We start from the raw sequence: 70,922 nt of genomic DNA on the forward strand, positions 1-70,922 counted from the left end.
TAAGGTTGCTCATTTTTATTTTTGACCAAAAATTATTATTTTATATCTTTAGACTTAAAGAATTGCGATTTGATACTACCATAAGTAACATAATAACTATAAGTATGACACTTCCTACGGTTTTAATGGTAATTTCCAGACCGAACCTAATTTTCGACACTGACACCTAGGAGCAACAAACACAGCACCCCACACAAGGAGACCGCAGCCCGTCAAAAGTCTTGCATTTTCTTGGTTAGACGCTTTAGCGCCCGCTACCGTCGGAAAGGGTAAAATTCGGAAATTGTCTTCCCCCTTTCCGTAAAACGTTCAGCGTAAAGGTTCGTCCAATGAAATTTGTACACAACACTGCGTTAGCGTGTTTAAAGGCTAGCTGTGTACTCCTTGTGTTAGTTGCTCCTAGCTGACACTCTCACCCAGCTCCGAATTGGATTTGCAACTGAGCTAAGAAGTCCTTGGTAGCAGTATATTTATCCTTGGTCACATTTAGACCCTACCAAACCATGATTGCGCAATCAGTTCGGTGATAATTTTAGTTAGTTGTCATACTTATCGTTATTATGTTACTTAAGTTACCCGCAATAAAAGAGTTGGAGCATTTAAAATAGTGTAGGAAATTATGTTAATAATAATAATAATAATAATCCACCTTAGGCCCAAGTCATCTAACGACATTTAATCCTAAATTAATAAGGTAGTTACTTTTTCCCGGGGTAAAATAATGACTTTAAATAGTGTCTTTATTTTATACAAATATTTCGTGGGAAATAAATAAGGAATTTTAATTATATCATTTTTTAAGGGGACGTGAACCCTAATTAAAAACAAATTGTCGATTTTTAATTTGTACTCTTTCTAAGGATTTGCTAAATATATACCCTTTCACTGATATATTAATATTCAAAACACGATTGACTCTTTTATTCAATTTTCGGTCGTTTTAAAAACAGAGTCCCAAATCGCGAAATACTTTATTAGCCGTTTTTCTATTTTTATTTTTATTTCTAACCGGGTCTTTTGGAAATATTTTTTGTCTAAGGAATAAGCTATCCCACTCGCGAAGAAATTATACGGATGACATAAGTCGGCAGGGGGCGTTGGACGACACCCTTTAGTGGCTCTTTTACCAAGTAAAATCTATCGCTTTTCAAAATTTACAAACTAGAGGGCGGTTTATTTACTTTACCTCCTTTTAAGTATTTTTCATACAAAAGAACAAGAAAAAAGGAATAATATTTTTATTACGTAATTTCAAATATTTTCGCCAGAACCGCGTTATTTTAAAGTATTTTATCGTTCTCTTTAGACTTTTAAAGCGCCTCGAAAATTGATGTTTTTGGAACTGGTCTTTTGTTCATAGAGCGAGTATTCCCTTTAAGAGTCGGCTCTTCATTAATAATCGTAATTAAAAATTTCACGCTTGTATTGACCGAAAAGAAAATAATGATACGGTACGCGTATTAGCCATCTAGCGTGTCTTAATTAAGACTTCCACGTTGGTTGCAACTTCCTAAAAACGTATTTCTATTTTTTCGGAAGGATAAGACGTTTAAGTTAAGGAGTAGCGCGAGCAGTATAGATTTAGGGGAAAAAACTGTATCCGGCTTGATTTCGGATAATTGTTAATTCCTTTAATTATTAATACGGCTGTTTTTCTTATACAAATCTTATATTTCGTATAAGGAGAATTATAAATATTTCCCTTCCCAGGCTCGAGGTAGTTTTCAGAGTGAGTTTATTTCCCGAGTAAACCGCGGAAGAATACACTGCATCACCGCTTAACATTTACAACAGGTATTACTCCGCCTGAGGATGTCAAATGTAGAAATTAAACGGACACTACAATAGAGATTTTTACTTATTTATAAACCATATTTGTCCCGATGTAATAGTTAAGTAAATCACTATATATGGCGTATTTATATTTTTTCTTATAATTAATATAATTCCTATAAAATCCTATATTTTTAGCAAAATCCCCAAAAAGTTCTATAAAATCCTATAATTTTGATATTTTACCCATTTCAAATCCTGCCACCCAGCTATAGGATAAATTCCTATACAAAGTCATTCTAGTCTATACTTTTGTTATTGTTAACATGGTTAACTAACAATGTGAGTTTAGTATATTTTGTGATAAAAGATTTATTTAACTAAATATAGATTTTGTTCTTAAATGCATAAAATTAGTAAACTAAATAGCATATATAGACCTATAAATTCCTATAATTTAAAAAAAATAGTCCTATAAGGTCCTATTTTTTTAGAAATATAATCCTATTTTTCTTATAAAAAAATTGAAGATTTAGTGGGGGCCCTGTTACCAGTGAATGAAGATGAATGTTATATACTTCTGATAATACTTATCAAGGGAAGTTGATACGCTTTCGTCTCGGAATAATTTTAAGTATGAAAAGAATATTTTTAATCATGAACTATACGTTTTGCTTCGTTATTGTCTTACAAGACGTTGTCTTTGAATGGTAGTTGAGAAAGTGGGTCATTTACCTTTTCGTGGTTATAAATAAAAATTGGGGTAAACAAAAATGAACTTTTGACATTTCACAACGCGGACAATTTATAATACTTTAAAAAATCGCGAACAACAAAATTCAGACGCGAATTTCTGTTTGACTGGTCTCGGATATTTTTCTTTCATAATCTCGTAAGAGTTTTTATTTTTAAATTTTTTGAAAAGAATAATTATCCGCGGTTATATCACGGAACGGAAGTGAATTTAAGCCAAGTTCACGCTTCGACATGACCATTCCATACTAACTTCATCAAAAGAAAAAAAAGGTACTTATCGGTTATAGACGAATAATTGCATTTATACCCGCGTACTCCAAAATAAATTCTTATATCCGAGAAATTTAAGGAAATATATATATATTGGGGAAAACGACGTGCTGAGAATTTCCTGCATCCGGTTCCGGTTTTTTTTATTCTAATTATTTTTTTTCTTTATACCGCGTGGAAATTATTCCCTAGAAAAAATACAGGCTTCGGAACCGACCGACGGTGATTTTATCGGTATACACGTACCTTAGCTGAGATGTCGCGCCGTTCAACAAAATTTAAGGCGCAATCTATCTTAGAGGTCATATACTGGCCCGACAAGAGACGGGAGAGACGGGATACAAAATCCTTGTTCCGAATTACAGCGGGCCCGTACAACCTGATGGTGACGGGTTTCTACCAGCGAGGTACAGCTCTTCTCTCGGGTTTCTACACTAAAATGTAAAGTTATCTCCGGTGTATCGGATTTCATGGGACTCGGAGTTATTGTTTTACCGGGGCCCAGGGATGCTCTTACAGGGCCCCGAATTATTGTAATACCGGGGCCCGGAGAGGGTATTATGGGGCCCCGAATTAATGTTTTACCGGGACCCAGAATTATTGTTTTCCCGGTGTCCGTAGAGGCTCTTACGGGGCCCTGAATTATTGTATTACCGGGGCCTGGGGAGGATATTATAGGAATCCGAATGAAAGTTTTATCGGGGCCTGGAATTATTGTATTACCGGGGCCTGGGGATGCTATTATAGGAACCCGAATGAAAGTTTTATCGGGGCCTGGAATTATTGTATTACCGGGGCCTGGAATTATCGTTTTACCGTGGCTCGGGGAGGCTTTTACAGAGTCCGGAATTACTGTTTTAACATTGCCCAGGCTGCCTCTCATGGGGCCCGGATATATTGTTTTACCGGTTCCCGGGGAGGCTCTTACCGGGCCCCGAAAAACTGAACTCTCTCTGTCACCCTGTTCATATTAACGTATATATAGGTTTGAAATGACGACAGAACCTTTTTCTAAATTGGGAATCCATACAAATTAGCGTTACCCTTTCCCAAAACAGTCATAATCTGGTTGCCCTAAAAACCCGCGATACAAATATATAGGAATTGGCCCAACCTACGCTTTTGTTTCAAGATACAAAAAGAAAGTTGCAAATGAGAGAAAAGAGCGCTTTCTCCTTCTAGGAAGTGAAGATTATCGTTAGCTGACGAATTTTTCTTTTGACTTTTGGCGCTTATAAAAAAAAGGAACCCACCCGCGGCACCTTCGTCTCCTCCCGCCCTCTGACGGCTCTTTTTTTTGCGCCCAAAAATTGAGAATTTGAGATCGCCACCGCGAAACGACGCCCATAGATAGGCTCGTTGCCAATTTACGCGCCTAATCCAGGTGAGGCTCCCCTCCGCAGACTTGACTCTCCCGTTTACTTTCCACCTAGATGTCAAGTGATGGAGACCAATTCGTCCTATATGCTAAGACCCCGAAAGAAGGTTATTCGTCCTCTTAATTCCAAAACGAGGTAACTCGACTTAGGCGAATTTGTGTGTTTTTATTTTGCGTTTTTTGGAAGAGGATTTCAATCTATATTCTTTGTAAAACTTTATTAAGAACTTTGCCCTAAAATGATTGATTTTAAAATTTTTTATTAAAGCATTGTGTGAATATTTAATATTTAAATTTAACTTTTTGAGATGCCTGGTTTCGGAATTAAGGTAAGGTATTTCTTCCAGCCTCCCTGGTACGATTTAACTGACAGTGAACCTCGAAATCGCATCTGAAAGGTTCCAGAATCGAATTAAAGTATATATTGTTTAGTCAAACAGTTCGTAATCGGCGATCAGAATCAGGGCGTGTTGTAGAAGCGATTATTTGGAATTCAGCGTTTACAGTTACCCGATATTTGTCGAGATGGAAGATCGTCATCTTCCCCCGCCGTTGTCACTATCATCAGGTGACTCAGTTCGCCATCCACCTTGGGTTCCTTATAAATTACCCACATCCTCAGGGCGGAAACCGAAATAATTGCGAGCCAGAGTCATGTCGTTATTGTTTTCCAGAAGACTTTTTTTTAAATACTTATTTTCCGGTAATTAGATCAGTTTTAATAAACTTACTTTAATTGTTGATTTAATTGGTTAATTTCATCGTTACGCTCGACTAATTAGATAAAATATTTAAAATATCTTCAATAAATAGTTGTATTGTTTCCTTCAATGTAAAGATCTTTTCAGAACCCTAGAATACCTAAAAATCCTTAAGTCACTCTAAAATCGGGATTTTGTATCCTATTTTCCATCCCTGTTCAAAGTAATTTAAAAACAATTTTCAATTTGGTTACCTATTTTCAAAAAAAATTATTATTAAAAGATTTTAATTATTTTTCATATTTCGGTGTGAACCCAACACTCTGAACCAAGGCAAGAACAAAAAGAATATTTAAACTAGTCAATTTTTATGCTATTGCGATTCAATAATTCTTAATTTTTATTTTTAAAAGCGTTTCAATTTTCCATTAAGCCTTTGCCGAAATTGCATAGGTGAATTTTCAGGTGTCTTTTACCTGGAAGCTTCGAACGCTAGTAACATTCGCGGAGTGCTCTCAGCATTTGAGGTTGAAAATTATCACTGCACGAAAAGGAACAGTTTTACTTACCCGTTAATACGTTACTTATGGTACTAGTAAACTTCCGTTTTATCCTTCGTCGAATGTATTTGTTTTTACGAAAGCGGGACTATTTCGAGACACAGTTCTAATTTAATGTCACCCGTATTTAAATTGGGTCATGGGGTTGCCTTTCGTCTATGTAGAAACGAAGCCCTGTTTTCCATTACTCGATAGTTTATTAAAAATCCGTGGATAATTTAAATCCAGCCGCAATAATTAAAACTTTTTATATATGTATAAAAATATGGGCAAAAGACTCCCAAGGATAATTAAGGGTTTTAGCGTTCTATAAACGCGATTTCAATAAATTATAATGAGAAATTGTACCATTTTTATAGGCGTTGGTTAATTTTAAATTGGTTGGGTTTGGTTCTACTAATATAGTCTATTGTTGGCTTTCGGAAGACGGAGACGCTCGGCGTTAAGCGGGTAAGTAGGATGCCGCAGACTGTACCTCTCAACCGGCTATCGACGATGGTGACCGGTGTTTCTACCAAGGTCTAACGATCGTCATCTGGCGACCTGATTAACTTCCAATTATTAGACGTCGCGATTAAATATAACATTATGGCGCAACCTTCGTCAGTTATTACAAACGCTCTAGAGTAATAACACATTAAAGGCTGGGAACGATTTTGACGTAGAACCATCGTCATTGGGCTCGGCGGAACGCTTAAAATCGTCTCTCCCGTATTGTCAGCCGAGTTTAAGCTGGACCAATTCCATACACCCGGTAATAAAAGCGACTATTTGACTTTAGAACGCGCACGCTTAAATGCTGGACTGACTTCGCTGATATGATTTTCTAGCTTTTATTCCTCATTGGTTCTCTGCATCAGTTAAATGACATCATAAACCCAAAATAATGAAGTAGACTCATCACCAAAATATTTTAAGCATCCATATTTTAAAAAATTTCTCAAATAGCTTACATACTGAACTAATCTTATCGTCGTTTTTGCCTCCTCGAGACTGTCTTGTTTTAAATTTAAATTGTTTTTACTATTGGGCGCATTTTATTTTTTATAATAAAGGTAGCAGCCTCATACTATCGTTGTGATATTACAGAAAGCCTTCGGGAAAACGAGTAATTACAGACCAGTAGATTTACGGGTATATTCGGGGGGGGCGGAATAACAGGTTACTGTGATGTATATATTTTTGATCTCGTCGTCAGCACGCCCAATCCCTTCGAAACCTTCCCTTCGAATCATAGAAAACATACAAACGCGGTAGCAGTATTGGAAAAAATATCGGATTCCCAAATTGTTGGGGAGGGTTTCAAGCCCCCCCCCGCCCCTCGCCGTCAAATCGTCGCGCTGAAATTCGAACTTAAATATTTTAAATTTTAAATTTCTAAGAAAGAAAAAAAATAATTATATTTTTTTTGATCGAAAGATTTCCAAAGCATAAATTCTTGAAATATTTCGACGCGTCGGGGAAAAAAAGTCCCCGGAAATTTTAATTAGACGCTTTGGCGCGTTTCATCGTGCTCCAGAAGATTCTTATCCGTTGTAATTGCGATTTTTTTAATTTAGTGTTTGTCGCGTTTTTTTTTGCAAAATCCGTTTTTGGGAACGTTTAGCCAGGGTTAATGATTATGGATGCCATTTAACGCGTTTAATGCCAATTGCAAACTAATCGGTGTGCGCGTGCTGATCGAAATCACTAAGCTTTTTGACTATCCGTCATTAAATTATTAAAAAAGCATGATTGAACAATTTAAATAATTAAGTCGTGATTTAGTTAATTTAATCTCGAGTTAATCAATTCAGTCGCAATTTAATCAATTCAATCGCGATTTACTAATTTAAATCGCGATTTAGTCATTTAAAACACGAATTAAATGAAGCTTTAAATCAGTATTTAATTATTTTATTCTTTATTTAATCCAATTGTTAAATCTGTATTTAATTATTTTATTCTTTATTTAATCCAATTGTTAAATTTGCATTTAATTATTCTTTATTTAATGTAATTGTTAAATCACAGTTTAATAATTTAAATAATTATTAAATAATTATTTAATAATTTGAATCCTTATTTAATAATTTGAATAATTATTTAATAATTTGAATCCTTATTTAATAATTTGAATAATTATTTAATAATTTGAATACTTATTTAATAATTTGAATAATTATTTAATAATTTGAATCCTTATTTAATAATTAGAATAATTATTTAATAATTTGAATCCTTATTTAATAATTTGAATAATTATTTAATAATTTGAATAATTATTTAATAATTTGAATAATTTTTTAATCATTGCAATCATTATTTAATCATTTCAATAACGATTTAATCTTATTTAAAACCGAGTTAATATTTTCCATATTTTTGAGGCTGATCCGTATAATAACCGTTGCTAGAGATGTTCCCACCGCGCGGAAACCAACCAATGGTGAATTCCGAAACGGAAGTTATAGGAATGACGATGGTCTCTTTGGTCAAATTACTTGATTTCGGTCGTACAACTCTCAAGCTGAGAGTCTGTATATAATTTTTCGCAATACTACCACCCACTAACTTAAGGTTTATGCAAATTAAGGTTAATAAACTCTTCAAGCGACGCGTATCCCAATCGACACCGATTCAGCCAACCATCATCCGCAGAGAGAGAGAGAATTGGCGTACCAACCTTCACCTTTCCAAAAAGGGACAATTACCCTCAAACCACAATACACGAAATAAAGAATTTTCTCAGTCCGTTTAAAATTCTCCGCGTCGCATCCCGCAAAATTATTACGTAATCATTTACCGGGCGTTGTCCAATCGCCTTCCATTTCTACACATCTTTTAATATTAAAAAAACAACGGTGAAAAAAAAACCCCATTATTGATAGTTTTCTGGAATCTTCCATAACGAAACCACGACGCGTGATATCGGTAATAACGGCGCGTGATTGGTTAACTGTGCCCCGCACCCATTTACGGGTAAGGGGGGTGATCAGAAAAGGACGCCCTCGTTCGTAAACCGAAAATTTATAAGGTCGGTAAAGGATGTCCTTCACGAGCGTTATACTACTTGCAAAATAATTTTAGCGGCTAAAAAGGTCCTTGAGAAAATCTTCGAGAGGGAAAGTGCTTTAATTAAATACCGGCGCTATCGTGGTACGCTCGTTATTCGGGATGATCTGACCCCCGTGGCGGTAATATTACCCGCAAACTGAACGGCAAACCACCCAGGAATGCGCTGCTAGCTAAGATGGAAGAGATTAATAAAAATTTACATAGATGTAGAGATGTTCCATCTTTGAAAAATATGGACGCCCATAATTGATGTTTTTCCTTCGCATCTCGGTGCCAAAGGGTTAAAAAGAAGCGCTTTTTTATGGCCGCTTGTTCCTCGGGGCCGGTTTGGAGCCGAGATTCTACTGACCAAGATTTTTTTCCATTTATTAATCATTTATTTTCAAATTTCAATTTAATGGATTTCTGACTTTTTAATGATCATTTATTTCGCGGAAAATTATTATCTTTATATAAACGTTATACATGTATGCCAAAGAGAGTATAATTTTAAAAATGTAAGGGATTTTTTTAAATAAAACATTTCGTGTGGGATTCGTGATTTTATTTACGTAAAATATATGCAAATGAATCCTTATCAGCGGCCCACCTGTATTACTCTTTTTGAATTGCCACTTCAAATAGATTGCTCCTAAGAAAAATAAAACCAGGAGGATTAAAATAATAATAAAAAATAACATATACGAAAATACATTTGACCTATCACGAGGAAATCCCCAGGAAAGGGCCACGAAAAAAGGGTAGAAATTCAATTCGTGTCTGGAACCAATTTCCAAAATCATTTTTTACATTGCGCGTCAAAATAATAGCAATGATATACGTAAGGGGTTTTCCCCCGAGTTCTTCGGTTTCCCCTTCCATAAAAACTTGTCGAGGTTAACGGTAATAGTTAGTGTAGGGAGCTGTTGGCTCGATTTCGTGGCATGCAGAGCTTGCCACCACCCTCCTACGCATTGTAACCCGGCCACCTGAAATTATGGCTTCAAAAGTCGCTTGATGACTTAGGCCTAAGGTGGTGCCTTGGGTATTAGCCTAGTTGATTATTATTATTATTATTATTAATTTTAGGTGTCTGAATCGAATTTGTGGAGTATTTTTGATCTACCGCGTGTTAGTGTAAGTTTCTGTATCGACTATTTCTGACCTATCGCGCTCTGTAAAAGTGTTTCAACAGCAACGCAGGGGGGCGTTGCCGGGGAGCGCCTTAGCGAGGCGTAACCTATAGGTTATCCTTGATGGAAAGTAATAGGAGCCGTGATTCCGCGTAATTCGTTATTTATTAGCAATAATCTCCGTTTCCGCGGAGAATGTAATGCGAACGGGTCCGTGACGAGTAAGAAAGTGACGTCATCGTGTCGAGTCCCCCGATGGCAAACCGGTACAGTCGGTATCGCAGGGGCGTCTCCGTGGCTGAGGGCCTTCTGAATTCGCACCGGGTTTGGTGCGTGCCGTAATTTCCCCTTCGAAGCGGTCGGCGTGGCTTGTCGCCGGTGGGACGGACGGACGGTGGGGATAAGTAGAGGAAACTCGGAGGACCGTTCTCCTTAGACAACGCGGATCTCGATCAGAAAGCATCGTGAGATCTCGCAGCTCGACTCAATAAGCAGTTAATCTCATCGCGATAGTTTCATTTCTGCATCGACTCTCAAGTCGCTCTCACCATGGCGACCAAACTTTGCATCCTACTCGCGGGATTAGCCATATTCCACAATGGTGAGTGATCGTCTACCTTTTTTTTTGGGCGCTTCTTTACGTTACCCTCGATAGATTTCGGGATAAATATTCCATATTTTTTAAACCTCATCTAAATATTAAAAACTTTTGGATAAAATAAAATTTAGATCCACTCATATTAAAAAAAATCCTTTATTGTAAATTATTTAAAATTTATTTCTTTACACATTATTTAACTTAATAAGTAGTAAAAAAATCTTAATTTTTAGTTATTTATTTAATTTTTATTGCAATTTTCGTAAAATTTATTGTTTATTTTAATATTATTACGGAATAATGTAATATTACAAGTATCCTCGTAATAAGTCCGGAAACCCTAAGGTAAGGGTTTTGAAAACCATTTAACTCGTTTTTTTTCCCGGTAATACAAAATATTTAACACGTACGTGATTAATAAAACCCGAGGCGAAAAACGTTCCATAAAACTCCGTATTACGTAAAAGGCCGTCGCTATTATCCTCAATATATTTTAAAAATTAATTTATTCCATTTTTTGGCTTAGCCCTCCTGCGCGATTGCGGGTTGTTTTCTCGGCAATACAATCCGCAATTTTTTCTTTTTTTTTCGTGTCGGCCCACACGGAGAAAAATATTTGACATAAATATTTTCGCGATAAAAAAAATTGCGAAAGAAAATGGTGTATTGGCCCTGGGCGTCGAAGAAAGCGAGCCTGGATATACACAAATGCAAATGAACGCGTTATACCGAAAGAGGCCCCCGGGCCCACTTTTCTCTTTTCCTTTTCGGCGAAAATTAGAGGAAGTATTTCACTTCGAAATATGTCTCGCACGCCAAATTATCGCAACGCGAATTGAGAGAGAGAGAGAGAGAGAGAGAGAGAGAGAGAGAGAGAGAGAACTAAAAAATGTAGTTCATTAGGCCTAATTTATCTTTATTTCGTAGCGGATTGACCTGGAAAAATCAAATAAACGTAACTTGTTTAATACGATTATAATTAAAAAAATATGTTATATATATTAAAACATCTCGGATTTATATAATAGATTGGAATCTTATGTTTTAAAATTACAATCGCTAAATCGAGCCCCTTTATAAGAATATACGTTTCACCGTCACGCTTCGGTGCTCAGGGAGAAGAGTTTCTTATTATACGAAGGGGCAGGTTTTTTTTCCCTCTTTAATTTGAGAGTATATCGCCTGTCGGTAACGCGGACTTTCCTAATTCCCCCCGCCTTCTATCGTACTGTAAATTTAAATTGACGAAGGGTAATTTTTTTTCATATAAAATATTTTTTACTGGAGGGCTGGGAGGAAATAACCGGTCGTTTAAATTCTATTTTGGCCCGGTTGTGACCCATAAAAGGAAGCCGGTGGATTCGATATGCCCCCCCCCCCCCCGACTTCCGGGTATTCGTAAATTATCTGCCCCTTTAATTTAATTTCCTCCCCTTCCTTTTAACCGTTCTTGGCTCGCAGTTATTTTATTCTCCGCGCAGAAAAAACCCGTTAAGTCGAAATTAATAAACGATGCCAACTTTGCCGAAATTCGGGCGATTTTTCCGCCAGTCGTGATTTTAGCAGAATAAAAAGATGAAAAAAAAGGGGGGGCACTCGGAATGGCGGGGGGGGGGGGGATAATATTAATGTTCAAAGAGAGGGGCGTTTTGTGTTATTTGGAAATACGCTTTGCGGAAGAAATTAAAGTGCTTTCAACAAGTCCTACTTACCTTGAGCCCTAGGATGCCATTGTCTAGTCGCTCATCTGTATATAATTCTATTGTTGAGTCGCGTAATTTATAATTTTTTTTATCATAAGGGTTTCTTCAGAAATCCTAGGAATTTATGCTCCTCGATTAACGGTTTTTAAACGTCATTATTACGTAATTATTAAAAACAAATGTCTAGGATTTATTAATAATATATCAAACGGATAAGTGTCATTTTCAACTGGTTATCTTTGATAAGTAGTTGTTATATGTCAACGAAAATAGTGAGCAATATTTATAGAGGTTTATTTCTGAATCAAGTACAAACGACAATTTTGTTTCAAAAGAACGGTGTATTCGTTGTACCGTATCGTTTATCGGCCGCTTATAAAATAAAAAGAGTATTTTTATAAAGAAGTTTCTTTCGCAAAAAGGCGAGTACGCGGAACGATACATTATATGTACCTTTAGTTTTTTCACTTGTTTTGTTATTTCATAACGAATTGTTTCGCTGTTTGAGTTCGTGGTTTGATTTTCCCTGGTGAGATAATCCATTTACACTTAACGCCCGAAATTAACAAACCGCCCGCGTTTTTTGGATTTTCGGATAACTCGGGACTGTAGTGGAAACCTATTGAACCCACACTAGCGACTGTTCGTTGATCTATATAACTTGAAAATAGATAACCCGAATTGTAACGGCTATGAACCTTTTGACCGTAACTGAAAATATTTCTTGAAAACGCGGCCAAGTCGGCTTTTAAGGAAAAACGAAAATCAAGAGCTACTCGCGCTAAAAAGGGGGTAACCGGGCCAATGGGTAATACCCTTAATCACGAGAAAACTAAAATCAACGTCGATTTTACCATCGTACGTTTTTAGATTATCCGTCAACCGCTAGAGGTCGGGTTGGCTGAGAAATATCACGTAGACGTTGCTTCTTTTAACGAAAAATATCAAAAAAACCCGCTTATTTCGATGTCTTAAAAACGGGCTTGGAATTATAGAAACCGCATTAGCATAAAATGTACCCGTCTAGATATTTTTGTTTAAGTATTGGAATGCTTAATACCTGTTTTACCTGTTTGCGGGTGAACACGCGACCGGTACTTTCTACGTTTTCAAAACCTACTTTTTTTTTCAGATATATTCGTAAGAATTTTGTATCTTATTTTTGCCTCTATCGCGTTGTAGAAAAGTTTCGGCTTTTAACGCTGTAAAGGGCGTGACCCTTTTTTGCCAACACTTTTTTCGGGGGGAGGGGGGCATTATTACACTCGTGTAAAGCGGGAAAAACTGCATTTTTCATTCCGTTTTTTTTCTTTCCGCGAGCCCGGGTCGCTTCTCTTAATCTTTCGAGCTTTCTTCGAGAAAATGTAACCTAAATTAATATAGGTCTTTCGTAAAGTACCTCACACCCCCGACCCGTTCAATCACCCGCTACGTTCTCCGGGAATCGTTTAAAAGACCCTATTTGCCTTTCACGGTACTGTCTAGTGAGCTCCTTTTAAAGAGAAGAATTTTTCGGCACGAGGACCCTCCGAAAAAAAAACCACGATATTTGGGTCATTGTTTCTCGGAGAAATTCGAGATTTGCTTATTTACTTTATCGTAAGAAGGTCGTACTCTCAATTTGGAGAATCGAGATTTTTATGTTTTACCTTTTTTATTTTTTATTGATGGTGAGCGTAAAAATAAATAAAGGTATCGATATTTATAGCTATCCATTCTGTTAGTTATCGTTTAGTTTCTAACGGGATTTCGTACGATTATTTTTATATGAAAAGCGTTGAATAAATTAACTGGGTTTTTCCAACGCGGTGTTTTGTAAGTAAAGAAAAAAACGGGCCGAGCCGGTTTTTATTGAAACTTGGTTTTTATAATTTAGTTTTTCTTTATACATATATACGGGTACAGGTTGAAAGTTGAAATAATATTTAAAACAAGCTCTGATACCGGTATATCGTAATAATTATAACTTCGTCTCTACGGTGGGGATATTACCCAAAATGACGAGAAAACAAATTTGTATAAAAAAATAAAACTGACGACCGCTAGATGTATTATCTTTGGGGTAGAAGTGGCACTCGATGTCAATTAACGCTCACAAACTGTGGCCTGAATATCGACATTTTCTCCGACATAAATTCGATGGAAAAAGACTTTAAATAACTTTTTTCTCTCTCTGGCTGTAGCGAATAAACTGGTTTGACCAGATCCCCGGGGCGCATCTCTCGCGTGGTTCTCGCTTTTAACTAACACCGATATAACGGACTCGAACAGAAAGGAAAATTTGTTTCCCGTTTCTCCGCGAGACGATTAATTTTGGCACTTTTATAAACGCGAGAGAAAAGGTTTTCTTCGGCGAGTTTTCGTCCATCACGCCAAATAAGTTGATGAATTAATTCTTTTCTTCGTCGTGGATTTATTTCCTTTCTTTAAATCGCGTCCCACCCTCGCTGCCACAGAACGGGGAAAATATCGCTCCCTTTTCGAGCATATTTATAGGCCCCTACGTATTATCTACGGTACGGGGGTATAAAAATAACTAGACGTATTAATTTGTGACGACTGGGGCCCCCCGAGCTACCAAACTAGTACATTTTAAACGAACTCGAGTTGATACCGGTTTCAATTTCGCGTCCAGCCATTTTTTGGTTTCTATAAAATGCCGAGAGAAAGTCAGACTGCGAAATTGGGGCCCGGGGCAAACTTCCGAATTTATTGAAGCGGATATAATCGTAAATTAAAGTGAGACCTACCATCCGAGTAGCCTCGTCGACTGTAAATACTATTATTAGAAAATACCTACGTCACTTCTGTTCTTTTTCCCATTCGGCGTATTAGTTGACGCCTAACGCTGTTTATTTATTGATTTCTGGGCACGTCGCGGTTTCGTCGGTTTACACTTTAAATATCCCCCGCGTTCTGCGTGGATGCACGTTTGATAATGGAGAAGTAACGCCATTAGATGTCAATTTTTAAATAACAGATGGCGCCAACGACCTGAAACGTAGAAATTTTAAATAGTTGTTTCTATAAAATAAAATGAATAAAAATTAAATGTTTTTCTCCGCGTCACGGGCTTAAGTTTTTTAGCACATTATTGGCTCGCACGTGAACTTCAAATTCCGAAATCCCTATTAGGCGAAAACTATTCGCTAGTTTTGGAGTAATTTTTAGGAAATAGCGAGCAACTTCAAAATACAGTTTGGCTGTTATACTATGGAAGAAGTTGGTAGTTTGGGGTAAAAGGTGTACTCTTTTCGTCCCAAAGCGAGAAAATAGTTTTGGCCTAGCGACTCTAGCTCAATAGCTATAGCTAGTGACGTAGAAAAACATTTACACGTGACCTCCCGTATTTTATAGAAACACCATATTACCTTAAAAAACCTTTTGCAAAAAATATAAATTTTACGTGTTTCGAGTTGAACTTTTTTTAGTTTTTACGTAAAACATAGTTCTAGACGTTGTTTATTTTGTATTAAATCAGTATTTATTTCTCCAAAAAGTTAATATTTGCGCCATCTAGTTCAAATAAAGGCAATAAAATCGAATCTCTGTGGTTTTCACTGTTTATTTGTTTCCCATATAAGCAACTGGTCTATTAGTCCCTCCATAAGACTATCAAAGGCCCCCTGAGTTTGAAACGAATGGGATTTTCACGTTAGACTAATGACTGGCCCAACTGGTTACATGAATCCACCTGGTGGTTAAAAACTGAAACTTATGCACGAATCCACCAATGAATGCTTCGTAGATGGCGAGAGGTAGTATAGGTGCTAGCATAAGTAACATAATAACAATAAGTATGACAATTAACGAGATTTACAACCAAACTGATTTTTATAGTTATTGCGTAATCAAGATGTTTTCTCAGCACAGAGCCCTCTAGTACTAAAATATGCGAGACTTCCGCTAGCCGAAATATCTGGTTTCCGATAGATAGGCGGAATATTAGGCTAAAATGTTAAAAGTTAAAAAAGTTTTTCTCGGCGCCTCGAACTCATGTTTTTTTTTATCACGTGTGATTCGCACGCGGGCTTCTTAACAAAGCCAAAGCTCCTCGCGACTCCAGAACGTGCTCTCCGATATTAGGCTTAAATTTTTATCAACACGTAGTCATCCAAAACGGTAAGTCGCGAGTCCAAGTCACAGCTTGAAGAGAGTATCAGCTAGGAGCAACAAACACAAGGAGAACGCAGCTAGCCTTTAAACACGCTAACGAAGGGTTGTGTACGAATTTCATTGGACGAGCGTCACGAGCCTTTACGCTGAACGTTTTACGGGCGGGGGGGAAGACAATTTCCGAATTTTCCCCTTCCGACGGCAGCAGGCGCTAAAGCGTCTAGCCAATGAAAAACGTACGCAAGAAAATCCACGACTTTTGACGGGTTGCGTTCTCCTTGTGTGGGGTGTTGTGTTTGTTGCTCCTAGCTATCAGTGCCGAAAAAAGGTTCGGTTAGAAAATTAGCATTAAAGCAATAGGAAGTGTCATACTTATTGTTATTATGTTACTTATGGTGGTAGGAGTGAGGGGGATTGGCAGGGTTTGCCAGGCAGCGTAGATCAATTTTTTTATTTCTTCCACGCCTGTCTAGTGCAGAACACACGCGCCCTTATGCCCAATTCCAACTTAGGGCCTTGATAGTCTTATGATATTCGTCTTTATAATATATAAAGGGACTGTCGAACGCTTATTAAAGGGGCACGTGTTTTTTATCTCTTTGCAGCCGCCGGCGTTTCGATCGTGAAACGTCAAACGTCGTCGAACAGCGACACCGAGAACGACGCCGATCTGTGTAAAGGCCGATCTCCCGGCGAATACTTTCGTTTAACCGCCGACGAAGATTGTCGTGACGTCGTCAGGTGTTCCGTTCAGGGACTCTTGGCTCTTCGTTGCCCTTCCGGTCTCGCTTTCGACATTGAAAAACAGACCTGCGATTGGAAAGCCAACGTGAAAAATTGCGGACAGTTGGAAAGTACGTCCTTGGCGCGTACTTCAGCCGTCATTAAAAATGAATGTCATTTTTGGGTGTGTCGCGTTAATTTTAAAATTTGTTCTCTTTCGTTAAATCAGAGCCTCGTCTCGCCACGCCGCTGTTGGCTACCGACGAACCAATTTGCGAAACCGGCAAACTCGCTTGCGGTAACGGAGATTGTATCGACAAGGAACTGTTCTGCAACGGAGTCCCAGACTGCGGAGATGGCTCCGACGAAAACGCTTGCAGTACGTAACATTTAGGCTCAAACCTCAAACCAAGGTCAGGGATTGTCGTAGCCCGACATTTCCCCGTAATTGGTTCGACGTCAGAATGTAGAACGAGGTCTTAATGACGGTTTTTTGACGTCATTTAGCCGTCGAGAAGGATCCTAACAGGGCCCCACCCTGCGATCAAAGTCAGTGCGTCTTGCCCGATTGTTTCTGTTCCCCCGACGGAACCCAAATCCCCGGCAAATTGGAGCCCAACACCGTCCCTCAGATGGTGACCATCACTTTCGACGACGCCGTCAACAACAACAACATCGAAGTCTACGAAAAGATCTTCAAGGAGGGCCGGAACAACCCCAACGGCTGCCAAATCAAGGGCACCTTCTTCGTCTCCCACAAGTACAGCAACTATTCCGCCATCCAAGAACTAAACCGTAAAGGACACGAAATCGCCGCCCACTCTATCACGTGAGTTATCTCTCGTATTTCCGGAATGACGTCTATTGTCAAATTCAAGGGCGAATTACCTTTTCTTTTACACCAAAAATCACCTTCAAATCCCGCTCTCCGAATCTCTGGCCTTTTGTCACTCACCTTACGTACGATTAACCCCGATTTGTACAAGGATGTCTATAAATTCTAAAGAGTTGATGACGATTTTTTTGCCAATGATACTTTTAATCATGTCACGCCGGAGGATTGCCGGTTCGCGGGGACGTGGTAACTTGCCAAATTAAGCCTTTCCATCAGTCTCTCTTTTGTTGTTTAATTTCCGAGACCTTGGTGGTCTCGTTGTCGTCGCGAGTTTTATAAATTTAAATTTCCTAATTAGACACGGTCGCGTTGCCGATACGAGTCAAGGCCGTTGGGTTTCTAATCGTTCCTTTAGAATTTCAATTGATTATTTTTTGCCCGCGTATATAAATTGCAATAAACGCCTACTTCTCAATCGGTATTTCATGGTTAGACGCGTTACAGGGCGTCGAATGTTATCGAGAGGTTATTTCTCCAAATAATTATATTTGAATATTTCCATCACGGGCAGTCACCGAAATGACGAAAAGTACTGGAGCGGAGCCAGCTTGGAAACCTGGGCCAAGGAAATGGCCGGAGTCAGACTCATCATGGAACGATTCTCCAACATCACCGACAACTCCGTCGTTGGCGTCCGCGCTCCATACTTGAGAGTTGGAGGCAACAACCAATTTTTCATGATGGAAGAACAAGCTTTCTTGTACGACTCTACCGTCACTGCCCCATTGAGCAACCCACCGCTCTGGCCCTACACCCTCTACTTCAGAATGCCACACAAGTGCCACGGCAACGGACAAAACTGCCCATCCAGGTCTCACGCCGTCTGGGAAATGGTCATGAACGAATTGGACAGAAGAGACGACCCCAACTTTGACGAAGAATTGGCCGGTTGCGCTATGGTTGACTCTTGCAGCAACATCATCTCCGGAGAACAATTTTACAACTTCCTTAACCACAACTTTGACAGGCATTACAAGACCAACAGGTAATGTTAACGCCATCCGTCCCGACGCGGTCAACGACACGAAATCCTTACAAAAATATAATATAATTTTGTCCATAGAGCCCCACTTGGTCTCTACTTCCACGCCGGTTGGCTGAAATTGAACCCAGAATACTTGGACGCTTTGATCCAATGGGTTGATGAAGCTTTGGACAAGAACGATGTTTATTTCGTCACCATGACTCAGGTACGCCAACCTCTTTCCGATACTCTGGTAACGCGGGCAAGGTGTTTACAGCTAGGAGCAACAAACACAAGGAGAACGCAGCTAGCCTTTAAACACGCTAACGCAGTGTTGTGTACAGATTTCATTGGACGAACCATTACGCTAAACGTTTTACGGGCGCGGGGAAGACAATTTCCGAACTTTCCCCTTCCGACGGCAGCAGGCGCTATAGCGTTTATTAATGAAAAATGTACGCGAGAAAATGTACGACTTTTGACGGGTTGCGTTCTCCTTGTGTGTTTATTGCTCCTAGTTTACAGCCTCTAGCTAAAGTGATGTACTGGATCTGTACTTCACCAGGATAACGAACAACATTCCCTGGGCATTGCCCTACGTAAAGGCGGCCCTGTGGTCACGAAAAAGCGAGATTTTATCTAGTTAAACGCCCTTTTCGACTATCATTGCAGGTACTCCAATGGATGCAACAACCCACTGAACTCTCGGGCATCCGCGACTTTGCTCAATGGAAGGAAAAATGCGACGTCAAGGGTCAACCACTTTGCTCTTTGCCCAACGCTTGTCCATTGACCACTCGGGAATTGCCCGGAGAGACCATTAGACTGCACACTTGCATGGAATGTCCTCAGAACTACCCTTGGCTCGAGGACCCCACGGGAGATTACTTCGCCTTCAAGAAATAAGCGAACCAGACCCGAAACCAAACAAGTTCATTATAAGAAATTTCGGCCAATCTATACCAACCAGATGATAAACATTTCCTTCCCACCCCTCCTTACCTCCTTCAACTTCGCCCCTTACTTTGTATAAACCGTTTCAGCCATAACATTAATTTTATGTCTAAAGCCAGTTACAACGTTTCGTAGCAAATTAAAAGCTAATTAAGGCTTGACTTAAGAGTGGCCCACCACAATTTAAATTGTCATTCTTCGGACTCCTCACGTTCCCCCAAAAGAAAGACCTAAAAATCAGACTCGTTCGGAAGCGCAAATACAAAATTTTAGCCTCTAGAGATGAGAACTTTTCTACTGTGATTCCTATATATTTTTGATACAGAAATTTTTAAAAAAGGGGGAGATATTTTTTTAATTCGAAAATTTGAAAGACTGTGATGAAAATTGACACGATGAAAAAGTAATCTTCTTCAAAAAAGGGAGTACTATTAATTTTAATCTCCGCTGATTGAGGAGAAATACATTTTTTGACTCGATGGGCGGAAGCCCACGAAGAGAAAATCGTTCGGCGAGGAGATGATGGGTGTCTCAACTCTCAACAACTGCCAGAGTGCGAATTTTGCCCTCCAAATAATTACCCCATTTAATTTAAAAGATGAGGCGATTATTGTCTTTTGTAGACATTTATTGTAAATTTGTTTTTCGTTTTTTACAGTATGACAACGCAAATAAAAAATGAAAAATTTATATTTTGTACGATTTCATGTTTTTCAAATGAACTTATCGTTATGTTGAGTTGAAAAACATGGTAACTTTATAAGCTACATTAAAGCTAGAGTTACGATTTTTTTAAACTAAGCTAACGTTATGTTGCAGCCATATATATAAGAAATGTATATAAAGGTCTAGATAAATTTCGGGGCGTCTAAGCATGGACGAGCTCTCTTAGCATTTTAGGCCGTAGTCTTTAGACACCATCTGTTGGTGACTTTTAGTATAATTTTTAAGCAGGAGACAATGGCTCTCGCGACGATAGCACGAGCTTTCTTACCAATAGATAGCGCCTTATAAGGATAGCCTGCAGAAATTACGCGTTTCTTCTAGCTGTCACCTCCGTATTCAATCCCTTTTAAATATTTTATCTAGACCTTTATATACGTTTCCTATATCTATGGTTGCAGCCAAAGATCTCAATTTAGGTTTCCAAAGGCGCTTGAAATACGAAAAACACGAGCTTAGATGGATGTGCGACGGAAATCTCGAGCACTTTTAGAAACCTACATTTATACTAGCTTTAAACAACAAATATGTTTTTGGTTTAACACATTTTATTCTTACCATTCCGATCGCACTCTATCATGGCTACTAACGCCCAGTAACTGCAAACGTGTCGTCATCCCTAGTTTCATCATGGCAGTGGCGTAGCCAGGGGGGGCACATGGGGCACATGCCCCCCCCCGAAACGTATGGTCGTACGTACAAATATTTTTATTTTTTTACTTTTTTTTTCAATGGTGTGCCCCCCCCCCCGAAACGAAATCCTGGCTACGCTACTGCATCATGGTTTCATTGCTGAACTGCCCTAAGTTGTCGAGGGACTGGAGATAACACCGTTACCAACCTTCTACATTTAACCAAGAGAAAAAGTGTAGCTCACAGTTGGCCGTAAATTTCTCAGGGGCAGCTGCAAACGTGCCGCCATCCCTAGATTAATTGATGCGCTATTAATTAGCAAGGTTCCGGGGACTCTAGAAACTGTCGTCTGCTAATTACCGGTTCACCGAAAAATCTAGAGATGACAGTAGGTGGTTTTTTTTTCGCCTGTCCCAGGACAAGAAGTGTAAACTTTTTACCCTAAAACGTTTTATTCGCCTGTTCTCGGGGTAAGATTTAGCCTGTCCCGAATTTTGTTCGCTTGTTCCAGAGCTCAAACGTTACACTTTTTACTGCCATTACTCTATAGGACTTCAAGCAAACATAAAAACTAACTAGATCTTCGAGTGAAAAACAAAATAAAATAAAATAGCCAGAAATTTCAACGGTAGACCGGTTTCGTTCTATTTGGAACTCATCAGTACCGTGCGGGAAATCTGGCTTGCGACAGTTACACCGAGAAGAGAAACTAAGCCTAAACATTGAAAAGTTCAAAACGCGTTGCGTAGTAACGGAAAGCCAAATAGGGGGAGAGTGGTGGAGAATCTATATATAATAGTAATTTCCTACCAATCTAGAGTAGGATTGGCTTAATCTTCTAATATTCTCTTGAAGGGCCACACCGTCGTGTGAATAAACGCCAAATGAAATTATTTGCGTGTAAATACAAACCGTCAGAATAAAGGATTTTTAAATTAAAAACGCCTGAATCTCGATGATATCTCGCATTTTTTTGTCGCACGTGTAATTATTCATTTTTATAATAAAATCGAATCACGGTGGGCTTTGCCATATTTATCTGCATTCATCTTTTCGCTTTGTAGAGTAACGCTATGACGTCATTTTACTCCGATTCTCTGTTAGCGAATAGTTTGAGTCGGAGTAAAAACGTTTTTCCAAAATGGCTGCCTGTGACCTTTTCAGCAGATAAATTCTGGCTAGCAGACGACAAAATCCGATATACTCCTTTACACCTCCTTTTCAGAAGGAGTAAAAAGAGTAGCCCTAATACTCCGGCACAAGCTTGTAAAACGTTTTAAGTTAAAAGAGTACCGGAGAAAAGAAACCACCTAAGATTATCCTTTCCGAACCAGCGCGCGCCTATTTATACAACGTAGCCGTTGAAGTTTTTCAAATCAATTTCTGTTTTACCTGTTTAGGATTGGTCTTTACTGATACCATATGTAACATAATCACTCATAAGTATGCCATAAAAGCATTTTCGATAATGAAACCTTGTTCACGGGATATGACGTAAATTACGTCACTTACAATTCCGTGACGAAATACGCGTCATCAACTTTACTGATGGGAAACGGAAGTTAGTGAGAATTCCTCGCGCGTCTCTGGCTTTGCCCATGTCCAGTTTAGCTCGTGTCTCGCGATCACGAGATTTTGTTTCCATGGTAACCTTTTCAATAGCGCAAGGATTATAAGCATTTTTGCATTTTTGGGTCCGCTTAATGTATGTTCCGCGTGAAACAAGGTCTCATTGAATTTTTTTGAATGGAAATGTTATACAGAGGCATACTTATGAGTAATTATGTTACATATGCTGATACCATATGTAAAATAATTACTCATAAGTATGCCACTAGCTCTATTTCTTCACTAACGGTTTGTTTCACAGATATTGCGTCATCCCTTACGAGAATGACTTGATCCAATTTTGGACATTCGATCCAATTTGTATCAAGTTATATCCTGAATTGATCAAATAAGGATAAACTATAAGGTTAAAAACTGAAACTTATGCACGAATCCACCAATGAATGCTTCGTAGATGGCGAGAGGTAGTATAGGTGCTAGCATAAGTAACATAATAACAATAAGTATGACAATTAACGAGATTTACAACCAAACTGATTTTTATAGTTATTGCGTAATCAAGATGTTTTCTCAGCACAGAGCCCTCTAGTACTAAAATATGCGAGACTTCCGCTAGCCGAAATATCTGGTTTCCGATAGATAGGCGGAATATTAGGCTAAAATGTTAAAAGTTAAAAAAGTTTTTCTCGGCGCCTCGAACTCATGTTTTTTTTTATCACGTGTGATTCGCACGCGGGCTTCTTAACAAAGCCAAAGCTCCTCGCGACTCCAGAACGTGCTCTCCGATATTAGGCTTAAATTTTTATCAACACGTAGTCATCCAAAACGGTAAGTCGCGAGTCCAAGTCACAGCTTGAAGAGAGTATCAGCTAGGAGCAACAAACACAAGGAGAACGCAGCTAGCCTTTAAACACGCTAACGAAGGGTTGTGTACGAATTTCATTGGACGAGCGTCACGAGCCTTTACGCTGAACGTTTTACGGGCGGGGGGGAAGACAATTTCCGAATTTTCCCCTTCCGACGGCAGCAGGCGCTAAAGCGTCTAGCCAATGAAAAACGTACGCAAGAAAATCCACGACTTTTGACGGGTTGCGTTCTCCTTGTGTGGGGTGTTGTGTTTGTTGCTCCTAGCTATCAGTGCCGAAAAAAGGTTCGGTTAGAAAATTAGCATTAAAGCAATAGGAAGTGTCATACTTATTGTTATTATGTTACTTATGGTGGTAGGAGTGAGGGGGATTGGCAGGGTTTGCCAGGCAGCGTAGATCAATTTTTTTATTTCTTCCACGCCTGTCTAGTGCAGAACACACGCGCCCTTATGCCCAATTCCAACTTAGGGCCTTGATAGTCTTATGATATTCGTCTTTATAATATATAAAGGGACTGTCGAACGCTTATTAAAGGGGCACGTGTTTTTTATCTCTTTGCAGCCGCCGGCGTTTCGATCGTGAAACGTCAAACGTCGTCGAACAGCGACACCGAGAACGACGCCGATCTGTGTAAAGGCCGATCTCCCGGCGAATACTTTCGTTTAACCGCCGACGAAGATTGTCGTGACGTCGTCAGGTGTTCCGTTCAGGGACTCTTGGCTCTTCGTTGCCCTTCCGGTCTCGCTTTCGACATTGAAAAACAGACCTGCGATTGGAAAGCCAACGTGAAAAATTGCGGACAGTTGGAAAGTACGTCCTTGGCGCGTACTTCAGCCGTCATTAAAAATGAATGTCATTTTTGGGTGTGTCGCGTTAATTTTAAAATTTGTTCTCTTTCGTTAAATCAGAGCCTCGTCTCGCCACGCCGCTGTTGGCTACCGACGAACCAATTTGCGAAACCGGCAAACTCGCTTGCGGTAACGGAGATTGTATCGACAAGGAACTGTTCTGCAACGGAGTCCCAGACTGCGGAGATGGCTCCGACGAAAACGCTTGCAGTACGTAACATTTAGGCTCAAACCTCAAACCAAGGTCAGGGATTGTCGTAGCCCGACATTTCCCCGTAATTGGTTCGACGTCAGAATGTAGAACGAGGTCTTAATGACGGTTTTTTGACGTCATTTAGCCGTCGAGAAGGATCCTAACAGGGCCCCACCCTGCGATCAAAGTCAGTGCGTCTTGCCCGATTGTTTCTGTTCCCCCGACGGAACCCAAATCCCCGGCAAATTGGAGCCCAACACCGTCCCTCAGATGGTGACCATCACTTTCGACGACGCCGTCAACAACAACAACATCGAAGTCTACGAAAAGATCTTCAAGGAGGGCCGGAACAACCCCAACGGCTGCCAAATCAAGGGCACCTTCTTCGTCTCCCACAAGTACAGCAACTATTCCGCCATCCAAGAACTAAACCGTAAAGGACACGAAATCGCCGCCCACTCTATCACGTGAGTTATCTCTCGTATTTCCGGAATGACGTCTATTGTCAAATTCAAGGGCGAATTACCTTTTCTTTTACACCAAAAATCACCTTCAAATCCCGCTCTCCGAATCTCTGGCCTTTTGTCACTCACCTTACGTACGATTAACCCCGATTTGTACAAGGATGTCTATAAATTCTAAAGAGTTGATGACGATTTTTTTGCCAATGATACTTTTAATCATGTCACGCCGGAGGATTGCCGGTTCGCGGGGACGTGGTAACTTGCCAAATTAAGCCTTTCCATCAGTCTCTCTTTTGTTGTTTAATTTCCGAGACCTTGGTGGTCTCGTTGTCGTCGCGAGTTTTATAAATTTAAATTTCCTAATTAGACACGGTCGCGTTGCCGATACGAGTCAAGGCCGTTGGGTTTCTAATCGTTCCTTTAGAATTTCAATTGATTATTTTTTGCCCGCGTATATAAATTGCAATAAACGCCTACTTCTCAATCGGTATTTCATGGTTAGACGCGTTACAGGGCGTCGAATGTTATCGAGAGGTTATTTCTCCAAATAATTATATTTGAATATTTCCATCACGGGCAGTCACCGAAATGACGAAAAGTACTGGAGCGGAGCCAGCTTGGAAACCTGGGCCAAGGAAATGGCCGGAGTCAGACTCATCATGGAACGATTCTCCAACATCACCGACAACTCCGTCGTTGGCGTCCGCGCTCCATACTTGAGAGTTGGAGGCAACAACCAATTTTTCATGATGGAAGAACAAGCTTTCTTGTACGACTCTACCGTCACTGCCCCATTGAGCAACCCACCGCTCTGGCCCTACACCCTCTACTTCAGAATGCCACACAAGTGCCACGGCAACGGACAAAACTGCCCATCCAGGTCTCACGCCGTCTGGGAAATGGTCATGAACGAATTGGACAGAAGAGACGACCCCAACTTTGACGAAGAATTGGCCGGTTGCGCTATGGTTGACTCTTGCAGCAACATCATCTCCGGAGAACAATTTTACAACTTCCTTAACCACAACTTTGACAGGCATTACAAGACCAACAGGTAATGTTAACGCCATCCGTCCCGACGCGGTCAACGACACGAAATCCTTACAAAAATATAATATAATTTTGTCCATAGAGCCCCACTTGGTCTCTACTTCCACGCCGGTTGGCTGAAATTGAACCCAGAATACTTGGACGCTTTGATCCAATGGGTTGATGAAGCTTTGGACAAGAACGATGTTTATTTCGTCACCATGACTCAGGTACGCCAACCTCTTTCCGATACTCTGGTAACGCGGGCAAGGTGTTTACAGCTAGGAGCAACAAACACAAGGAGAACGCAGCTAGCCTTTAAACACGCTAACGCAGTGTTGTGTACAGATTTCATTGGACGAACCATTACGCTAAACGTTTTACGGGCGCGGGGAAGACAATTTCCGAACTTTCCCCTTCCGACGGCAGCAGGCGCTATAGCGTTTATTAATGAAAAATGTACGCGAGAAAATGTACGACTTTTGACGGGTTGCGTTCTCCTTGTGTGTTTATTGCTCCTAGTTTACAGCCTCTAGCTAAAGTGATGTACTGGATCTGTACTTCACCAGGATAACGAACAACATTCCCTGGGCATTGCCCTACGTAAAGGCGGCCCTGTGGTCACGAAAAAGCGAGATTTTATCTAGTTAAACGCCCTTTTCGACTATCATTGCAGGTACTCCAATGGATGCAACAACCCACTGAACTCTCGGGCATCCGCGACTTTGCTCAATGGAAGGAAAAATGCGACGTCAAGGGTCAACCACTTTGCTCTTTGCCCAACGCTTGTCCATTGACCACTCGGGAATTGCCCGGAGAGACCATTAGACTGCACACTTGCATGGAATGTCCTCAGAACTACCCTTGGCTCGAGGACCCCACGGGAGATTACTTCGCCTTCAAGAAATAAGCGAACCAGACCCGAAACCAAACAAGTTCATTATAAGAAATTTCGGCCAATCTATACCAACCAGATGATAAACATTTCCTTCCCACCCCTCCTTACCTCCTTCAACTTCGCCCCTTACTTTGTATAAACCGTTTCAGCCATAACATTAATTTTATGTCTAAAGCCAGTTACAACGTTTCGTAGCAAATTAAAAGCTAATTAAGGCTTGACTTAAGAGTGGCCCACCACAATTTAAATTGTCATTCTTCGGACTCCTCACGTTCCCCCAAAAGAAAGACCTAAAAATCAGACTCGTTCGGAAGCGCAAATACAAAATTTTAGCCTCTAGAGATGAGAACTTTTCTACTGTGATTCCTATATATTTTTGATACAGAAATTTTTAAAAAAGGGGGAGATATTTTTTTAATTCGAAAATTTGAAAGACTGTGATGAAAATTGACACGATGAAAAAGTAATCTTCTTCAAAAAAGGGAGTACTATTAATTTTAATCTCCGCTGATTGAGGAGAAATACATTTTTTGACTCGATGGGCGGAAGCCCACGAAGAGAAAATCGTTCGGCGAGGAGATGATGGGTGTCTCAACTCTCAACAACTGCCAGAGTGCGAATTTTGCCCTCCAAATAATTACCCCATTTAATTTAAAAGATGAGGCGATTATTGTCTTTTGTAGACATTTATTGTAAATTTGTTTTTCGTTTTTTACAGTATGACAACGCAAATAAAAAATGAAAAATTTATATTTTGTACGATTTCATGTTTTTCAAATGAACTTATCGTTATGTTGAGTTGAAAAACATGGTAACTTTATAAGCTACATTAAAGCTAGAGTTACGATTTTTTTAAACTAAGCTAACGTTATGTTGCAGCCATATATATAAGAAATGTATATAAAGGTCTAGATAAATTTCGGGGCGTCTAAGCATGGACGAGCTCTCTTAGCATTTTAGGCCGTAGTCTTTAGACACCATCTGTTGGTGACTTTTAGTATAATTTTTAAGCAGGAGACAATGGCTCTCGCGACGATAGCACGAGCTTTCTTACCAATAGATAGCGCCTTATAAGGATAGCCTGCAGAAATTACGCGTTTCTTCTAGCTGTCACCTCCGTATTCAATCCCTTTTAAATATTTTATCTAGACCTTTATATACGTTTCCTATATCTATGGTTGCAGCCAAAGATCTCAATTTAGGTTTCCAAAGGCGCTTGAAATACGAAAAACACGAGCTTAGATGGATGTGCGACGGAAATCTCGAGCACTTTTAGAAACCTACATTTATACTAGCTTTAAACAACAAATATGTTTTTGGTTTAACACATTTTATTCTTACCATTCCGATCGCACTCTATCATGGCTACTAACGCCCAGTAACTGCAAACGTGTCGTCATCCCTAGTTTCATCATGGCAGTGGCGTAGCCAGGGGGGGCACATGGGGCACATGCCCCCCCCCGAAACGTATGGTCGTACGTACAAATATTTTTATTTTTTTACTTTTTTTTTCAATGGTGTGCCCCCCCCCCCGAAACGAAATCCTGGCTACGCTACTGCATCATGGTTTCATTGCTGAACTGCCCTAAGTTGTCGAGGGACTGGAGATAACACCGTTACCAACCTTCTACATTTAACCAAGAGAAAAAGTGTAGCTCACAGTTGGCCGTAAATTTCTCAGGGGCAGCTGCAAACGTGCCGCCATCCCTAGATTAATTGATGCGCTATTAATTAGCAAGGTTCCGGGGACTCTAGAAACTGTCGTCTGCTAATTACCGGTTCACCGAAAAATCTAGAGATGACAGTAGGTGGTTTTTTTTTCGCCTGTCCCAGGACAAGAAGTGTAAACTTTTTACCCTAAAACGTTTTATTCGCCTGTTCTCGGGGTAAGATTTAGCCTGTCCCGAATTTTGTTCGCTTGTTCCAGAGCTCAAACGTTACACTTTTTACTGCCATTACTCTATAGGACTTCAAGCAAACATAAAAACTAACTAGATCTTCGAGTGAAAAACAAAATAAAATAAAATAGCCAGAAATTTCAACGGTAGACCGGTTTCGTTCTATTTGGAACTCATCAGTACCGTGCGGGAAATCTGGCTTGCGACAGTTACACCGAGAAGAGAAACTAAGCCTAAACATTGAAAAGTTCAAAACGCGTTGCGTAGTAACGGAAAGCCAAATAGGGGGAGAGTGGTGGAGAATCTATATATAATAGTAATTTCCTACCAATCTAGAGTAGGATTGGCTTAATCTTCTAATATTCTCTTGAAGGGCCACACCGTCGTGTGAATAAACGCCAAATGAAATTATTTGCGTGTAAATACAAACCGTCAGAATAAAGGATTTTTAAATTAAAAACGCCTGAATCTCGATGATATCTCGCATTTTTTTGTCGCACGTGTAATTATTCATTTTTATAATAAAATCGAATCACGGTGGGCTTTGCCATATTTATCTGCATTCATCTTTTCGCTTTGTAGAGTAACGCTATGACGTCATTTTACTCCGATTCTCTGTTAGCGAATAGTTTGAGTCGGAGTAAAAACGTTTTTCCAAAATGGCTGCCTGTGACCTTTTCAGCAGATAAATTCTGGCTAGCAGACGACAAAATCCGATATACTCCTTTACACCTCCTTTTCAGAAGGAGTAAAAAGAGTAGCCCTAATACTCCGGCACAAGCTTGTAAAACGTTTTAAGTTAAAAGAGTACCGGAGAAAAGAAACCACCTAAGATTATCCTTTCCGAACCAGCGCGCGCCTATTTATACAACGTAGCCGTTGAAGTTTTTCAAATCAATTTCTGTTTTACCTGTTTAGGATTGGTCTTTACTGATACCATATGTAACATAATCACTCATAAGTATGCCATAAAAGCATTTTCGATAATGAAACCTTGTTCACGGGATATGACGTAAATTACGTCACTTACAATTCCGTGACGAAATACGCGTCATCAACTTTACTGATGGGAAACGGAAGTTAGTGAGAATTCCTCGCGCGTCTCTGGCTTTGCCCATGTCCAGTTTAGCTCGTGTCTCGCGATCACGAGATTTTGTTTCCATGGTAACCTTTTCAATAGCGCAAGGATTATAAGCATTTTTGCATTTTTGGGTCCGCTTAATGTATGTTCCGCGTGAAACAAGGTCTCATTGAATTTTTTTGAATGGAAATGTTATACAGAGGCATACTTATGAGTAATTATGTTACATATGCTGATACCATATGTAAAATAATTACTCATAAGTATGCCACTAGCTCTATTTCTTCACTAACGGTTTGTTTCACAGATATTGCGTCATCCCTTACGAGAATGACTTGATCCAATTTTGGACATTCGATCCAATTTGTATCAAGTTATATCCTGAATTGATCAAATAAGGATAAACTATTTTTTGATCAAATGATCTTTATCAAATTTGGATAAAAAAAAATCATTTAACTAAGAACTGGATCCAAGTTTGATCCAAATTGGTTTGATCCAATAGCATTGGATCCAAATTTGGATCTAAATTAATTTGATCAAATAAAATTGTATCAAATTTAGATCCAAAAAAATCTTAACTAAGAATTGGATCCAAGTTGGATCTAAATTAATTTGATCAAATAAAATTGTATCAAATTTGGATCCAAAAAATCTTTTAAATAAGAATTGGATCCAAGTTTTATCCAAATTGGTTTGATCAAATAGTATTGTATCAAATTTGGATCCAAAAAAATCTTTTAACTAAGAATTGGATCCAAGTTTTATCCAAATTGGTTTGATCAAATAGTATTGTATCAAATTTGGATCCAAAAAAATCTTTTAACTAAGAATTGGATCCAAGTTTTATCCAAATTGGTTTGATCAAATAGTATTGTATCAAATTTGGATCCAAAAAAATCTTTTAACTAAGAATTGGATCCAAGTTTTATCCAAATTGGTTTGATCAAATAGTATTGTATCAAATTTGGAGCCAAAAAATCTTTTAACTAAGAATTGAATCCCAGTTTGATCTAAATTGTTTTGACCAAATAGCATTGGATTATGGCGTTTTTCTTTGGGCTGCTCTCTCTGCTCCCGGAGTGCTCCGAAGGTCCTTGCGTGTCCCATTGGGCTTTCGAGAGCAGATCCCGCAGAGATTCCCGTGTCCCATTGGGACGTTGCTCCGCGAGAGAGTGGCTGATTTCTTGATCCGAGATAAGTGACGGATCAACGGATTCGGAGCAAGTTTTGTGGAAAATGGCGGCGGTCAGGGAAGAAGATTTACGAATTATTTTGTTATTATTAGAATCTTCATCATCAAGTTCAGAGGAGGAAGATTTTTTGGAACATATTTTTAAGGATAAAGCAGAACATCCGAAAATTGAGGGATTGATTAAAAATGTAGTGCATAGATTTTCAAATGAACTACCTCTACTATATTGTAATGTAAATGTAGACTGTAGACTAATAAGAAAAAATATAGTTTAGGGATAATTTTCGATTAACCCGTGAAATGTGTTATTCCCTCGTCGTGGAATTTGAAGCTTCAGAGTTCTTTCCATTAAACAATAAAGTAGTGCTATTTCTGCCGAAAATCACCTTTTGACTCATTTTTACAGCGTTCTAGGCCTAATAAAACGCGTCTGAATTCTATACAAGAAAGTTGGAGAAACAATTGTTTCTCATTGGGAAAAGCGCGCCAAAAATACCGATCCGAAAAAGTTACGTTTATCATTGGAAAAGTACTCTCGTCCGCTCTCTTAAGGATCGATGAAGTCACACGTCAATTTTTTTTTTGATCCGAAAGGGAGTTGAGAGCGGTTTCGGAGCAACCCAAAGAAAAACGCCTTAAAATTTGGATCCAAATTAATTTGATCAAATAAAATTGTATCAATTTTAGATCCAAAAAAATCTTTTAACTAAGAATTGGATCCAAGTTTGATCTAAATTGTTTTGATCAAATAGCATTGGATACAATTTGGATCCAAATTGTTTTGATCAAATAGCATTGGATACAATTTGGATCCAAATTTTTTTGATCAAATAAAATTGTATCAATTTTAGATCCAATTGATATTTCGCCGGGACACTTTCTTGGAATCGTGTATGGAATCTTGTAATGTGTAGTCATCTACCGCCAGCGGTTAGAAACACTGAGAATATCTTAAGCCGGTGGCTTAAATATATTATTTCTAAAATAGATGACGGCACCGTATAATGATAAATGACAGCCGCCGTTAGTGTTTCTAGACAGTGCTCCCAACCGAGACACCATAGCGGATTGAGTGTTCAAGAATCTAGGGTATATATTACTAACTCAATGGTATAAAAATAATTATAGAAGGCGATAGGAGACTAGATGACTACTTTTTATGTCTGGCGAGACCAAGCGGGCGAGACCGCCAGAACAATATCGATCTCAGTAAATATATTTTTATTTCAATGGTTAAATTTATTGAACAACTAGGAACATTTTGATAAAACTCTACAGCATAGAAATTTGAACGTAACTAGAACGATTTTTTCAATGGACCACGCGCCGATTTGAAACTGGAGGATTAGTCAGTAACGCCCAAGGTTAGTAAAAAATGCTATAAAAGGTAGCCTCGTTTGGGTGGTTTCGGTTTACGCCTTATCTTATTTTAAGTCGGTTCACTGCCATCTAGGAGCAACAAACACAAGGAGAACGCAGCTAGCCTTTAAACACGCTAACGAAGGGTTGTGTACGAATTTCATTGGACGAGCGTAACGAGCCTTTACGCTGAACGTTTTACAATTTCCTAATTTTCGCCTTCCAACGGCATCGAGGGGCTAAACACTCTTAGAAAGTCGGTACACCGGATTACGCTTAGATTAGCACTGCCAAAGGCAGGGACTTCAAAGATTACGCGTAGTCCCATTAGTACAGTCAAAGGTACGGCTCTGTACACCGATTACGCGGAGTGATCAGCCCCTCGGACGGCATAAGGCGCTAAAGCGTTTAACCAATGAAAAATGTACTCAAGAAAATGCACGACTTTTGACGGGGTGTTGTGTTTGTTGCTCCTAGCTGATGCTACGTTCTAAATTCGGACCAAATTTTTCAAATGCCGGTGTGGCCCTTTAACTAATATAGAAAAAATTATAATACATTTTCAAATATACCGCGTGAACAGTAAACGTCATATTTTAGTGAATCGATTACTTCATAGATGGCGCCACCCTCTGTAAAAGTTGAATAGTTTTCAAGATTTTTTTGCTCTTTCCCAGAGTCGCAGTTTTGGCATACTAACGTGGTTGCTGTCGTTCGAATAAAATTAAATGTCATTAAGTCTAATTTAGCTTTATTCTAACAAATACTCAAGTAATATGGGTAAGAACAAAAATAAACCGAAGAAAGCTCAAGTGCAAACAGCATTAGATGACTTAGTGGACAAACTTTTATATAGTAAGTAAAAATTGTAGAGCTTGCTTTGGACTCATTTGGAGTAAATTAAGCCTTAGGATTCTTGAAAAGTCACTTTACCAACGTAAAATTTGGTGGGAAATATAAATGGTTCTTTAAATATTTTAGGCTGCTCTATGCAACATTCTTCTGCCAAGGAAGAGTGGAGTAATATATTAGAAATACATCAACTTTTGGATAAAATAAATGACATTGAAAAGGAGAACCAGCCACCTTCTTACAACCGTTATGAAAACTTGAATAGTTTTTTAGCATGGGCGAAAGAAAACGGTGCTAATTGGGAAGGCATTAAAGTTGAAAAAATAAATGGAAAAGATTTGGGCATCATTGCGGATAAAGAATTAAAAGTAGGCTGTCAATAATATTGAACCCAAACTGATTTATTGTAACTTTCATTATTTTGACTAGGAGGATGAACTTTACTTAAAAATTCCTCGCAAATTAATGTTGTCCTCTGAAAATGCTTCTACCAAGGTTGGAAATTTAGTTCGTAAAGACGTTGTGTTGCGTGCAATGCCTAATGTTCTCTTGGCCTTTTACCTTCTGATTGAAGCTTGCGATTCCGATTCATTTTGGAAACCATATATTTGTAAATAAACTAAATATACTATTTAATTTTTCCGAATCCAAACAATCCCATAAGATATGTATTTTCTTTTAATCAAATAGCAATATTACCTTCTTCTTTTTCAACCATCTTATATTTCACGACCAAAGAATTGGAAGCGCTACAAAGCTCACCAACTTTAGGTATGGGTTTGGTTAACTAACGCACAGCCTTTGATTTATATATTTCAATTATAGCCGACGCTATCAATCTACAAAAAAGTATTGCCAGGCAATACGCATATTTGTATAAACTCTTTCAAGCAAATGCGGAATTGAAAAGTCTGAATGCCAAGAAATGTTTCAGCTACAACTTGTATAGGTAATTATCATCCTACATTATTTATTAGGTTTAAGATTAATAGGTTAGAAAAATAACAAAGTTTTTGTAACCAGTACAAATTTATTTACAAAACATATATCGTACAATGAGGACATGAGTACCGTACGCAATATTGCATTAAAAACCATCCTGGCCCGCAGGATATGTAAAATATATTTTTACTGAGATTTCGTTTGGTGGTGCGAGAGAAACATATCGGGTACTCGTAGCCTAGAAAGCGTTCAATTAATAAAGATGGTTAAACTCGATTATTCTGTTTGGTACCAAGAGGGTCATTTCCACAGGGTTTTGACAACCCGTTCGAGTGCCAATTCCTCCGTCCCTCTGCGCTATGTGCCCCTAGTAGGTATTTAACAAACTGTAACCCGAAAGTCATCCGGCAAAATTCGTTCTTCATTTTGCCTACTGATAGGACCCATTCTATTTTTGGCGGCCGCCTTGAAGAAGAATCTGCCGCCCTTCTTGTGAACCCCTGGAAGTCGCCTTCGTTTCTTCCGGTAAATAAACATGCCCGTAAGTAGCGCGCCGAAAAACACCACCGAGGCGCAAATTAACGCCAGACTGTAAACGAAAGATTTGGTATCCAAAAAGGTGGCGATGGGTGGTCGCGAATCGTGCGGGTCTTCCTCTTCCGGGAAACTCGGTTCGTCTTCCAACTCGCCGTTGACGTTGTGTCGAGTCTCAGCTTCCATCATATTTCCCTTGGACCTTTTATCTGTATTGAGTGTAGACGGTAACTCTTTGACTTCCGGTCGTATCGTCACGTAGTCTATCGTTGGTTTGACTTCGCTAGAGTTTTCCAATGTTCCGGTAACCTTTGGACTCGTAGTTTTGGGAACTGGGGACGTGGACACCTCCGGGGAAGTTTTCGGTTGGGTCGGCGTAGTCCAAATACGGCGACCTCCTGATTCACCCTCGCTTATGGAAACGAAACCGCCCGTGAAACTAGAACCTCGACTACTCGCTATTTCTGGTTTGACGAATTCTTCCGGTCCTCTGGATGGAGGACTCTTTTGAGGTACTCTTTGAAATCGGTTCGGTGACGCCGGTTCGTCCTTGGCTACCATGTCCCACTCGTCGTTCTTTTCCATCACCATCAGTTTCCCGTAAATCGGTTGGTCGTATTCGTATGGACCCGCGTGGTCGCGTTTCGAATGCCGGTCGTACTTGTAGTACGTTGATTGGTCGCCAGTCGGATCTTCGGGTAGATTTAAGAGTGTTGCTTGGTCGCCAGTCGAACCTTCGGATGAGTTTAAGATCGTTGGTCGGTGGACAGTCAGACCGTCGGATGGATTTAATTGCGTGGGTCGGTCGCCAGTCGGACGTTCGGATGAGTTTAAGAACGTTGGTCGGTCGTCAGTCGGTCCTTCGGATGGATTTAATTGCGTGGGTCGGTCGCCAGTCGGACCTTCGGATGAGTTTAAGAACGTTGGTCGGTCGCCCTTTGGACCTTCGGATGGTTTTAAGAACGTGGGTCGTTCGGCAGTCGTACCTTCGGATGGATTCAAGTACGGGGGTCGAACGCCAGCCGGACCTTCGGATAGGTCCAAGTACGGGTTCAAACCCGTGATGTGATCGGTATAGTCACTAATGCGCGATTTCTTCGGTTCCGGGAGGTCCATCGCGAACTCTTCGGAGGTATCTTTGCGCTCTACGTAGTCCAGTTTGTCGGTGTACCCTGGTTTCATTCGTAAAAGAGACGCCGTCGGCAAATAGCTACTCTCGATGATGACCGTCCAGTAGACGCAATACGCGATTCCAAATAAGTAATTCATTGTTGATAACTGTTCAAAGAACAGAAAATTGCGTTAGAATCCATTCAAAAGACTATTTTTTTACGATTATAAAACCAACTAATATCTCGATTTGGAAAGTCACCCAATAAACCTTCCAGCATCGCGTTATCAACCCCAAAACATCTTTGTAGCTCCGCATTCCCCGTGGGTCGAGTGGGGCTACCTTCATCTCTATAGAGATCCCCCTTCAAACCGAAATCTGACATTCGCCAAGTTTAAAATTAAACGATTCAAGACGTTTCCCGAATAAATTAAGTTTTTTCTAACATCTATTCCTTACCTGCAATCTCGTTAGGGATTTATTACGTTCCAAACAGGGGCCTCTGAGGAACTCGCTCTCAAACGGGACACAAACGGATGCGAGATGTACGGTGTCGGAGCCTCAAATAGGTTTTCTCTTTTGACTGGATGCGCCGGCGACACTAACCTACCAACTGCCGAATGTATATATATCCGTACCCCCTTTTAAAGTTTTCGCGAGTCTGCGTCCGTCGAGATTATTTATTAGGAAGAGAAATGGCGTGTGCTAAAGCTATTTTCCGTTATTATTCTTGGTATACGCGAGCGTCCATCGAAAGGGGACTTCCCCCCCATCGCCGAAAAACAGACCAAACAGCGAGTAGCGGAGGGGAGGAGTTTGGACTGAACTTGTAAACTGATATAGTTTTGGGTTGCGCGACGGGGTTCGCATTCTCTCCCAGAAGAAAGTGCCGCTCTTGTTTTTGGCGCACTGTCTCAACGGCGTGGCATAAGGCGACCTCTCTCATTCTCCCAGAAAGTTTTTGATACACGGTTCGAGCGCTTTTTAAACTTATCAGAAAAATCTCAATTTAATTGATGCCAGCCCGAAGAAAAAATGAATGAGCCAGAAATTGAAGCTTGTTTCGTTTTTTTTTACTTCTTCTGAGAGAACGGTCTTTACTAGCTACTGTTCTGACTTCATTTAAATATTAGGGGTTTCGTTTCGTCTAACAGCTGGGGATGTCTTATTAGTGCTCGACTTTTTCAATCGGTAATTAGAAATGCATTAGTGGATTTTTTTTTGCATCCTTGGAAGATATATAGGGTACAATTCGGAATTATCAGTTCTAATAAATGATTATAAATTATTTCCGAGGTACCCGAAAAAAAACCGTGGAAAATTTACGCCAACGTTTTATCGCGAAAAATTATCTCGAGTACGTGAATTAAAATGGGTGAATGTATATTTCTGAAACCTTTTCTTCCCAAATTGAGTGGGCAGTTTTACGTAACCCCAGCGAGGAAAAAAATCATAATTTTAAAAGGGGACCGCCTTGTTCCTTTAGATAAATAATATCATAAAAGTCGCGTATTGTTCCTCTCGCTTTTTAAGATAACCCACAAAAATTGAGTGACGCCTTTTTTCTCGGGGTCCCGCGAACAGAGAATGTAAAAAGATAAAAGAAAGTTCTACGAAACGCAGACCCCGAGAATATTGTATATATATCTTTTTTTCCCCCGTGACTGGTGACATGAGTCTCTTCGTCTCATCTTTCATCATCCCAGATCAGACGTTTTCCTCCTCCGAATCTCTCCCTCTTTTCGCGAGTATGATCCCCCTCCCCCCGGCGGGCCATCTGCGAAACCGACACGAAACCCAAGTGTGTATTCCATCGAAGATTGCCCTCCTCTCCAATCTCGGAGATGGGAAAACAAAGTCGTTTCGCGAAACTCGGAATGCTCTATTGTTTATTGAGAAAAGCAAAATGTTTCACCATTTCTTTGGTTTAACTGAATTGGCAGGGAAACGCGCAACGCAGGGGGAATAGATCGAGTATAATTTACTACATTTGAGGGCAGGGCCGGATTACGCAATAGGCCTAGGGCACCAAGCCTACAAGCGGCACCAAGAAATTCCGAAAAGATTAAAAGAACAAAACTTTTATCATTTACTTTTCACAAAATATTTTTTCGAAGTAATTTTAGTAAATGGGTCCACATTTTTCGATACCATGTAAAGCAATCTTTTATTAACGTCACTAAAATATCCGCAAAGTCTACGTTGAAATTGTATTTTCCATCCATTTGGCAATAATAAATTTCTTGAAAGGGGGCACCAAAATTAGCTTGGGCCTAGCATGGATTAAATAAGGTTATTTAATCCATGGGCCTAGGGCCCCACAAGGTCTTAATCCGGCCCTGTTTGAGGGAAACCATGTTACCGCTTTCATTTATACTAGATGGCGCTATAACTTGATCCTTTTTCACTAAATAAATACTAAAAACAACTTCTAATACAGTTTTAAACGATATTTTATGTAAAAAATGTACTATAAATAAAAATTCAAATGGTATTTTCAACCATTAGTGACTTAAAAATTTAATTTCTTTTTTAAATTACGTATTTACTTTAGCTCTAATGGTTTGCCAGGTTTCGGTGCCCTAGAAAAATTAGGGGCCCTTGGGCGCCGCATAAACCACATTCCCGCTGACGTTCGTATTTGCCTTACGCAGAGTGCGTGATTTACGTATCGAAGCCGCGTATGGCCAGAAGAAACAAATAAGTGTGACCCTTAGAGTGCGTGATTTACGTATCGAAGCCGCGTATGGCCAGAAGTAACAAATAAGTGTGACACTTGCTTATCGAAGCCGCGTATGGGCAGAAGTAACAAATAAGTGTGACACTTGCTTATCGAAGCCGCGTATGGGCAGAAGTAGCAAATAAGTGTGACACTCACTTATCGAAGCCGTGTATTGCCAACGCTATTCGCGTGCGATTTTAGGTATAAATTTGAAACTTGATGAAGTTATTAGGATGGGTATTGCGGATATTTTACCAGAATTAATTTTAATTTAACCAAGGCTTAGCATGCTTTGGCCTAATTTTAACGCTATTCACGTGCGGTCTGAGGTATAACTTTGAAACTTGAAATAGTTATCAGGGTTGGTATTCTGGATATTTTACCAGAATTAATTTTAATTTAACCAAGGCTTAGCATGCTTTGGCTTAATTTTATCGCTATTCGCGTGCGGTTTGAGGTATATCTTTGAAACTTTATTTAGTTATTAGGATGGTCATTGCTGATATTTTACCAGACTTAATTTTAATTTAACCAATTCTTAGCTTGTTTTGGCCTAATTTTAACGCTATTCGCGTGCGATTTGAAACTTGATGTAGGTATTAGGATAGGTATTTCGGATATTTTACCAGACTTAATTTTAAATTAATGAAGGCTTAGCATTTTTACGCAGTCTTGACTGGATTTGAGATACGGGGCTCAAACTTTTTATACATTTAAGAAGCTGAAGTCTGACCCTATGTTTAACTCTTTTATCGCGCGCCAAGGGTTAGTGAGCGTATGCGAATTTTCTTCGTAGTTCCTAGTGGATTTGAGATACGGAGCTCAAACTTACAATACAGATAAAGAAGCTTACGTCTGACGTAATGCTTAACCTTTTGACACGCGCCAAGGCTTAGAGAATAATTAATTAATTCATCCATGTGGAACTAATATTACGGCCTTGGCCGAATTGTTTTGTTCTAAACTGCTCGCTGATTCTGAAATGGATTCTTCCCTGTTTACATTGAGCTAATAAATATTCATTTATTCATGGTTTCCTCCCTGTTACAAAAGAGATTTGTTTTCCAAAGCTCAAAAAATATTAATTCAAAGGGTATAAAACTCGCCAATTTCGTACCCTGATTTTAAATCTCAATGCAAATTCAAAAATTCGATTTTGAGATTTTAAAGCGTGATTTTCGTGACTATTTTAAGGGATTTCAAGACCAGATTTTAGCATTTTCCAATTTATTTTACGATTCTTAAACGTTTATTTTTCCTCTGAGGTGTACGTAATTTTGGGATTTTATAGAGTGATTTCCGTGCCAATTTCGCTGAGTTAGATATTTCAAAACCAGGTTTTAGAAATTTCAAGTTGATTTTACGATTTTTAAAACGTTTATTTTTCTTCCGGGGTGTACTGGATTTTAGAGATATTTCCGTGCCGCTTTCGCTGATTTAGAGATTTAAAAACCAAATTTTAAGATTATTAAAACATTTTTTTTTTATCCTCCGGAGTGTACGGGATGTTGAGATTTTAGAGAATGATTTTCCGCCGATTTCTAGACCAGATTTTAAGATAAATTTTAAAGTTGATTTTATGATTTCTAAAACTTTATCCTCCGGAGTCTGCGGGATTTTGAGATTTTAGAGAATGATTTTCCGCCGATTTCGCTGAGAGCAGATTTTACGTTGATTTTATGATTTCTAATTTTTTTTTTATCCTCCGGAGTGTACGGGATTTTGAGATTTTAGAGAATAATTTTCCGCCGATTTCTAGACCAGATTTTAGGATTAATTTTAAAGTTGATTGTATGATTTCTAAAACTTTATCCTCCGGTGTCTACGGGATGTTGAGATTTTAGAGAATGATTTTCCGCCGATTTCTAGACCAGATTTTAGGATAAATTTTAAAGTTGATTGTATGATTTCTAAAACTTCATCCTCCTGAGTCTACGGGATTTTGAGATTTTAGAGAATGATTTTCGTGCCGATTTCGCTGAGAGCAGATTTTAAGTTGATTTTACGATTTCTAAAACGTTTTTTTTACCCTCCGGAGTGTACGTGATTTTGACGACTGTCCGACCTCTCGATAAAACTACGAATATAAGAATGGATTTGTTTATCGTGACTTCAATGGAGTAAATTAATTGGTGATATTTTTCGCTGAGATCGCGGAAGATTGTTTTTTGGTAGGGGTAGTGTTTAACATTAATTCACTAGATAAAGCGGGTGGCAGCCTATATTGCGGGAGAACTTTTCTCGCGTAACCAGAACAGAGAGACGCGAAAAACAAGAGAGAAAGGGGATCCGCTGAGAGATTGAAATAACTGATTGTCATTTCTCGAGGAGGAGAGAAGGGTTGTTCGAATTTCTCTCCGACAAGACGCTGACCCCGAGCTTGACCCCTTTCGCGCGCGTTGTTTTCAACCGAGACAACGGCGCTCAGTCAAAGTGTGCTTTTTAGATTAACCCCGCGAATACAATGACGAAGAATTTTTACCACCCACGCGAATAAGTCAGGGGTATATCTGATTACGTTGTAATCCGAAATACGCGCGGACAGGCGATTTGTAATTTTTATTGCCGCGCCAAACGATAAGAATGTAATATTAAATCGTTCAAGGTTAATATCGCTAATGGTTGTAATGGAAATTTTTCGGGGCTATTGTAAAAATCCGTATTTATAATTCCCAAACTAACGCTGCATTGGCGCCTCCATCGGTTGGATAAATTTTAACGACTTTGGAAATCCAATACCCTGGAAGTCGTAAAACCTTTTTGGAAGTCGAGATTCGGTTACTTTCTTCCCCTCCATTTTTTCTCTGTTCGGAACTGGCGCGTGCTTTAATACCCCCACGCTCTCCCCCCTCTAACAAAAATGACGCAATCCGCGGCGATTAAGAAGATATTAATTACTATACGCTAAAGCTTTACTCTCTTAAATAAGAGCATCTAAAAAACTAGCGACTAGTCTTGACGGCACCTTTCGAGGCGTCGCCGATTCCAGGAGATATTTGTCCATTGTGAGCCGCGTTTCATTTTCCTTTGGCGTCAATAAAAGTGACGAAGAATTTTTATTAATTGCCTCCGTCTGTGGGTGGTAGATTTGACCATATCGAGTGATAAATATCGTTAAATCTAGACCGAATTGAACCTTTCCAAAAATATAAGAGAAAGCCAAAATATACGTTCCTTTTCTCGGTAAAAAAAACGTCAAGAAACTCTCTTGACCCACAGGGAAAATTGGTCTGGTAGATGTCACATTTTAGCTCCGCGCGAGCGCCGGCGCTTTCCCTGGCTATTTTTAACAATAACTCGGTCTTGATTGTTTTATTATTGTTATTCCCTTAAAATGCCAGAACTCTCTCGGGGATTTCTAATAAATGAATTCTCTTTCATTCTTCGCATTGACTCGGTATAGCTCGTCTCACGGACGGGTGCTCGAAACAATAGGGTTGCCTTCATGCAAAAAATGCCAAAAAGGTTTTCGGTACCCGTCGTCTCGCCCGTTTTTGGGACCCCCGACCAACCGACTCCACGCGACCCTGCTCCAGACAATAGACGAAATATTTCAAGCGTTCTACCGCCCAAGAAACGCTCCCCTCTGTTTCGGGAAACTTAATTTTTTTGTACTTACGTGACCGACTAAGAATCGAGATAAAATTAATTTTACTATAATAGTTTTAATTAATTGTAGAATATTAATACGTATTACTTACCGTTATAGGAATATCTCTACTTCCAACGCGCGTTGTTTCTCGTTCGAATCTGATCTTGAATTTGAGACAATATCCGATATTTGGGTGAAGTTTATACGAATAAATTAGGACACCTTCTATGTCATCTTTGTGTGCAAACTTCCCGCGATAAAGATGCAATTTTTCGCAAAAACATTCACTTTCGTTAATAAGAAATAGAACGGATTTGGAAAATGACACAATTTGAAAAATGATAACGAATGGAAGAGGGTCGGATGGACGACGTAACGACGCAAACTATGGCAAGGTTGTTCAAAATTCCCGGATTTTTTCGTAACGCCACATGAAACGAATGGCGACTCTCAGGGGAGACCTTCCAGTCTCGTTCGTCTAATATAGTTTTATATAAATGCCGGGATGAACTGTGTCAAGAAAATCTCATAAACCGGAAGTCGCTCTACCCTTTTTCCCCGATTAAATCTGACTCCTTTTATCTTTCCGTAATAGTCCCCTTATTGTCCCAAAGTGGCCTCTGACTAACAAGAAAAAAAATACGCTTTTACGCGCTATTTTCTAGAGTTTTTGCGACTTTTTCCTTCGTAATTTTACAACCACATTTACGTTTACACCCGTACATACGCGATGGGATTTATATCAAACGTAAAAACTTTGAGCGTTTCGTCAGCGAAACTTTTTCATTCATCCTTTTTTTACGTAATCTAGATGGGCCGTATCTTGCGTCATGACGCGCCAAAACGCGATACCGCGAAAATCAAAGAGACGAAATCAAGATGGCTCCGAGGATGGACTTTCATCTTCCCAGAAGTCCGAAGCTCAAGATCAACTCAAAAGTTTAGCTTTAGTACCTTTATGGGATTTATGTAATCATCAATTTGGGAAGGTTGGATATTTATTAATTATGATGGAAATTGAAAGTAAAATGATTTATTCTCTAGTTTTCTACTGATTTTAACACCACCAAGGATGAACTTGAATGTTATGCCATGAAAGATTTTAAAGCCAACGAAGAAGTGTGTATACGGTTTTGAATATTTTAATGGTGATGGTTTTACCAGACTTATATAATATATCCTTGTTCATCTTTCATTTTACTTCAGTTGCCACAACCCCTGATTTTTCAAAACACGTTTCATAAGAAAAGATAGTGTGTGAGAAATTCATTTTTATACTAATTTTCAAAAACTATTTGAGACAAAAGTATCCGTACGTGGTGTAAATATTACATTTTTACGTTTGGCTTAGTTGAGTATAAATTGACATTGGTTACAGCGGTATATTTTGAGGATTTTGGAATAGTGTTAGAAGAGTAACTCTATGTCGTCATTTTACCCGGATTCTGTGGTGGTAAATAGTTTGAGTCAGGGGAAAAGCGTTTTACCAAAATGGCTATCTGTGGATAATTTAGCGGATACATTCTGGATAAGCTGACGAATTTATCAGTTACTCTCTATACTCCTGGTTTTGAGGAGGAATAGAAAGAGTAGCCCTAATACTCCGAAACAAGCAAATATTGTATTGGGTAGAGTAAATCTCATTCCCGAAACACTCAATTAAAACTTTATAGAATAAAAAGAATACACTTTTAATTCGAGAAAAGACTAAAATAAACCAAATATTTATTCTTGAATCTATTCCATACCCAGTTTTTCATGCTTGCGCAGATATAATTTAAAATTTTTTTGCTGCTAGAGCGCCATTTGCAAACAGTTATGCTTTTAACTGATCTGGAATATTCTTAGTGACATTGTGTATGCTTCCGCAGTTTGGAAAAGGTACATGTTTCATTTTTAAGATCTAATGGATATACTGCTTTTTTATGAGATAAATTATATACTTCTGGTTTTACATAATCTATGAAAGCCGAAAGAATTTTTAATTAAATTAAATATAACTTAGGTTACAATGTTTTATGGTCCACGTCCAAATTCAGAGTTATTTATTCACTCGGGTTTTATCATGCCTTCTATTCTGGGTAATTGTTATGATACATACCCAATCAAATTAGGTAAATATTAAATGTAATCGCTGCTTAATACGCAAAGATTAATAATTTCCAATATTTTTTAGGCATCAGTAGTAATGATCCGTTGAGTGATGACAAAAATTTGCTGTGTGAAAAATTGTGCCTTCCTCCGTAAGCATTCATACTATTAAGACTATAATGACATGTTTAATATTTTTTTATTACACACTTTTAGGAAGGGAACATTTGTGATCAGAGGAAATGATAAGCCAATTGACGAAATTTTATTAAATTTCTGCAAAATATCAACGATGGATAAAAGTTGGTATTGTAATTTTTAAATGGCATGGCAAGCATTTTTGACATTTGAATGGTACTTATATTTAAAGTTATATATGGTAAACTTCATTTGGAATCTCTTGCTACTTTTGGGGCCTTTAAATGTGTTAGCTTATGCTAATGGCATAAATAATATGAACATTACAGGTATGACACTACCTATACTTTCTTCACAATAACAAATAACAGGGAACTTAAAAATGGGCCTAAAAAGTCTGGTAATTTTATGAATTTGTAAAAATTTAGGGAAAAGTCAGGGAATTCAATTTTATCTTGACACCTTATGAAGGTAATTTTACTTTTGATCTATGACAAATTCTATTATTATCATTTATTTCTTTGAAAGTTTGGCTAATTTTTTCAACATTGCAATAACCTTTTTACTGAAATAAAAGTTTGTTTAAATTTTTTAACTTCTGATAAAAGAAAAATGTTGGCCCCAGGACTGTAAATTTTAGTGGTTGGCCTTAAAGTCAATGAAAATCTCTTAAAATGGTCAGGGCAAAGATCCCCAAAGAATATAAAGGCTTTATATTCTTTGGTCAGGGAATCAGTGTTGGAAATAAGCTTTATAAAAGTTCTGGTCAATTTGAACACTATACCCCCTACTTAAAAAATGATTTAACTGGTCATGACCACCCTTTTCTGCCCCCCTCACTTCCCCCTTTTATTTTACTTTGGAAAGTGAATTGTTAATAACGATTAGGAACTTAAATGAGTTTTATTTATCACAAACAAAAAGCTTTGATATGTATCACATTTCTTAAGGAACTTTAAAAAATATATCATCATCTTCTTGTTCTTCGAATAAAAGTCAAAGGTTTAAAGGTTTTATTTTTTGCCGTATATAGGATACATAAAGAAATTGCAATGGCTGTGAGAAACTGAGTGCGTAACGCTTTTATCATTTCCTCTTTTCGGTATAGAATTATACTTTTTAATTAAAAATAGACTGGCCATTATGACCAGTGAACTCCCCAGATTATATTTAATTTACTGGTCATAGCCCAACATAAACTGGTCTTTGACCGACGCCACCGCCTTATTTCCAACACTGCAGGGAATTTCAAATTTGAATCTCGAAATTTTGTGGCAACCCTGAATAAACTAGATGGTGCTCTGTCTTTAAATAGGAATCGATTGAAAGTTCAAATTGCTTGCCAGATCAGAGTATTGATTTTTTTTAATAAGTCTTTTTATAATTTTGTTTTGAATAGATAATTTGGAACTTTGCTTGGCCAAAACAGATGATTTATTATTGTCATTCGCAAATGATAAGATGCAGAACAGAAAGGCCTTAGAATTCTTGCATATGAGACTTTCAATACTACTCAGATCGTATAAAACATCCATTGAGGTATGTTCTGTTAATAATGCGAGCTTTATTAAAAAATTAGATTTAATACCTTTTCTATCTTGGGTTAGGATGATGAAACTTTATTACTCGATGATACTATCAGTGAAAATACCAGACTAGCCATATCAATGAGATTATCCGAGAAACAATTGCTCAAAAAGGTGATTCTGATATCAAGTGTGCCTACTTAATTTATAAAGTTAAATGTAAAAAAATGCAACTTTTCTTGCCAAGAGTGTTATTTGTTTACAGTTTAAAAAGTAAAAATTTAGTTTTTTTTGTTAAAGCTTTGCCAAAGACCATACTCCATATTGGTATTAAATTATTTAATAGTGTTTTAAAAATATTATAATGGTTCATTCGTAAGCTTTTAATACCAAGTTAAGCTTATAACCCAAACCAAGAATTGAAACCTTACCCAGCAGAGTGATCCCACTAACACGATACATCAAAAATCATAAGTGAAAGAATGAATCAAACTTTTTGAGCCATTTGGCAAAATCAGTTTTTATTTGCCAAAAATGCAGCCAGAAACTTTTTAAAAAAATTAAGTTTTGTTTAAAGATTTAAAGAACATGAATGGTATCAAAACGGGAGAAAAATAAGTGAAGAGTTGTATATATACATCTTAAATGGCCACTATAGCTAAACAAATGTTTTATATTATAACAATCAGGTTACTTCACTGTCTTATAAGTTCAATAAATTTTTTTTATTTGTACTAGAAGATTCAACAATAACTTTTCTTTTAAAAGTAAAGAGGGGTTAATTTAAAATTCCGTAAAAAACTAATGAATTTGTTTTTGCCCACTTAAAAATCATGCTGAAAAACAGTATTTAAAAGGTTTTTTTTTTAAATTAATCTTCCTCATCGGAATAATCGCTTTCCTCTTCTTCATTCTCATCCCAAATACCTTCTAGAAAATACAAATTTACTCTTTCAGGCTTTATTCCATTGGAATATTTAGGGGGAGCTAAAGGGTAATTGCCAGCGCACGTGCCTTGTTCCGCTTCCTCGAAATATTCCTGCAATACTGAGACAATTTTTTTCGCCATCTGATCCTCAGGTTTGAAATGACTTATCATTTTTGCTAGACACAACGGAGTCCTCATAGCGTAGTTGCGAATATTAGGAGACGCTTTACATCTTATAACCAAATTTTGGATAGGCAACAGTTGTTGCGTTTTGACACATATGTGAAGAATGGTTTCTCCAGATAAGCCATCTCTAGCATTGACATCCGCTTGAAATTGATTGGTGAGGTATTCCACAATTTGATAGGCTCCCACTTTTACGGCTAAATGCAAGCACGTAAATCCTGAAAAGTCCAAATATTAGGCCGATGCAAATACATTTTGGTGTTAAATGTTAAAACTTTACCTTCATAATTTTTTATTTTGGTTATATCTCTATTAAATCTGTATAAATGGCCAGGTAAATTAATTTGAGGGTCATATTGAAGCTGGGCTTGTACTATCTCTTCAGGTAAAGCTCCTAAAGTTAAGGCTCTGACGCATTCGTAATCCCCATTACGGCACGCAATATGCAAAGCAGTGTTTCCCGAATGATCTTGATATTCCACTCTTGCTCCTGCGATGGTCAATCTACGAACTAGGGCCCCTTGCCGCGTTAATGTTGCCAAATGTAATGGGGTCTGAAAAAATTACTATTAGATATGATCTTGGATTAATGGTTTTCCAAACTTTGTAACAAACCTGGAAATCATCATTAAGTAAATCTAAATAAAACTGGAAGTTTGAAATGAGGGCAAATGCTTGTTTTGCATTTTTTTGAATTATTTTTAAATGAAGTGGCCTAAAATAAAGAAAAATATAGAATTGTATTAAAAAATCTCAAGCTGGGTTAGCAATGACAATGTTTTAAAAATTGTTGAATATATAATACACGATACATCATGACTAAAATTTTGGTTTTATTATAAAATGTTTTTATAAGAAAACAAAAATTTTAGTCATGAAGTATCATGTCTCTTATGTTTAACAATTTTTAAACCATGAATTTAAAAAATTTATACATTAATAATGACAATGTTTAAATTAAAATAAGTCTGAACTTAACATTTGATATTTAATATATATATTAAATGCATTTAAAATCAATAACTTTTATTTATTGAAAGAAATATTAGTGCAAATCATGCTTGGGAAAACCCTTCCAAGATTACAAAAAAACTCAGGAAAAGCCAAGTATGGGTAATCCCAACTTCATTTATCTGCCCATCAAAAGCAGAGCTTGGCTTGTGACCCCCCAAGAGGATGGGCCAACAAAAGAAGTACCCTGCTTAAATTCAGACTTTGGCACTGGTCCTCTACTCCTCCCCCCAAGGTAAAGAGGATAGCCCCCTCCAAGAAAGCCACAAGTTCTAACAACATATTGGCCCCTTTAAAATACTGATCTTTTATTATGAAAGTATCATTAGAAGCAATTCTAATTTACTATTCCCAAAACACATTTTCCTCAAGTTTAATTAAAGTTATTTTATCTTAAGTGTGACAGTATATTGAAAAAAAAAAAGAATATTGATACTTACGTATCACCATCCTCATCTTGAATGGAATACAGACTATAGTTTGAAGTGTTTAAAATTTGACTCTTCTCTAAGTCATTTTCAATTCTATCTTCTTGAAGCGTTTCTATTTCTTTACCAATGTTCTCTTCGGATATACCGTAAGCACTATCTATTTGAAGGCCTGAATCTAATGATGTCGTAGAATACTGTTGTTTAGATATCTCTTCCGTAGGACCTACGTCATCGCTTGTAATGTCTTTAGAACTGTATATAAGGGATGATGAGCTACTTAAAAAAGTAGCGGAGATATTTCCACTATCAAAATCAGGCTCTGGTTCCAGTTTTGCTTTGATGTTGTGTTGATGATTATCATAATGGTCTTGTTTATGAGACTGACTATTCATTTTTCTTTTTTAACTATATAAACATACGTACCCAGATTAATAATGAATCCTATGGTCGAATATTATTACTTTCAAAACGGTAATTGTTTACTTACGTAAATAAATCCTTTCGAAACACGACTGACTGTAGTAAGGACGCAACGTTGGTTTTCACGAACTTTTAATTACTGAGATTGGAATGTAGCTTGCTTACCCCTACTTCTTGCCAATCACATTGTTTACAAATGATACATGTCCCTATTATGTTTGGTGATACTAGTTGAAAAAAAAATTACCAAAATATTCACTAAATGTACTTTTTTAAATAAAATATCCTAACCGACTAAAGCAAGACACTTGGAATACTGACAGAAAGATCGTACTTTACGGTTAACACAAAACTATGGAAAAGTTTAGGACCTTGGAAAACTATTACATGGGTTTTCCCCTAAAGTTTGTACTTCCCAGTAAATCGTCAGTTCCGTTTGTTTACGTTCTGGCCATTCCCCGCGTTTAGAATGTTTGACGTAGAGGGTTTAGCCAATCAGCCCCCAGATTTTGACCTAAATTCCCTGAAATTTCGTGGGCTGGACATGTAAGCTTTAAAGCTACAATAATCACAAACACATTCGTTATATTCTTAAAAAAAATATAATATAACTAATTTAAAAAATTTCACAATATAATTAAGAACCAAAAAATTGTGTTAATTGTTCTCATAGTTAAAATTTATTTCGAATTTGCAAAAATTTATATTAGGAGTAATGTATCGTTTAAATCCTAGATAGCGCCAGTAGTCCGAAACGAAGTAATTTTCTAGTAGATTTGGCGGGAGATTTGTGCTTTGCTCCGTGCGAACATGTCGGCACTCGGATCGTTTGAACTAAGTAATCTAATTTATTAGATGCAAACGAGGTTTATACGGCCATTAAGACATACGTTCATCTATAGTCTTAGGCTACGTTCAGTGAAGCTCAACGGTCTCAACGTTGACAATTTTTTTACACTGAACGGTTTTTGTAATTTCCGGTTTTGACGTCACGTTGGCAACGTTAGCTCAACAAACTCAACGATTGAAAGAGCAGGGGTACGTTCAGCAGAGCTCATCGGACTCACCGATTACTAATATCAAATCCATCGGGGTTTTTTCCGTTGACTGCTGCTGAACGTAGCCAGGTACGTTCAAAAACAGTCAACGGAAAAAAAACCCGATGGATTTATATTTTCCACCGATGAGCTTTTTCGTCATAATGACGTCGTAAGTTTGCTGAACGCTTTTATTCAGTCATCGGCGTTTTTTAAAATGCCGTAGCATTAATAGTAGTTTTACGTCAGTAATGACGTCAGTCATCGGAAAAACCGACTATCTCTTTCGGTGACTTCGGTGTCTCACCGATGACTATCGTGACGTCAATACCCGAAATTAAAATGCCGTTCAGTAAAACACCGGTGTCAGCGGTGACTCAGCGGACTCACCGGTGAACGTTTCTGAACGCAGCCCAGGTTTCTTCGTTGTTAAACGGAATCGTGACGTCACAGCACACGGGAAGGCTAGCTGCGGACGACTTAGCAGACGATATTAAAAAAAATTACAACAATCGTAAAAAAGCGTTCAGCAAATGTCGGAATTAACGCAAACGTAAGACCGTTAAGCTTCACTGAACGTAGCCTCAGTCGATAATTCAAAATAACGGTCAAAAACGCCGCCGATCAGTTTAGTAAAATATTTTCGGCGGTGTAATCGTCGGACATTTTCGGTATGGAGATACCATAGAAATCTCATAGGTAACTAGAATGCTGCCGTGTAACTGGCAAATGGGCCAAACGCCGTGGCAGACGATAGCCAGATCTCAGCCAATCAGAGCTCAAAGAGTGGTTCTGCCAAGAATTTAATGTCACCAGAGAGAATGACGTCACCTATCTCCCGCTATAGTAGCGGATCCAAGGAGGATTATTATCCTCCTTGGCGGAACCACTCTACGGCCTCTCATTGGCTGAAGGTTCAAGGCGAACTGGCGTCAAGCTCGGCCGTAGGCGGCATCATTCTAGTTACCTATGAGATTTCTATGGGAGATACAGGCCGGAAGGCAGGCAATGCTGCCAGATTTCGATAGACCGAAAACGGCCAACTCTCTCAAATCAAAAATAAATAATATATGTATGAATATATTATTTATTTTTGCTCAAATGTTTTCGTTTTCAAAACTAAAATTTTGCGGCGTAGCTATCGACTATAGGCAAGCTCAGTGACGTAGCCCGAAATCCTTTAAGGGAGTGGTTCAATCTATGTAAAATACCTGAGTGGGGTCGAGAAGGGGGTGGAATTTTATTACAGCCAAAGCTACACCGAAGGAGGGAGTTTGGACATGGAAACCCTCCCCTTGTCTACGCCACTGGGGAAGCAGATGGTTTGTTCAAAATATATTTGCTAATCATGCCATTGAGTTCCATTCTGGATCCAAGGTGCGATAGCAGCGATACTTTCTCTTACAGTGTTTTATCAGAAGTATATTATCTCTCTATGATAAGAATCAACCTCCATTTTCAAATAGAAGGAAATAAGAAAGGTAGTGTTCATGTTCAATAGTATTAATTGGGATAATGAAAAAAAATGTTATTGCGAAAAATTCATTGAAGGTTGTTTTATTCTAAAAGAAGCCAACTTAAATCTTGACAAAATTGGTTCCGAATCTGCTTTATGGGGAATAATTTAAAACAAACATAATTCTAAGAATAAAAAAGAAAAAAATTGTTTTTAAAAATATAAATAAAAAAGGGAACACTTCTGCCACAAGCTCTAATGTTATTTATTTTTCTGGTTAGTTTTAAAATTGTATATATAGTTCTTTTGAAATCAGCTATTATTTTATCCATGTTTCCCTTTTCTTAATAAATTTACCTAAATCGTCAAGTACGATTATTGTCTAGACAGACACTTTCATAGTAAAATATGTTTTGTATATTCTGGTGTGATTTAACTTACTCTTGTGTTAATTCTCTTATGAAATGTTTTACGGTGCTCTAACATAACAGCGCTAGCATTGTTAAATATCTTATAAAATTCGAATTATTTTGTGTTTAATTTAAATGTATTTACGAATTGTTAAGTGTATTTCCAAAAATGTTCGAATATTTCCAATATCTATTGTAAAAATTATTTATCTTTTGTAAAACAACTTCTTTTGTAAAAAAAATCTTTTGTATGACCAACGTAAACGGAAAACGTCAGTTGAGCCCTTCTGGGGTTTTTCCATCAATAAAATGAAAGAACGGATTTTGGAGGCGAGTGGGTGGGCTCAACTGGGACGATGGTATCTAAGGGGGGTACGACGGGTATCTAACCCATCTTTGTAGAAAAAGAACGACAAAAACGGACAAGAATATTTCATCACTTTTCAACGTAGATGGCGCCCCCTTCAACCAAATTGCTGTGAGCATCCCTGATTTAAAAGGGAGGTGGAAAATGAACTGAACTGAGCTGTCCATTTAAATTGTAACTTTGTAAGCTCTCGTTTGCCTCGCACCGCTCCCTCCATTAGAAAAGTAGATCTTTCATAGTTTCATTTCCCTCTTTTTATCCCCAAGCTCAGTGATGACATGGACATATATCTTCTCCTCAAGTAAATGGAAAAATTAACAATAAATATTTGTCTTTTAAAATCTAAAAATTGTCAGCTCCCTAGTAGGAACAGTTAAGGGGAAGCATTGTGAAATTTAAAAAAACGCGACTTGTTTGCGCCTGTTTATCTAGAGTTCTATAGCTCTAATTGTTAAGCACTCTTAGGTTTTGTAATAACGAGGTTTTGTTCTAAAAAACCTGCGAACAAAATTTTTATATAATTAATAGTTATTAAGATAATGGTACTTAAATATGGCTGAAATGCCCATACACAAAACACCGTTTATCTCGTAAATGGTTAAATCGTACTTCACGCGGTTTCTTGTATCGTTTTTAGCAAAGTTAAAACTATAAAGTGTGCGAAGGAAATTTTATTTCATCGTTTAGTTAATTTTTAATTCACCTTGAAAAAGTACCTAAAATGATAAGTATTTAGGTAAACTATTTAAATACTTTAAAAATAGATATAACTCTCAAATTTATGGTACAATTTGACAAACATGTTTTCTCCCAAATGTAAAAAGAAAAAATCAGCTATCTTAAATATACATTAAAATAATGAGCATTAAACTTCAATAATAATGCTGATACATATCAACTTTGCGCCTGTTATTCTAGAAAACCGTTCACCGTATGGCTTTGTGAAATGTTTTAAGTTGCTCTGGAAGTTTCGTTTTAAAATTTGTGCGAAGCCAATTTTAATCGAGGGCTTATTTAATTTTTTATATGGTTACAAAATTCAGCAATATTTAACATAACTCGTCATCATTTTTAATATACTTCGGTACAACGAAAATCTTTTAGATTTATACGCTTCGTAAGTTTAACTTTACTTAATCGAATGCAAAACAAAAATTTAAAAAATATATTATATTTTGGTAACTAAACTAATTTTTTAAATTATTCGAATTTGGTACGTTTTTCTTTACTGCCATCTGCACGCGGTCGCTACCTTGTGGTAGTTTCCCAAACTAAAGATAAATAAAGAACAAAATATGTGTAGATGGCAGGTTGAAGGTTTCCGAAGGGGGATTTTTATTTCACGTGGTGAATAGTACTACTATAGAAGCCACACGGAGGTTTTGGTAGTAAAGTTAGTAGGCAGGAAAAATCTTTTTTCCTCCCCCTAAAACTCGGACACCTTTTTCGCCGGACCCGATTAGCCGCGCTTGTCCGTCAAAACTACTCTCCTCTCCGCTTAGCTTATCGTCACTGACTCTCGTTTGCGGTATTTCATATAGGGAATAGCTATCCGTTTCAGCCCACTTTTCAGTGAGCTCTAAAGCATTCGTACTATTCTCGCAAAACGTTGCTATTTCAACAATTTAAGCCAGTGTTCCATTGTTGAAAGAGGCTACTTTTCATAAACTAATCTAATAGCGATGAAAGTGCTTTTTTTATCTGTTTGATCATTATTCCCCCTGCAATGTGTAATCGTAAACTGGTGTATTTCAATAATTTAACCCTATAAAACTCCAATAAATTGTTAAATTTATCCTAGTATCCTTATACAGGCATATTTCTAGACACTATTGGTTGGGAATTTGACACAAATTTTTTATTAGTGAAGAATATTTGGAATGGTAATGTCGAGTGGTCCGACTAATTTTGGCGCCGCCGGTTCGATTATATTACTTTTCTAAAATTATTAGAATTTCAATTCGAAAGTCTTTGTAGTCAATTTTCTATGATATAATATAAGCTTATTTTTCTTCCGAATCAAATGTAAATTTCAAATTCTATTTAAATTTTATTTTACAATAATTCGTATCTCTTACATCATAAAAGGATGAAAAATTACGCGTTTTAATTTTGAAGTACAAATTCCATTATAATTATTATTTTTTTTATAATTTATTTTATTGTATATTTATTTATATAGGGTGTATTCTCGTGACGTCATCATCGCTGTAATGGAAGGCTAGTGTCATCCCCCTTTCCCCCATAACTATCTACCTTAGAGCAATGGCCGCCATCTTCTCGGGAATGCCACCTATAAACTAGTGGTTATATTCTATCATTCGCCTTTGATCAAATTACGCGATTTGACTTCGAAGTCAAAATTGAAAAATTTTATTTAGTTTAGTGTATTCTGAGAACTAGCAAAGCTTTGCCGAGAACCGCATTCTGGTGTAGATTATTAAACGAAATACCATTTTTAATGCTTATTTTAATTTCAATTAAATTACAGTGGGCAAAAAGTGGTAACCCATTATTTTTAAACTCGTCAGTGGCGACGCCATTTATACGTGTACTATTGGCGCCAACATTCTGATGGAAGGTGTCAGGGTTTTTGGGGTATTTTATGAAAGGGACGAGGATATTAGGATAAGGATTAAAGCGCTGATAGCTAAAATACGTGACTAACCCATTTGATTTTCAAACCAAATGTCAGAATAAAGTTGGTGGATGTACATTGTACAGTGCCGTATTTCCGCCTAGGCCAACCTAGGGGCCCATCCTTGGAAGGGGCCCTCCAGTGACCGTAATTACTGTATTCGAAGGCATAAATCTATAATATCAATCGTAGAAGATTTTGTTTTAAAATTTCCAAAATGTTTGCCTGGCAGTTTACGGACGCAGCCTAAAATCGAAATATTGCATAACTATCGCATATTTAGTCGACCATTGTTACGAGCTTTTATTTAGTAATATAACCGTAGAACGGGAGTAGTGGCTCACTCCTGTAATCCCAAGCGTCTGGGAGGCAGAGTTTGTGGATGGCCGTGTGAGGACGACCACCAATCCCCCAACGGGTGGTCGGAATACTTCCGCCACGGGTGTCCTCACCCCTGTCCCCACGTATCCCCCCGTTGGCGTGGCTGTTACACATATCTCGCCCTGATTAATCAGATGGACGAGAGGACTGAATAGTCCCACACGTTACAATCGAATAAAAATATATATATATAACCGTAAAGCTCGGCCTTCTATACGGTGAATCAGGGAAATTCAGGCACAGCCTAGTTCCAGGGATAAGAGTAAATGGAGCGCGTGAAAAGGGGGCCCGGACTCCTTATCTGCCTATGGGCCCAGGATCTCTAAGTCCGGCCCTGTGGATGTATATATTATCTCGATAAGAATGGTGTTTTTAATCTATCTATCTATATTAGAAGGAGCTCTTGGTACCAGTGGCGTAGCTAAGACCCGCAAGGCCCCCCCGCAAAACAATATTCGGAATTTTATCCGGTATCTAGTATATACTTTGATATGAAATTAGGGGGCCCCTAAAGCTCCGGGCCCCCCCCCGCACTGCGGGGTCTGCGGGGGCCTTATCTACGCCACTGCTTGGTACGTTGGTCGTCGTACGTCCGAGCTTTCTGGAATGATGCTTAGTCTGTTATGAAGCCAAAGGAAAAAGCGACCCGCGGAACAGAGGGAAAACTAGACTGCCTTTCGCTTCGTTACTGAGGTGGTTCGACTATCTATTTTCTCAAAATCTGTCGCCCCTGAGAGTTGGCCGTGTTTGTCCCAACATGCAATACACCCGAAATTATCTCTCTTTCCGCGGCAAATTTCGGAGGGGGGGGGGGGAATTGTATGGGGTAGTTTCAGAAGGCCTGTGAGTATCGGAAACGAGTAGGCGGGGGCGGGGGCGGGGGGGGGGGGGTTCTGGGTCATTCCGATTTGAACGTCCCGTGGCTCTCTCGGCGTACGTTAGTCCCGTGGCCTTTATGCATCAGCCATTGGATACAGGGGGTTTAAAGGGGTACAGGGGGGTTTGGTACGACTGCGAGTCTGAGTTATTTTTGCGTGGAAAAGGGTACCACGGAAATTCTTGCCCGTAGACTTGATAAAGATAGACAGTGCCGTAGGTGGCAACATTTTCAAGCTAGATTCCCCCCCCCCCCTTTTATAAAATCAAATATTTAATTCACAAATTGTAATATGATCAAAGGTAATAAATCCTAGTAAGTTCTAAAAAAACAATATCAAATTCAAAAAAGACTGCATTTGTTGAAAGCTTATGGGAAACAATATTAATTACAAATAGAACCAACTTGAGATGTAAAATATTTTATGCATACAAATTTATTTTAAATAAGTTTTAATTATGACTTATTAAAACAGTTTTTCCTACGTAAACGTTTTTTAATTTAATCGCTAAGTTTTAAATTCTGTTTATTAAACATTAATTAACTTCAGTGAAATTTGTAAACTTTTATTTAAATTTATAATGTCTTCCAACACATAAAAATTTCGTGAGTGACTGATTTTTCTCCATTGGAACATAGACGAAGAACGGGTTTACCCGTTCTTCGTCTATGATTGGAACTAGACCTATTGAATCGGCGTGTTTTACCGAAGAATCTCAATCTAACGTCTTACGCGCTGCAAAGATAGGTTGGCAGTTTAAGCGTAAAAGTAAGCATTATCTCTTCTGACGTAGGCACTAAACAAAACTATGAACAAAATCCTTTGCAACCGCGAAGTCCGAGTAAAGGGTCGACAGTCGCCACGAAGGGGAAGACCTCATCCCATAGAGTTTCTATAGGAAGAAAACGTTTTTCACTATCATTCTATCTGGTTATATTAAATGCGACTAAAAGTTGAAAATATTATAATAATAAAACAAAAGTATTATTTTATTATTAAGTTAATATATTTTTATAAATACGAATCAAAGGAAGAATTAACGGTCAGCGCCATTTGTTGATTGTCATTGGTACTAATAGTCTAAAATGCTTCCCCTTAATTACCTTTTATAAAACCACTCCGAAGGGGTTTATTATAAACTTCTGATACAACGGAACAAACTTTTCTAGGGTAGTTTTTTTATAAGTTTAGGTTTAATAATAATAATAATCAGCTAGGCTAATACCCAAGGCACCACCTTAGGCCTAAGTCATCAAGTGACTTTTAAAGTCATTAATTCAGGTGGCCGGGTTACAATGCGTTAGAGGGTGGTGGCAAGCCCTTCATGTGAGCCAACAGCTCCCTATACTAACTATTACTTTTAACCTAAACAAATTTTTATGGAAGGGGAAACCGAAGAGCACGGGGGAAAACCCCTTTAACCAGTGGGGAGAGAACTTGCAAACTCAACGCAGAAGGAGTTGTTCCGAGTTTTCACCCAGTGCCACAAGCTGGGATCGAACCCGGTTCCTCTTGAGTATACGTCTACCGGTAGTTGACACCGAGTATAGGCGCTTTAATAAAACATCTTCTAGGAAATCACCTCATAGAAGTAATATTTCCAAAAGCCCGGACCTGCAAGTTACTGTTTATATAGTGCTTGTTGAAATGATTGGAACTTTTCACCTGTAAACAGAACGTTGTGTTTTTGCTAAGCCTTAATACGTCAAAAAAACTACCTGGTTAAAAGGAAACACTTGTTGCATACCGTACAGGTGAAGAATTTCCATTATTTCAACAAGCATTATATAAAATGTAACTTGCAGGTCCGGGCTCTCGGAAATATTACTTCTTGGCAAATTCCTTGAAGATGTTTTATTGAAGCGTCTATTGAACGTTCTCAAACGTAACTTTGGCACTCTACACCAAGACTACATATATTATTGGGTCAGCACGCACTTTTACCCGCATTTTTATCTTTAACATTAAAGGCGTATTCTTGTTTCACATAATTGTGTCACTTCCAAATCTTCCGTGACTTAAATTTTTACTGAAAACCATTTCTAGAACGACCGTACATTTTTGGTAAAGTTCAGGCTTAGTCATTATCTCTTTGCTTCGTCTTCAAGCAATTAAGTAGCGGCTCCAAAGAAAGCCCCTCGAGTGCTTTTCCATGTGGCCCCTAAAGTACCTACCTTCCATAAACTGCAGCCTTGAGCCTCTACGTGGTGGAAGGGAGTAACAGGTGGAGGGGTAACCCTTCATGCTGGCCAACTAAGGCTCTGCTTCTTCCTTAAGCCAAGGTGTAAAGTATCGAACCCTGAGGGCTGTAGAGAGTTGATGGGAACCTTCGGGTGAACCTCTTCCTCTCATCAGGAATTTCCACCTGGCCGGAGGTGCTATTACCTACCTGAGTACCTCTGTGTGGTTGCCCTAACTGAAGAGTGGTTAAGAAAGGCCGTTGACCAGAACGACTGTGTTTTGTAGGGCACGAAGCTTTTAGTAATAAAAGCCAGTGAACTACTGAAAACGATCAAGGTCACCTTCAGGACTAGGGATGTCTGGACGAAAAATCCAGAAGTCCCCCTAAAGAGCTTGTATCCTTACAACAACCAGCTCAATACGAGCCGCTGGAAAGTGGTCACCTCTGTCTGTGACAAGAACTTCATCCGCTGCATTTTCCAGATGGATGAAGAGTCATGCCACAGCTTTGAAGGAGGTACGATTTTCATAGTCCTAAAAATCCAAACACCCCAGCACAGTCTGATGTGATGGCAGATGACTCTGCTACTGAAATGCAGTAGCGGTGCCAGAAACAGGCCGGGGTAGGCCTGGGCCTACTCGAAATTTTGGTAGGGGCCTCCAAAAGTCGTCTTAAGGGGCCTCCAAAATTTAATATATGGGCCTCCAAATTATTTAATATCAGAAAATTCTGTAATTGTTTGCGAAATAATTTATTTATTTATTAATTTTTCAATATTCCATGCGAGTGATTCGCTTAACGACACTGCTGTTTTATTACTTTCAAAGTAACGAGTAACTTTTCTTTGACCGTAGTTTATTTTTTAGTTTTAATTTTTGGCGAGCAATACTATATACAAATTGTATCTTTAATTTTATCTTTACAAATAAATGGTTCCTAAACTTACTTTATTTAGTGTACCTATGTACATTCATTTTCGTAAAGTTGTAAGTTCTGACAAGAACTAATTAACGCTAGGAAGAACTTGGGAACGTAACATTGAGCTACGCTGTTATGCTGTTATACCGATTCCCCGCCCCATTTCAAGCTCCATCTTGCTTTTAAGTCTTCACCGCCATCACTTGTGCGAAATACAAAACATTTTTCATAAATAAAAATGCCCGGGAAAGTAGATGAACCAACGTTTCTATTGAACGCGAATTTAGTTCAAAAGTTAATTGATACCGCGATAGTTAACTCGGGTTTAACTGATTTAAATCTTAACTTATTTATAAACGGTGAAAATAGTTCTTTTTATAAACTAACGTGGCCTTCTTGTTGAAATGTTGCTCTTACGTCACAGTCTCTTACTTTCATAAGCCTACGAGCGCGCGCTACAGTCACGAGGAGAATAGATTTTTCTAGCGCGCGTGCAAATCACTCGTGCGAAGAATATAATAATAAAGCTGTGTCTTGTGACGTAAGAGCAACATTTTAACAAGTTCGGCAAGACCACTTTTTATTTTATAAAATCAACTATTCGGGAAGCTACGCCATTGTTATAACCGAAAATTTACTCAGGATCCAAGGCTTAGTGTAACACCAGCAAACAGTAAGGAATCCTTAATCAAATGTATCCTTACTAAGGCTACATTTGATTAAAAATAAAGTATTTTCTAACATTGATTCGGTTTTTATTGTTAATAATAATTTATAGAATAGAATTTTGTAACCTTATAATTTTCCCACAAACACTCCACTAACTTTTCAAAATATGATATTGCAATAATTGCACAAATATTTACAGAAGAAGCGCTATGCCTTGGTTGGAATACGGTATTCTTTAAAGCTGACAGTACATTGTCATTATTATCGTCTTTTAAATACTTTTCCTCATTTAAAAACTTTTCTAATTGATTTAAATTTGATTTTGCGATATTTTTTCCAATAAAAGTAAATTACTGCGAATAATTTCGTGAGATTTGTTACAACTTACTGTTCTTCGAGACAGTTGCCATATTTAAAAACTATAACTTGCTCAATAGAGGGCCGCAGCTGAGTATTTTAAAACTGAAAAAAAAAAAAAATGGTAGAAGTACATGGAATGAAGAACTGGGCTGGTTCCACGTTCTTCCTAGCGTGAATTAGTTCTTGGTTCTGATGTAAGGGATGTACATGCGAAGTATATAAATAAATAAATAAATAAATGAATGGAAATTGATAGACTTGAATTCAGTCGTAGAAATAAGTAAATAACCACTCATTTGTTCTTTTGAACCGAAAAGGAAGATCATATGAGTCATCTGTATCAGTGACTTAAGAGTCTGGAAATTGAACCTCCAGCATATGCGTCAGTATCTCCTTTCCAGAACTGGAGTAACTACCATCCTTCTTAATAGTATCCAGAGGTTTGGTATTGTCATGTGCCATAATTTTCAATAGTTTGGCCGTACTGGGAATATCAGAGATACTCTCACCAAAATCACTACAGGAAGCATGTTTGTCTACCCGCATGGTCTTATGATAGGAAGTGAGGGTCTGCTTATAGGTTGACTAATCACCGCGACCTCTTAGCTCTATTGAAAAGCTTGCGAGTAGTTTGGCGAAGTCTACCAATCTCATTATTCCAACAAGGGACTAACCTTGGCTGGTTGTTAGATTTTGCCGGACAGTTTTGGTGGTGGGAGTCGATTATGGCCTGTTGCGTGCGATCAACAGCCATTTCGAGCTCCAGCACCGAGTAGAGTTCGGAACCGCATCCTGGTAAAGTAAGATCAAGGGCACTCTGAAAATTTGGAGCTGTGGGCTCCTTTACAGTTGACACAGTAGGCCGTCACTTTCCTTTCCGCGTGTGGCGCAGATCTCGTGTGCCACCTGGGTTCTACAAGCCAAAGCAATGTGCCCGTAGTGCCGGCAATTGTAACACTGTAGTGGGCGAGGGGTTTAATCTAGAACTCCAAAAGTAATGCCATACATGAAGATTTTCCTCGGAACCGACTTGACCGCCAGCTGCCTGGATTGTTTGTTAATGTCTATACATTAATAATCCGCATTAGAGTTAGCGATTTTACCATAGGGTTTTTACAACCAGATGGCTTTGGCGTCGGTAACCATGAAATATTTGAAAAAAGTGCGGTACAATTTGTTTTGGAAAGGCAATTTACTATGTTTATTTTGGTTTTTACATAAAAAGTTCAACAACAGATTAGTAATGTCAAACTATAATTACTTGAATTTTCATACATGTTTATGGACGACACTATAGGCACAAATTGTATCACTACTATTTTCTTGAGGATAAAATTACAACTTATTCTATTACGATTGTCACCGTATTCTAAAATTTAAGGAAACAAAGTGATTCGATTCGTGTTTATGCACATAAAATCAACGCGAGACGTAATGAAAAATTTTCAGTTACGTCTATATAATGATACTTACAAACAACTATGTCAAAAACCCCTCGCGTATTTGTTTAAAGAGTAAGTTGCAAATAGATTTTCGGAATAGAAACGAAACTACTTTATATTTTCCTGTCAAACCGACCAATTAGCCCCCATTCTGTTTCACAGTGGCTGTAGGAATTTTGGATATTTGTACTTGTGGTGAAAAGGAGAATTAATCAGATGTCATAGTTTGGTTCTTTAAATCTCCGTCAATGGTAGCTTGAAGCTGTTGCGTCAGAAAGACGATATAGGTCGTTATAGTTACGTAAAGACTTATAATGAAGGTTTTGTTCACGGCGAAACATTTGAAAATGGTAACTTGTATTTTAGCCGAAAACATCTTTATAATGAGAAAGGTCGACACCCTTTGGTGGTTGACTTCGAAGGGGTCCGAGTTCTTGCAAACGGCGCGGTGGGCCGCGTACACTAGTTCGTCGTGAGTGGAGAAGATACTGGCCAATGTTAGCCCCATCACGAGCGACAAGAACAACGGGGTGACGAAGTCGTATAACCAGTAGATTAACCCGTAAACCGTTTCTTCGCTGTCCGCCACCATGGACGGAACGTTGAAGGCGATGTTGGCCAGCCACTCAATCACCCATAGAATGAACGGGAAACCAATCACCAAGTCCAGGAGTCTAACCAGACCGAAGAGGTCCGTGTGACAGCGCGCCAATTCGGCGTACTTGACGGAAGTGTAATAGTTCGAGCACAGCTCGCGGAAACGACGCAGCTTCAAACTTAAAGTGGCCACCGTAACCAGCAGGAAGGCTTGCAAACTAAAGGCTACTAGGACGACGTAAGCCGAGAACATCATTTCCGCGAAACAGAAGAATCTTCCGACTCCGTCGGGAACGTCCTTGTACAACCAGCGCAAATTTAACAGATACACGGAGACGTATTCTTTCAGGTCTAAATTGACCGCGTGAAGACTGCACGTTACGACGTAAACGGCCAAGTACACCGATGCCAGCCCGACGATAATCCTGGTCGTAGTTTTGGAACACTTGACGTAAGAAGGAACCGTGTCTTTGATGGCGAATTCGACGTACAGTCTGGCCACTCGTTCGAAGCTCAGAATCGAATTGAAACAGTTAAACACCTCATCAGAATTCGACAGGAACATGTTCAGAATGACCGACGTGATGACGCATCTGGCCACTATGGCGGCGTTGCAGAGGGTTTCCGCCATATCTTTTTGAATCAACGCGTAGATAATGGAACTGGCTATCGTATGGAGGGTGTAATAGTGCACCACTAACCAGGTGACGATTGTACGACTATTAAACCTGGACAACCACCATTTGGAAGTCGTTGAGGGACTGTTATAGGAACGTTTGAAGTTTCTGTACGTAGCGAAGGCTCCCGGCCACGGAACTAAACCGAACGCGTTCATCAAAGAAATAACGGTCAAAACTAAATACGAATCCTTGGAGCTCCGTATCTTGACTTCGCGACTTCGAAACGCGATTCGGAACCTCACGTGGATCTTGGTCGGTCTCATAACCGCGAGATGTTCTCCATTAATCGTCACCTTTAGATAATTCGATTACGTTTACCTGGCAATCCTTTGCTTATTGGCGGCCATTTGTTCCGCACGAACGTCCGTACTCTTCAGCGTGGCCATGGCACCGCGCTAGAAAACGAGACACTTGCCACGCACGTATTATTTCTCCGCTTGACAGGCAATCTTTCAAAACGCGTGTCTACATTTCCCGGCCATCGTAACGGCTGTAGAGACTCGTGTCATCTAATTCGTACACGATTTAATAACAATATTTCCATTTCCAGGGAAGGAGTGTTTCTCTAAAAATGTATTATTATCGAATTCTCTGACTAGGACCAGCTGTCCACACTCCCATCGCTTTCCGTCGGATCAAGTTTACCAATAAATATTTTGGTGGTGGCGGTTTACTATTTGTAACTATTGTTACTATCGCGATTCGATCTCTATTTTTATTTATCCCTATATTAATGTACGTATCGATACCTGCCAAAACTTGAGAATTAATATTCAATAGTTGTAAAACGCGTTTCTTAATATCGATCGCCTTCCAGGCCACGAGCGAGAACGGTTCTTTTGTCGATATTTCGCGTTCTCGCAACTTTAATCGCGTTGTTGATATTCAATTCACACACTCTTCTCATCCAGTATCGTTTTGGGAACGGAATAATTTGAAATGGGAAGACTTAGCCCGTCAGATCGTGACAATTGAAGCCGCGTCTCATTACTAATTGCGTAGGAAAACGCCTGTTGTTTCTCGGTTGACCAGGCACGCTATAACCTCGACCTTTAGATTCGCTTCTACAATTTCGCAATTATCAGTTCGTCGATTGAGTCCTTAGACGAGCCATCCGTATCCATTGTCTTATATCTTCAATAGGGATTACGAGCTTTGCCTTTGTACCGAATCCATTAATTAATTAATTAATTCCAAACTCTGAGATAATTAACGCGGAAAAGCAAAGAGATTGAAGTACGCGTTAAGTTGTTTACTTCAAGAAAGTGGTAGCGTCATGATTGAATTTGTTTTGTTGGGCTGACTTCCTTTTGTGTATTCTACGATTTACGCTGTAGTCCGCATTTTTTGTTGATTTTTCGGTAGTACTTGTGTACCCCAAACAAATTAATTTTCTACTCGATAACTTTGATATTACCCCGAGCAAACTTCACCCTTTACCCGTCCTCCTCTGAGCTGTTCAGTAACCAGTATACTCCAATACCGAATCCCTGTATACGCGCCCTTTTGGAACTGGCTGTCGTAGAAATACTCGTTCATCCTCCAAAGTTTCGCACGTCGCAGACTTTACAGCGTCACCTCCTTCCTTAATATTGCCAGATAATGTAAGATTGTTATTATTCTCGAAATTGTACAAGACTCGAAACCGGCGTAGTCTACTATAGTAAACCCCATCCAGCTGCCCAGTCATTTGGTACTCTGCGTGACGTTATAGAAACGGTAGTACTGGAAAACTTTCGCTATAGGCAGTACTACGTCACAGTTTTTTTTTCAATAGTTTTTATCGTGGGGATAAAAATGTTACCACAATGGCGGCCATGGCCAAAGCTACGGAGTGCCAAGTCTCTATTCACCTATTTTCAACGAGTCGTCTTTCCATTGCCAAAGATTTGTCAATAATCCATCTTTCCACGAATCCTCTTTCACTCCCCTTTCAGCGAAATTCTTTGACCAAATTGAATTGCTTTTATCCGAGTTTGCGCGCCTCCATCAGCTGTACCAATTTCTATTCTTCGTTACCACGATAAAAATAGAGAGTTAAACTAACTCTTTGTAGAGCGTTACGCAACCGTATTATTTACCATCCTTCGACGGCGGAAAATTCCGATAATTTTGGGAATTTGAAACCTAATTATCCCTGCTGGAGGGTATTTTCTGGTTTAGTTCATATTCATAATACGATTATTTACGATAACGTGCAGGTTTGGTTGGGAGTATATCTGATTTTCAAATAAAATTACCCTCTCGCTATATTTGGGCTTAAGCACGTGAATAAATATTAAATAATGGTATATAGAGGATTTCCCGTATTTCTCCTTTTACTTTTAGATAAGGCAAAACCTAGCAAACGCTAATGTTGAAAAGGGGTATGTACATTTGTTCGAATTTCAATCGTCCGAACGGTGGAACAAATGTTCGAATTTCAATCTTCCGAACCGCCGAAATAACAAATGTTTCAATTGTTCGAATTGGACAGCTTGTTTGTTTCATTCGTCCGAATCGGTAGCATCACTTGTCCGAATTCTGTCGCTAAATTAGTATTTCTTATTGCTGTTTTTTTTTGGTACGGATTTTTTTTAGTGCAAGAATTAAAAATAAAAAACTACATTGTAAATATCGTTGTTAGTTCAAGTTGTTTTTTCTTCATTGCTTTTATCCTATTATGTCCATTTTTCCTTTAGCCGATATAGTAAGTGGGAATTGCGTTGAATGTTGTGGTGTTAATGTTACTATTTTCTTATATTAACAATATTTAAAAAAAAACCTAATGTTCGAAAAAACGGACAAACGATTATTCGAACAAAGGAAATTCGCCAGTAAAGTTAACATAAATTGAACGACTAAATCACCAACAAAAGTTGTGATTATTTTTTCGGGCAAATGAAATACGTTTTCGGACATACGATCCTGTTTACCGGTATTCGGACAAATGATCATTCGGACATTTGTACCACCGTTCGGACGAATGAAATTCGAACAAATGTACCCAAATCGTTGAAAATTGTGTATAGTAAATTCTAGTACAAATTCTAATTGAACTCCTACTGTAAAAGGACAAAGACCTTCATAAACATTCATCGGTGAAATAAACCCTTCGGTAGCACTTGCTCTACCATAAACAATAATATTAATAAAAATCAAAAAATAGCGTTTAGTAGGTTTTGTTGTGGAACAGTTCACAGGGATTAGAGTAAATTTCCAAGACGGTTCTTGTTACTAAAGGGATCTAGAATTATGTTGTGATTTGTATATGTGCCTACATTTAAATCCTGCGTAGCTAAAAACAATTCTAAGAATATGAAATATTTCCAAGATTTAATTTTAACGCGATTTGCACCTTTTTTTGGAGCTTTGTGTCGTCTAGACCGTCAGACCGTCAGACCGTCTTTGGCGATCCCTGGGAAATGCTCCCGTAAATCCAATTTTCAAAGAAATTCTTTGGAACCGTTGAAAGCAAAAATTCGTATACTTAGGCAGAATTTTTCTTCAGATTCGGGAATATTTTTCAGCATATTTCAAAGTTTTGCTCTTTCAATATTAAAAATTCCGAAATCCTCCGGGGAGACACGCGAATTAAATATATTTGGAATTTTTTCGAATAGCGAAGTGGAAGAGGGAATCGGATAGTACCTTCCTAATCGTTTCGTGACTAAGGAAAATTGACGCTAAAAGGCATCGGGAAATATAATATTGCATTACGGTGATGCTCATATTTCTTGGTAGGACCAAGAGACTTTGTTAGGCCGCTATGTTTCGTTTCTACTCAATCATAGTTCATTATTTTTGGCGCTTCTATTCTATACGCGGAAAATAGAGTCGTATGTGGCTCCGGTCTTAATGCGATCGGCCGGGACGCGCCTGTATTATTTTACTCAGAGCCTGAGTTGCCAGTTTTCCAGTTCTACCGCCCGATTTGGCTTCTTTTCAAAGTACGAAGCGCGAAACAAAATACTTTGACGGGATGCAGTTTTCTTAGATTTTTTTGGAAGGTTCTGATTATAACTATTAATTACCATCATATATTTTATTACTGGGGTAACAATTACAGTAACTATTTTCATTATTGAAAAAAATACATGTTTCTGAAAATATTCGTTATTGTTAATAATCAGAATGGATTTATTTTTACTAAGGGAGGAGAACCATGTCGAAACAATTTTTAGCGTTCCTACCAAATTGACTTTACGGGCTGCCAGTATGCCTCTCCCCTTTCAAAGACAATCAAATTGGTCGGGTATCTCATTAGTTCCCTCCCGACGTGATTGATTCGTATCCAAATCGAGGGGTAAGACGGTCTCAAATAACCTGTACACCGAGTTCGTGCATTTAGCACTGTTAAAGGTACATATTTTCAAGAGTTCGCGAGTTCCATTTAAAACTGTCAAAGGTACGGCAGTGTACACCGAGTTCGCAGAGTGTCTTACCCCTCGATCCAAATATTAATTCCAAGCTTGGTCATTCCCCCGAAAGTATTACAAGGAGCGGACATGTTATAATTAAAATTTTTAAAATTACCGCTCCTTGTGATACCTTTGCACACGCGCAGAGTGAGTTTTGCATTTTGAAGAGGGATCGGAAGTACTCTGTATTAGCTAGTCCAAGAAATAAATATAAATAAATAAATACATTATTGATAAAAAAAATTTGGGCTTATTTGAAAAATTCTACTCTATTCTTAACAAATTTCGGTCTCGTTTTTTGAAGAATGGTACGTTATTCAAAATGCAATTTGAAAGCGTTTTCGGCTGGTTTTATTTCCGTTTGGGCTACTAGGGACGTCACTTGGAGCCGGCAGCACCGCTCCGATCCCTAAACGTGGGCAGTAGTGAAGCCGCATTCCGGGGCTTCGATGGGCTTTTCGGCTTCCGCAACCAATATACGACGTGTCCCCGAGCTAAGGTCATCGTCGATATAATGGGTGGCTTCCGAGCAAACGCGAAAGAAAAAGTCTTCGCTCATAATAGCGCGTCGCCTTTCAAGATTCCCACGTACTATTTATTCCCTTCCTTCGGTATTCTTATAAGAGTGCATTATTTCTTTTTCCCGCTTCCTTCTTCTCTGTCGCTCTTTCCTCAGCTGTGCCATTGTCTTCCCTTTCTCATCTTTATATTTCTCCGTTCGATGAGAAACGAGAATACTCGTTACGAGCCGTCTCACGGCCAGGGCTATTATAGGCAACGGGAATCCATACATACCTCTACTTGGAATGCTTATCGCGGCAGATTTTCGTCTCGATGTGCCCGACTGTTTTTTTGACGGTACTATGTTAAGACTACAGTGGCCGTTGTCTAGTTTCGGGCTATTTCAAGCTGAACTGTTTTATTTTTTTGTTTTATCTTATAAAATTAATATTTATGTGTAGAACAGCCTCTTGTTTAGTGCTTAAAATAATTTTGATAATTTTAAATTTCAAAATAATTTAATTATTACGTTTTAATTCGGACCCCCGGAGCTAAACAAGTTGGGCAAGCACCCAAACTAATTGTTAACTATTAATATTAGAATGATCAAAATTATTTTAAGCACTAGAGGAAGGTTCAGCCTATTAATAAAAATATAATTCGATTCAGCTTGAACGAAAAAGAGGTTTTTACTATAGTCTTCCCCCTTAACACACAACAACGTGAGAGAGGGGATTTTTTTTCGTTCAATTGACGATTCCAAATAATCGGCTTCTCTCTTATAAATCCCTTCGATTTATTTTTTTTCGTTTTCCATTTTCTTTTATTCGTTTCTTTGTCAATTTCGCAGTGGTTTTTATTGTTGGCTACTGGTAATACTGGTAAATATTACAAATAAACCTTGTCCGGTAACACGCCAACCTCTTGATGCGCAACAAATTTCAAACAGGTGTTTCTATAAAATAAAACCATAAAAAAAATTATAAAATGTTTTTCTCCGCGTCAAGAGCATAAGCTTTATAGTACTTTATTGGCACGCGCGTTTCGCACGTGGACTACAAATTCCAAAATCTTTATCGACTCCAGCGCACGCTCTCTATCTTCAATAACATAAGCCTATCATAAGGTCCCCATAAGCAAAGGTCTACCATAGGGGCCCATGTTTGTCCTGGAGATAAGAAAATTAACGTACGACGATAGGGTAGTAGCGCCATCTTCGTTTTCAAAATTTCTACATCTAAAATATTCTCTTACTTGGTAGAGCAGCCACGCTCGGGTTGATAAATGCCACGCAAAACGCGTCTAAATCTCAAATTTGAAAAATAAATACCTTCAGAAACAAGTTATCTTATTTCTAAAAGCCAGTTTTAGGTTCTGATGAATCATTTTGCAACGATAAGTGTTAATTTTAAGTTTAAAAGCGATAAAATTTCGAATAAGCCTTGGCTACGGTGCTAAGGGCTGGCGCCCGGCGGCGGAGATTTATCCCGCGAGGTTCTAACAAGGAGACTATACCGAGGTGGTTATCACCGATTTTGTTGAAACTCTGGGGTTAAGTAGACCTTATGGTAGTATGAAAAGTTGCAATGGGCTTTAGTTTTCCTATGGCAACCGAAAATGTTTTTGATCTCTCCATTTAAAAAAGCATGGGATTTTCTCGGTTAACCAAATTTTGTTAAAATTTTACCAAAATTTATAAATTTTACCCAAAATCCTTGATCAATTTTACCCAAAAAATGGTCAAATTCATCTTTTTGGGTAAGTTTTGAAAATTGTGAAACCGAGAAAATCCCATGCTTTTTTAAATGGAGATTTTTGGTTTTGAGAGATCAAAAACATTTTTGGTTGCCATCTGAAAATTAAAGCCCATTGCAACTTTTCCCTTTGGCAATTTTCATACTACCATAAGGTCTACCTAACCCCCGAGTTTCAACAAAATCGGTGATAACCACCTCAGGTAGTCTCCTTGTAAGTTTAAAAACGTTCACTTCGCACGGTCTAGTTGAGGATGTGGCCACTAACAAGTGCAGATTTTGAATACTTACCTCTTAATAACGGGTATGTGATCGTCAAAAATTTGGCCTAGACCATTGCTTATGGGGACCTTATGATAGGCTTATGTCAATAACTATAACTAGTGACGTAGAAAAAACATTTACACGTGACTTCCAGCTAGGAGCAACAAACACAAGGAGAACGCACCTAGCCTTTAAACACGCTAACGCGGTGTTGTGTACAAATTTCATTGGACGAGCCTTTACGCTGAACGTTTTATGGACAATTTCCGAATTTTCCCCTTCCGACGGCAGCAGGCGCTAAAGCGTCTAACCAATGAGAAATGTACACAAGAAAATCCACGACTTTTGACGGGTTGCGTTCTCCTTGGGTGGGGTGTTGTGTTTGTTGCTCTTAGCTTCCAGTATTTTATAGAAACACCTTAACACCTATTACAACCAGTTTCCCATTGGCTGAATGTAGTCACATGCGCTTGAAAATATCTAGTTGATCGACGCTAGAAGCGAGTCCCGATCTAGTTTCGCAAGCGTATGGAACTATCGCCAAATACAAGCGTGGATGAAAACTGAAAAGCTAGTATGTGTGTATTTTGAACTATATTTAGCTCACTCCAAATTTTTACATGCTAAAAGCTTCCATGAAAACCCGGTTTAAGGGAAGTGAGTCTTCTATCGTCATTCGGAATAGAACTATTTTCACCGCCAAACCGCGGACGTGTACACCCTATCACGGCTTAATAGCTACAACCTGTATTATTCCGCCTAACTATGAAAAATATAAAGATTGTACAAAACATATTTTCCTTCTGTAATAGAAAATCACTATGTATTTTGCTCATGTAAAATATAGGTTTATTTTATTATTCATAATTGTGAATTAATTATGAATTTAGTAAGTTACTACACAATGATTACGCCTTCGGAGAAACACAGTTTAGATAAAAAAAAAGTTTTAGCCCGCGAAGGTTTCAATAACATTAGCAGTATAGGGAAATGACTAATTCTGTCATAAATGATATATTAGGCACTTTTGATGATATTTTCTTCTCAATGCCGTATCCTACACCTCAACATGGCGCAACAAGCGACGTAATTATAATAGTAATTAAAGATTTTTACTTATTTTCCGTTGTCCATTATACAACAATGCCGTAATTGTATTGTTATGCAAATCACGGCTGCAAAGGACTA

The 70,922-nt window shown here is 38.5% G+C and overlaps 5 protein-coding genes across 10 annotated transcripts; 3 read left to right on the forward strand and 2 right to left on the reverse strand.

Annotated features, from left to right (window-relative positions):
• Positions 1-10,031: 10,031 nt before the first annotated feature.
• Positions 10,032-20,250, forward strand: LOC149941493 (chitin deacetylase 1-like). The gene is made up of 7 exons (XM_090178076.1): positions 10,032-10,208; positions 16,630-16,878; positions 16,977-17,126; positions 17,255-17,576; positions 18,154-18,627; positions 18,706-18,832; positions 19,279-20,250. The coding sequence occupies exons 1-7, from the start codon at positions 10,157-10,159 to the stop codon at positions 19,510-19,512; spliced, it is 1,608 nt and encodes a 535-aa protein (XP_090034202.1). The 5' UTR covers positions 10,032-10,156; the 3' UTR covers positions 19,513-20,250.
• A 2,689-nt stretch (positions 20,251-22,939) lies between these two features.
• On the forward strand, positions 22,940-27,533 carry LOC149941494 (chitin deacetylase 1-like). Its single transcript, XM_090179473.1, has 7 exons — positions 22,940-22,949; positions 23,913-24,161; positions 24,260-24,409; positions 24,538-24,859; positions 25,437-25,910; positions 25,989-26,115; positions 26,562-27,533. Exons 1-7 carry the CDS (start codon positions 22,940-22,942, stop codon positions 26,793-26,795), a joined length of 1,566 nt encoding a protein of 521 aa, XP_090035599.1. The 3' UTR covers positions 26,796-27,533.
• Positions 27,534-33,002: 5,469 nt separating this feature from the next.
• On the forward strand, positions 33,003-46,564 carry Setd3 (SET domain containing 3). 3 transcript variants are annotated; one of them, XM_090176888.1, is made up of 12 exons: positions 33,003-33,171; positions 33,298-33,536; positions 33,598-33,778; positions 33,859-33,939; positions 33,994-34,117; positions 42,881-43,058; positions 43,114-43,188; positions 44,075-44,183; positions 44,246-44,312; positions 44,377-44,471; positions 45,698-45,837; positions 45,906-46,564. In XM_090176888.1, exons 1-12 carry the CDS (start codon positions 33,093-33,095, stop codon positions 46,026-46,028), a joined length of 1,491 nt encoding a protein of 496 aa, XP_090033014.1. In that variant the 5' UTR covers positions 33,003-33,092; the 3' UTR covers positions 46,029-46,564. The 3 variants fall into 3 exon arrangements, with proteins under 3 accessions (XP_090033014.1, XP_090033015.1, XP_090033017.1); XM_090176889.1 differs by having other exon boundaries at positions 44,377-44,462; XM_090176891.1 differs by lacking the exon at positions 45,906-46,564 and having other exon boundaries at positions 44,377-44,466.
• Positions 34,195-42,658, reverse strand: LOC149941496 (uncharacterized). 3 transcript variants are annotated; one of them, XM_090176894.1, is made up of 3 exons: positions 42,179-42,658; positions 35,547-35,922; positions 34,195-35,504 (listed from the first exon to the last, which is right to left on the reverse strand). In XM_090176894.1, exons 2-3 carry the CDS (start codon positions 35,911-35,913, stop codon positions 34,489-34,491), a joined length of 1,383 nt encoding a protein of 460 aa, XP_090033020.1. In that variant the 5' UTR covers positions 35,914-35,922; positions 42,179-42,658; the 3' UTR covers positions 34,195-34,488. The 3 variants fall into 3 exon arrangements, with proteins under 3 accessions (XP_090033020.1, XP_090033018.1, XP_090033019.1); XM_090176892.1 differs by having other exon boundaries at positions 34,195-35,922; XM_090176893.1 differs by lacking the exon at positions 42,179-42,658 and adding an exon at positions 36,215-36,660 and having other exon boundaries at positions 34,195-35,922.
• Positions 46,374-49,248, reverse strand: LOC149941497 (NF-kappa-B inhibitor delta-like). 2 transcript variants are annotated; one of them, XM_090176895.1, is made up of 6 exons: positions 49,172-49,248; positions 48,868-49,027; positions 48,390-48,785; positions 47,554-47,653; positions 47,219-47,492; positions 46,374-47,156 (listed from the first exon to the last, which is right to left on the reverse strand). In XM_090176895.1, exons 3-6 carry the CDS (start codon positions 48,770-48,772, stop codon positions 46,696-46,698), a joined length of 1,218 nt encoding a protein of 405 aa, XP_090033021.1. In that variant the 5' UTR covers positions 48,773-48,785; positions 48,868-49,027; positions 49,172-49,248; the 3' UTR covers positions 46,374-46,695. The 2 variants fall into 2 exon arrangements, with proteins under 2 accessions (XP_090033021.1, XP_090033022.1); XM_090176896.1 differs by having other exon boundaries at positions 48,868-49,009; positions 49,172-49,234.
• Positions 49,249-70,922: the final 21,674 nt, after the last annotated feature.

The sequence above is a fragment of the Leiobunum rupestre genome, chromosome 6, assembly GCF_980474605.1.
Source record: "Leiobunum rupestre chromosome 6, qqLeiRupe1.1.hap1, whole genome shotgun sequence".
In the NCBI taxonomy this organism is placed as follows: Eukaryota; Metazoa; Arthropoda; class Arachnida; order Opiliones; family Sclerosomatidae; genus Leiobunum; species Leiobunum rupestre.

Bases quoted from the DNA above. Each gene is read 5' to 3' on its own strand.
- LOC149941493 (XM_090178076.1), top strand. From the start codon at position 10,157: ATGGCGACCAAACTTTGCATCCTACTCGCGGGATTAGCCATATTCCAC. The intron at 10,209-16,629 runs GTGAGTGATCGT...ATCTCTTTGCAG, and splicing joins ATTAGCCATATTCCACAATG to CCGCCGGCGTTTCGATCGTG. The intron at 18,833-19,278 runs GTACGCCAACCT...CTATCATTGCAG, and splicing joins ATTTCGTCACCATGACTCAG to GTACTCCAATGGATGCAACA.
- LOC149941494 (XM_090179473.1), top strand. The intron at 24,860-25,436 runs GTGAGTTATCTC...CATCACGGGCAG, and splicing joins ATCGCCGCCCACTCTATCAC to TCACCGAAATGACGAAAAGT. The intron at 26,116-26,561 runs GTACGCCAACCT...CTATCATTGCAG, and splicing joins ATTTCGTCACCATGACTCAG to GTACTCCAATGGATGCAACA.
- Setd3 (XM_090176888.1), top strand. From the start codon at position 33,093: ATGGGTAAGAACAAAAATAAACCGAAGAAAGCTCAAGTGCAAACAGCA. The intron at 33,940-33,993 runs GTATGGGTTTGG...TTTCAATTATAG, and splicing joins ACAAAGCTCACCAACTTTAG to CCGACGCTATCAATCTACAA. The intron at 44,472-45,697 runs GTAATTTTTAAA...TGTTTTGAATAG, and splicing joins GATGGATAAAAGTTGGTATT to ATAATTTGGAACTTTGCTTG.
- LOC149941496 (XM_090176892.1), bottom strand. From the start codon at position 35,913: ATGAATTACTTATTTGGAATCGCGTATTGCGTCTACTGGACGGTCATC.
- LOC149941497 (XM_090176895.1), bottom strand. From the start codon at position 48,772: ATGAATAGTCAGTCTCATAAACAAGACCATTATGATAATCATCAACAC. The intron at 47,654-48,389 runs GTAAGTATCAAT...TCTTTATTTTAG, and splicing joins CAAGATGAGGATGGTGATAC to GCCACTTCATTTAAAAATAA. The intron at 47,157-47,218 runs GTAAAGTTTTAA...TGGACTTTTCAG, and splicing joins CAAAATAAAAAATTATGAAG to GATTTACGTGCTTGCATTTA.